Genomic DNA, 72,089 nt, shown 5'->3' on the forward strand with positions numbered 1-72,089 from the left:
CGGTTCTTTCTCCAAGAATATCCACAACTTTTGCCTTTTCTCAATTTCATCAAGAATTTGGCAGCTGGCACAACCTATGGAAGGTCTATTTTCCTTTGCGTTGTATAATATCGTCAGCTATAGCTCTAGGGATGTTACTTTTCTCCTGTTAAGTCAGTAAAGGCCATGTTTTATGCGCTTGTAATTCCATTTATTGCAAGCATCTCGCTAAAGTATATATCAATATGGTCGATTCTTTAACTTATGTCGATTTTAAAATCGTAATTTCAGTATATGAAATGTTTAACAATAAATTCATGATTTGTTAAAATTTATTCATCAATAACAAAAAGCACAAACGTTCAAAATCAACGAATATCAACGATGCTGTTCAACAAAGATTTAACAACCTGGAAACTTCTTATCGCAGTGACTTGGGACCAAATTCCTATTTCCGGTAACCGCCGTAGGACTGCGAAGTGTTGATGAAGTTCTCCTTATCCTGAACCATGTCGGTAATGAGTGCATCAATTGTGCCGTGATCGTCAGTAGATGTACAGACTGTCGGCATCATGGACCGGATCCTACAACGAAAACTAAACTTTAGTAGCTTACCGGTATTTAACCATATGTGAAGTTGTATCAGATTTTCAGGAATAGCTTCCAAACGGTTTTAGAAAAATATCGTTCGTTAACGGCAAACTCGGATTTACCAGAAACAAATGGTCATCCTTTGCATAAAAAGGCGTTTATCCACGCCGATATTTTTAGGACTTTTGGAAATGTATATTTAATTGAAATCGATGAAGCACTAAAAAATCATACTTTTTCAGTTTATCGACGTCGTTCTGAAGGTACCTCACGATTTCTTGCATGGTCATTCCTGGGCCTACGTAAAACAAAACAGGACCATTTGAAACTGAACCTAAGTAGGGCAAGAGGGCAAGAGGTACGTGGGTAGGGGTCGGGAGAGAAAGGGAGGGGAACACTCGACCATTTGAAACCGAACCTACCGAGGGTAAGAGGGTAGGTGGGGTGGAGAGGGGTGCGTAATCCAATTACCAATCCATTCAATATAAATTCACAATTTTCCCGATTTATGAAATCAATTTGCGATCGTGAAAACAAGGAGTAGAATATCGTGTCTGCTGTTTGTCTTTCGGGAAGCAGAAAATAAACATCTATCAAAATATCGCAAGTGTAAGTGTACGTACCAGGACCGGGGTTTCCCGTAGGAGGGACGGAGTTGCCAAACATTCTGTTGAATAGGAGCATGGTCATATTCCACTGTGGCCCAGCTGGAAAGAAACGGAACATTTATTTTGAAAAGTGCAATCTAGATTTCCGAAATGCAGATCACCTTATTCGCAAGGTTATCGTTGAGCGTCGATCTAATGTAAAGTTACTTACTCAGACTGTTTGCCATAAAAGTTGGCGGAGAAAGTGTGGCCGAGGCTAGGTAATCTTCATATCTAGCGAGTTCCGCCATTGTCCCATTGACGTAATCGAGGACAACATGCACCAGATTTTGTATAGCTTGGTCAACTGCGAAAGGGTCATTTGGTACAGATGCCGAGTATGAGAACATTTCCTGAAGGTGAGTAGTGAGAAAAGCAACTGCTAAACCGGACTTCCGGGCCTTCCAATAACTGCAAAGGAAATCGAAATTCTTTAGCTGTCCACACGAACGACAACATTGCTTAAAAATACATCGAGATGCAAAATCATAGTCTTTAATATAAGTAAAACACGATCTATTTATTGTACTTACTAAGAAGCCGATAAGTTGGCTGCTCGCTTGTGAACTTCGATAAATTCTTGGGGTGATGGACATCGGAATGCATCGGGATAGTAGGTAGTGTCAATGCTAAAGAATTCGTTTTTCATCTGAGAGATGACATCAGTAATGGCTGCAAATTCGCCTCTGTGGAATCGCTCAAGGAAAGATGTCGCTTTCCATTTGTAGTCACGCAAAAACCAATCTAGACCTGAAGTCAAAACATTCGGCATCATTAATGAGCCAATGTTTGATCACCATTAAATGATGGGGCAATGCCTGATGTGAACATTTAAAGTAGAGCTATGGAGATTATATATATCGTCTTAAAGACTAAAGGTTTCTGTACCAATATAGCCATTTTATTAAAACTGATGAATAGAAAACGTAAAAAGGTTTATGGCCTTACTTTCGAACTCCTCTTCCTGTAGGATTCCTATGAAAGTTTCGTGGACGACGTGATGAACTCCCCACACTAGTTCTGGCGCCATGTGGAGCATATTGGGGTTATCTGGGAAGGACTGGTTCAATACTTGTTCGATACGACTTTTCAGCGAGGTGTCGTGAGCAGCCATCATGGTGTCAAGGCGTCTCCTCATGTAATCTGAAATGTCCCGAATGTCACGATTTTTCGTATACAAGTCGCTTATATATATCTGTATGCGTTTTCTCATCTGTATAACTGGAATAAGCTGAAGCTTTTATCCTGTGAATATTGCGGAAAAGTTCCAAGTTTATAGCAACTGCAAATTCTTTAAAGTGAACGCTTTGCCGTTTTATGACGATTAAGGCTACAATCAAACGCTATCCTTATCGTAAAGGAATAGAGCCTTCAGTGTTGACCGAGTGGTTAAATTGCACAACTGAACACTGGAATTAACAGCTACAAATATGATTGAAGCAGCCTTAAAAACCATGAAGGTTTGAAGGTATGCCGCTTTTGTATTGGTTCTCACGTCAGACAGCGACATCAGGGCCCGTATTCATGAAACCGTTCTCATGCTCATGCATAAGATTATTGTACTCGGGATACTTTCATAATTTACCCAAATCATTCAATACAAATGTCAAATGTAAACATTGAATATAGATTTAAGCTCAAGTTCTTTCAAAAATGGTTTTCAAAACCGACAAAATCAGCCTTTATTCATTTAACTGAAACGGTATATAATTGAGCACAAAATTAATGCTCGAGCACGAGAACGGTTTCGTGAATAAGGTTCCTGGTATCTAAAGAAACTATACTTACAGACAAAGACCCTTTGGTACATGGTGGTTGTACAGTTGACACGTTTGTCCAGTACCAGTCTGGCCATGTCTTCGGTCATCTGGTCAATGGCTACACGTACGTTCTTAAGGTATTTGAACGTAGCCATCAACCTGGTCAGTACACGTTTGATCTCATCAGGTGAAATGACCATGGAATCTGTAAATAGTTGATCAATTCAGTGGACCATGTCTACACGTTTCAAACAAGGAGTAAACCAGACGTCATTATCGTAAAACTATTTCGAATATCGTGTACACCGAATGATCACGTGATCATTTTATTTTAGCCAGATTTTCAAGGTGATCACTTGATATGTCATCGTGTTAAATACACGGCGTCCAAGGATAGGATCGTGTAGATTATGGGCTTGGATACAAGTGATAAATTTGTGTCACGAACCTAGTGGGTTATTCGTGTGCAATATTGTGTAAAAGAATTTAAATGAATGACTGTATGCAATATCTAAAATTATGTATGCAGTATGGAAAGTTGTATCATATTTGTAATGTTTTTACAGATAAGTTGTGAAAACTTTGGTCGAAACTTCAAACTTTTAAGAGCATTAGGTGAATTAACTTCGTTGGATTGTACCCAATTATACCCCAGTTATGAGAACTGTTCTAACAGTTCTAATATGTATAGTGTACATGCCTTTTGGCATCCTGGTATTGGGAAATCCGGTGAAGTATTGTTCAAGTATGCTTTCCATGATGGGACAATCTAACCAGTGTTGCCAGAAGTCGATAGGGGCGTGGCCTGTTGGACCAGGTCCTCCTGGGCCGTCTGTTGGGGACCAGGTCGGTCCAGATGGGGACCAGGTCTGTCCAGATTGGGACCAGGTCGGGGATGGCGTGGTACTAGCTTGTTTCTTCTCCAGTCTTCTTCCTATCATCTTCGCAATCGCCGAGTACTCTTGACGTTCGAATGAAGAAATTCCTATAGAAAAAAAAAACGAACAATCAAAGGTAACGACTTTTAAGTACGATATAAATTAACTATTCGGGTATTTTACCTCGTGTTATTTAAATATTACCGTCCGGTTGTTATAGCAGATTTGTTCCAACAAGCATGACCATCTTAACATTCAATACGCTTCACTTTGTTGTTAAGTCTGATAACCATATAAAATTAAAATTCTGCACTTTGTGCTTGGTGCACCAATTGGACCGTGCTTATATTTGAAGAAATCGCAAAGGCCACAGCTCGAGAATCGCAAAACATCCAATGTTGGGAGGTTTTCACAGATGAAAATGATACAGACCGACAGTATCCAGTTACTTATCGTGCTGCAAAGGGGTAAATTATGGTAAACTTACAATGAATTGGTAAATGGTACGGTCACTTCGTAAAATATTGAACCGCTAAAATGACCAGACTAAAAAAAAAAGTTCTTTTGACGGAACGTTTCCATACACGTGTAGCTGCCGTATCGTATGTTAAGCTATCGAAAAGAGTGGGAAATTATTGAAATGGTAAGAAATTGTGCTTAATACGTGGATGTTATTTCGACAGGAATTTCGCCCTTTTATGGAAACTTGAATTGCTAGAATTACCATGTACTGAAAATAATAAAGGCAGTTCAATGAGACTATAGCCCGTGTAAAAGTATTGGACTCTGGAACAAATTCGCAGCATAGAAGACATTTAAAAGTAACATTATCAAGGATTTATCAAGGATTTCACATCCAGTCTTTTGGATGGCGCAGCAGAAACAACCTAGTTGCGGAGAATTAAAGTACCAAATTCTTGTAATATAAGGTTTAACAATCTTGGGACGGAGAGCTCAAATACAGTGGAGGGGACACAACTCCTACGATGAAGACGTGTACAAATAAATGTAATAGCATCAACACAAGGTAGCTACACACAGTAAGTTATTTTGAATTAATCTGTTTAACAGACTCCAGACACTACTGAAAATTGGTATTCTACGTAATTAACAAAGCATTTAATAAAAACATTTATCAAGAGATATAGAAAGGAACCGATAAAAAATGACAAATACTTGTGCGGAGATGTAACAAAATCACGCATTTTCCTTACAATAGATCACATGTATGGGTTCATAATATTCAAAATTTAACACAGATTTCAGTAAATTTATATACTGTAAAAAACTGAAAGCGAACCAGATGATAAGAAAGAGAAAAGGTCCACCTACCTTGAATCGTGCAGACACACGCCACGACAGCTAGCCATGTTGATACACCCATGTTTCTTCTGTACTTTTCTCCCCGTCACCAACAACTCACCTGTCTCGAACACAATCGACTGACGAAATCTGAACGTGAACTCGCTCCTAAATAGCCCACTGAGTCATGCTCATCGTCCTTCGGGGCGAGAAAGACGCAATGCACGTGCAGTTCGGGACATTTGCAGGTGCGTGTGGCGTTTGATAATGCTTAATCAGCATAACTTACAGTCAATTTGCAGAGTACGCGTGCATTTTACTTTCAAACTTTCAATTTTATTCGCATTATTCTTTTTACAAATGATGTACAGAGAAGACATATATACATCATCAAATAGATATACAATATATAAGGAGCACAAACTACCGGACGTTTTGAAATATAACGTTTATAAATTTGTACTGATTTGAGAAATATACATCCACTTGGACTGGATAAAGATACCTTTTATAAGAAAAAAATATGCACCACAAACTTTTCCATTTAGATAAATTTGTTACAACAAAACGTCTTATTTAGGGTGTCGCGCCGAGAACTGTGTGAGGTTTCAACACCGAATTTAATTTCTACGACAAATATAAAGAAATAGTGTGAGTTATATATTTTTTTATTTGTTTTTGTTTTGATTGAAATACTAATTTAGATACATACATCAAGCTATCAATAGTTCATGATCGATTATCAGATTTCACATAGACCAACTGAAGCATTTTAAACATTATTCACACTCGTGTTTAAAATCAACAATGAATGCTTAGACTAGGAAAACTTTACTTAATAAGTACAATAATGTTAAACATGTATAATAAGATATCAAATACATATTAATCGGCTACCAGGGACCAGTTTACAGCTACGTCTTTATAAACAATAGGCTTGGCGACATTCTGCTTCAAAAAATTAAAGTCCTCTGTTTCTTTAAAAAAAAAATATTAAATTTTCCCCCTTTAACCCTGTATGACTATATTTTGCGAATCAAAGATTTTTTTTCAACATCTGGGATATTTTTAAAACAATTGTAATTATTTCAACAAATAACATTATTTTAGCACAGGTAAAATTTTCTATCTCTAACGAATAAACGGTAAGACGTAGCTTCTAGGTCAGTCACAGATAAATTATTATCAATTGTTTAATAACAAAATTATCGCGGAATTTATTTAATAAATACACGTTAGTTATAACAACGATCTGAAAACTATAGTCGTAAAAGCTCAGTACCTAAACAAATGCCGGGTTAAACACTGAAGATTTACCTACAGACATTGATGGAACTGTACACACAAGCTATTAATTTGATACATAATATAGAATTTATTAAATCAACTATTTGTGTCAAACAAATAAAGCGTATGCATTTTAAACCATTGAATAATATTTAAATGTGTCTCCGAATTTCCACTTTCCTTCGATAGGTTTTACTCAGATTTCGACATAAGTGATACAGAGTAAATATACTGTCTCGGCTGTTCAGCAGAAATCGCCCTAGGGAAACGAATCAAGGGAAGTAACTCTAGTAGTACAGAATGTCATTCACAAGACTACAGACAAAAGTTTGGAGATATATTTACAATATCTAAGCACTGCAAGACACGTGCTAATCACTTTCGTAAAATAAAAAGATAAGAAGATTGAATAATTTCACTGACGGGCGTTAAGGTATACCATATATCTGTAGATTGTAATATACAAAAATTAATAGCTATTAAAAATGAAATAAGATAAAAATAATTATAATAAGAGGCAGCAGTAGGATTTTAAAATATTTAACCAATGTGACATTAAAAATAGGATCCAAATTCAAATTCTTTAGGCCTTTGGCCTTTCTGATAATCAGATTTTTTTACGACATAACCTATAGCCATCAATGATACAGTATTGTGGAGAGTGACGCAGCCTTATGTCTCTAGATAATAAGGTAAAATAGTCAAATAATATGACAACACTGACTCGTTACATAGATACAAACGTATACAAGTATATTGTAAGCAACAAGGATGGTGCCAAGAATGAACTTAGAAGTCATAGAAATAGAGAGTATAGAAAGTATAGTGTTGGTCATGTATTATCAGACTTTATATTAGCCAATCATTATCACCGACCAAATACCATAGCCATGAGAAGGACCTAAGGTCAGAGGTCAAGGTTGCAACTTGCTATATATTTACAATATGTAATGAATCCATATATACATTGTAGGTACATCAAAACCTGTCACAACGTATATATGTGACGTGTCGATGACTACACTGTCACATTCATCTGACCAATGACCAGTATGAAGCGCAATTTCTACGGGATACCATGGGTTACGTCCCCTTAGCTCTTATCGAGTCGTAGGCACGAGAACGCACAGGCAGAATAAGGCAAGTCATGGATTTTTATCACATCACTAATTAAATCAGGACTAAGTACGTAGGTACTGTTTTACTCGGAGATCCGTACAACCATGATTGTATAGGTATACTGTTGTAGTCTACATAGAAGGTACATATCTACATGTTCAATGATTAGAAGATTGTTACAATTCAGTTCAGCAATATCTATTGAATATGATGATGATGGTGATAATGTTTCAGTTTTCGTCTCTGTGACTCTGCCGTCGTCTGTTGAATAAAAACATATTTTTTTTTAAAAAATATGAGTGCATATGGTTAGTTCTTTCGAAGGCCGCGCCAGTAAACTGAGAACCGCTGTAGTTAACGGGGTATTTTCTGAGTTGTTTGCCTGGACAGGTGTGAACTGTAGCCATCTCTTTCATGGGCTAATTTCTCATCGTCTGCATGTAAGCATGTAATGTAATAATCCTAAGCTGTTGTCAGAACAAGCACCTTTAACAGAAATACAACCATAAAGAGATTTAACAATTAGAAAACATCATCATGGATTCCATTCTTCAAAAGTTTACTCCAAAGGTTCACTCTGTCGACGTCATCAAAAGTTTACTCCAAAGGTTCACTCTGTCGACGTCATCAAAAGTTTACTCCAAAGGTTCACTCTGTCGACGTCATCAAAAGTTTACTCCAAAGGTTCACTCTGTCGACGTCATCAAAAGTTTACTCCAAAGGTTCACTCTGTCGACGTCATCAAAAGTTTACTCCAAAGGTTCACTCTGTCGACGTCATCAAAAGTTTACTCCAAAGGTTCACTCTGTCGACGTCATCAAAAGTTTACTCCAAAGGTTCACTCTGTCGACGTCATCAAAAGGAAGTCAACAAAACAAAAGCACAACTTTTTCTTTGATGAATGGCTTTTAGTTATAGACGGAATCAGTATCAGCTGGTCAGAAACCACACTGCATCGCGCAAAACCACACTGCATCGCTCAAAATATCATTGATGTCACAAACTGTCAAGTAAATAATAATGAAATAACAAAACAGATTATTTGGGTCATAAATAGCATCTGATAATTTCCATGAAAACAAGTGTCTGACTTGCTGACAGCCATTGATCTGTGTGGTGCCTGTTGTTTCCATTGACAGATTTGTCTGGTATGTTGTCACGGAAGACTATTAGTTTTACTGAAAATCTGCCGACAGACTGATTTACAAAATGTTGGAATTATCTAGAAAAAATATAAATAAAACAAAAACAAGACACTTTAATGTTAGGTATTTTATTGAATTACATGTGGATAATAACCTCTAAACCAGTATACTATGTAGGTACAGTGTCAACAAATTCAAAGAGGATGGAAAATGGCATAAATACAAATCTCCTCCCAGAAAAAAACCAGGCATACTAGCAAAATTAAAGGAATACACGGCTTGAGAAAGCATTTCTGACATTTTAAGATTCTTTATAAGTAGGAATGTCTGTACCAGAACAATGTAAACTCCCTTGTAAGGGTAGGCCATATTAATAGGTTTTCATGTAAATGTCCAGTCCGTACTTACAGGTTTTCACTAAACAGTCCAGTCCTTACTTACAGGTTTTCACTAAACAGTCCAGTCGGTACTTACAGGTTTTCACTAAACAGTCCAGTCCGTACTTACAGGTTTTCACTAAACAGTCCAGTCCGTACTTACATGTTTTCACTAAACAGTCCAGTCCATACTGACATGTTTTCACTAAACAGTCCAGTCTGTACTGACAGGTTTTCACTAAACAGTCCAGTCCGTACTTACAGGTTTTCACTAAACAGTCCAGTCCGTACTTACAGGTTTTCACTAAACAGTCCAGTCCGTACTTACAGGTTTTCACTAAACAGTCCAGTCCCTATTTACAGGTTTTCACTAAACAGTCCAGTCCATACTTACAGGTTTTCACTAAACAGTCCAGTCCCTACATACAGGTTTTCACTTAACAGTCCAGTCCATACTTACAGGTTTTCACTAAACAGTCCAGTCTGTACTTACAGGTTTTCATTAAACAGTCCTGTCCATACTTACAGGTTTTCACTAAACAGTCCAGTCCATACTTACAGGTTTTCACTAAACAGTCCAGTCCATACTTACAGGTTTTCACTAAACAGTCCAGCCCTAATTAACAGACTTTTAATAAACAGCCCTTTTCCTACTTATGGGTATTATCTAAACAATCAAGCCCATACTTATAAGACTTTGGTAAAAATGAATGTGTTAAATCAAGAAGCGTCTATGAAATGTATTATCAGAAAACCAACTAATATTCCTTTTTAATTGTACATGGATGTACCGAGTATCACAATTAGTTGGTATCCATATCTGTATCAAACCAACATCAAAAATCTTTCAATAATAAACTAAAAAACACATTATCTTAAGTTTGTCCCATGTTCAAAAACTATCATATAATTTCACATATCAAAAGGACATTTTACCTGACATCAGAGAGAGTCATATATATCAACATAGACCTGAAGTGAACCTTTCTTAATAAGCGAAACTTTTCAAAATTCAATGGTATTTTTTAACTTTTTTTTATGACAATTATTTCTAAACAACATTATAACTGCAAATGTATGTATGAGTAAAGAAAATAGAAATTACTTCTGCTAACAAAAATTTGATCTACAAGAAATTATCTCTGGTGAATATTATAAACCTGTAATGAGCTGTAGAACTATTTAACAAAAGAAGACACAATTAGCATTGTGAGCTAACATGCAGCCATACATCAATATCATGTACTGTAAAAAAGCCTGACCTTAACTAAGTTTATGGGGAAAAATTACAACAAAAAACAAATACAGTAAAAATATGCCTGTGTCACCAGTGAATTCATGTATTTCTATTAAATCATGAAGGATATGAAAAAAAGTTTTTATTAATAAGACAATAGATAACTACTGTATATGGTATTCTAGATCAAAATGAGGAAGAAAGAAAAAAAAAAAAACTGACAATTACCCATGCTGGAACAATAAAACTTATCCAAAACCTTAAAACAAAGAAAAAAAAATCTTGTAAAATCACAGTAATAGCCTTCTTTGGTGAAAATTTATCTTTGTGAACATCAATCTTTTCCATCATACTCTTCTTAAGCAAAAGTGTTTTGTTTGCAGAAATCAATTATGTTGGTTCTGATGAGGACAAGCCGAAACATGTTAATAAAACCACAGATTCCTGATGTTGATGGTGTATCGGCTATGTCATTTATGTTTATATAAATTGTAGTAAACTGGGTTTATAATCAATGATATACAAAATTTATCAAAAAAAGAAAGTAGAAAAAACCCTGCAAGATATGATACAACTTTATCAGCTAGAACTTGATGTTGTACTGGTGGTGCTGATGGCTGGTATGTACATCTGTTAAGATGAACTGGATACCTTTTTACCGGTCAAGGTTCTTTGTACCTACAGTAATTGTCAACATGGATTTTTATACAAACATGTCAAATGGAAGTCAATTAATGCTAATGTATAATACAATCAATGGACAAATGTGTGAAGTCTACATTCTAATTATAAATATAGCAACCAATGGTAAATTGTAGATCTGTAATCTAAATATAGCAACCAATGGTAAATGGTGGCTGTATAATCTAGATATAGCAACCAGCCACAGATGGTGAAATATATCACCTAAATATAGTAACCAATGGTAAATGGTGGTTCTAGAGTCTAAATATAGCAACCAATGGTAAATGGTGGTTTTGTAATCTAAATATAGCAACCAGCCACAGATGGTGAGATATATCACCTAAATATAACAACTTATAGTAAACTGTAGATTCTATATTTTTAACATAAACATCAATGGTAAATTAAGGATTCTAAATCTAAATATAGCAACCAATTATCCACGTAAGTGTAATTTCTGTAATAAAACAACAATCGAGGAGAACAGGTAGCTTACCATACCATATATACACCACTGCAGTCAATAGCAATAGGAATGTTTAATTATATCCACATAAATAATCTTTACAATATCACAGATGCTTAGAATATTAATTCAAAATAAAATCTGAAATAAAACCATCCTGCAAAATGACGAACACAACAATACCTTTGGGTTATTCCAAGATAGATCATATAGAATGGGTGTGCAGGTTATGGTGTCTGACACATATAAAATAGAACTCATTAATATGGTACCAAGGGTAAGTTTGTGAGCAGTGCTAAATGATGTTCACCCCTCCAAAATGACAACTTTGACAACTGCAAATCACCAAATCCTACCTTATTTATTTGATTAAGTCAGATATACCTTGTAAAAGTTGAAATGTAATCATATATTGGAATCTTAACTCTACCACCTTGACATCTGTTACTCCTGCAAGTCATTTTTCAACATGTATGATGTTAACTGAAATTTATGTACCCCCGTATACATCTTTTTTTCGTCTCTTAAGGGAAAGCTAAAATATTTGAGATTGAAATTCTTCTTAAAAAATGTAATTACCACCACATAATTTGTAAAACTGAATAATTTGGAAAAGAGAATAATTCCTACCAAATGTGTTTTACTGACACTCAGAACTCTACACAATAGTATCACAGACTCATTAACAAACAAACATACCTTTAGCAATGAATAACAATAACATATATAATATAAACATATTATCAAGGTCTAACAAACAAGAGGCCACATAGGCCTGTATTGGTAACATGGTCTGTCATATCTAGATTGACACAGAGAATACATACTATTATTCAATAGCAGTACAAATTTGACATCCAAAATAGTTTCTGAAATAATGTCAATATTATGGCCACTTAAAGAAAAGAAATAAGAAAAGTATCCATTTGACTTTTCAAATGTACATTTAGCATAACTATTCAATTTTTTTCAGAGATTCTTTCTGATATTTTGATAAATTAGAATTAATGGACATAGATTGCCCAATTCATCTTAAAATATAAAAAAGTAGATTGAAAAAAAAACCCAGCTAGATGCTGGACATTGATATGAAATATTCACTTTACCCGTAGGGTCAGGTTAAAAATAGAATGTGTGTACATTACTAACTATCAGTCATCCTACTTTAAATAAACATGTTATTAAACACATATAGACTATCAATACACATAGACCATCAGTCCAATACCATAGCATTTAACAGGTATTTATATAAACATAAAACATTGTTAAACAAGTACACATACTTTATAACCATACAGATGGAAACAAAAAAAAATATATCTCCCTATTCACTGTCAATGAAAGGTGCATCATTCTATGGACGGAAACAAGTAAATGTGGTTTTATAAAAATGTTGATGGACAAACGTTTGCAGCTGATCAAAGTTTACAAAATGACTACTGGACTTGTATTACAAGTACTACTGAAGAACTCCCAACAACAATAGTCAAGAGATTTTATCACAGACTCATAGTTAAAGCTTCAATGGCATACACAAATCTGAATTCATGGTCAGATAACTTTCCACTTACAATTTTCCAATCTTCAATACTACCAATAAATTTCATCTTGTACTAATGTAACAGAATACATGTATTTCACTTGTTTTTTATGACCTGATATATTGTCTTCTCCAACACAAAACACAACAACAAAAAACACCTGCAATAACGGACCAGTATATTTCAACATCCTGTCTGATGTGAATGATTTTTCACGCTCCACTGGGTGTTAAATAAGTTCTTCTTAAGTCAGACAGTTTGCTGCTAATCATGATTTTCAATCAGATATTATTGCTATTAAATGAATTGGTTTATGATCAGCTGTTTATAACGTAAATATGTAATATATCTATTATTTTGATATAAATAGAACAATAATTAAATAAATATAGATTTTGTTAATTCTATTGTTTTCTTTTCTATTCTACAATGAATTAATTCCTCAGTGATCTAAAAATAGTTTTGTGTTGCAGGTAGAAGCGTGGATGTCAATTCTATGTAAGATTTACAATTCATGCTTTAGACCAGATCTCCTTGCTGTCTGCAATATCAACAGATATAATATTTCTTATGGCGTCAAATCATATAAACCACCGATTCTTTACTTGACAAGCTACATTATAGTTTCAGATTCTGAAATTTAAATATTTATTTTCACATTTGGCACAAGTGAGAAAAAAAAACATTAATCCATAGTACAAACAGTACAGTATATGCACAGTGCAGTTTATATAGACCATCTTCTGGTGTGTATTTACAAGTGCATATCTTACCTTGAGGTACGGTATGTTCAAAACACAAAAGTCAACTGTGCCAAATACCCCAATATCAACTAAAACATGTATTCAATAGAAGCACTGTTGTCTCCTTACAGATATTGTCATTATCTACACAATTATCTCCCTTGTGTCCCTAACATTGTATATTATTTAGTAAGTGTGTGGGCTGGATTGGGACAGTAGACCTTACTGGTCCCTGAATCTGACACTGCCTGTTGGAGTTTGTCACTGACAATCTGTCGCTTTAGCACCTTTAAGACATACCTACCAACTGAATACAAATTCCTATTTTGGTATTTAAGTTTCTGTACTAGATAATCCGACTTTTTATCACTGATACCAATTCTTGTTTCTCAATTGATGAAATTCTGACATATCCTTATAAGTTTGAGAATAGAAGCACTAACAACAAATTTTCCCACATTACCTGAAATATTTGGCTATGTTCTATTTATACAGGTAAGTTTATAATTCTGTAATAAATTATTTAAATGTTACCCTGGTACAGGTGGTAATTTGATCTTGTTTTCACCTCAACAATAATGTTAATTAAAGAATATATTTTGAGGATGTGGTTTCCTGGGATATGTTTTACAAACATATGATAAAAACCCAGGATTCCTTTACAAAGCTATTATGACTGATGTATAATGATGGAGGGGAGATAATTTCGTCAGAAATGTCAATGTGCATTTTGTTCTCAATAATTTATACTCATTTTAAATAGGAATGTTTTACACATTAGATAACATAAATAAAGATAGTAATTTGAAATATTTAAACTGGAATATTTTACACTCAAGGGAATGTCACATATTTCAATGAGAGTTCAGACTATGTTTCCCATTCAGTGAACAAAATTCTGTTGAAAACTAACGTCAATTTTACAGATTAACGTACGAGTCTTTCATGTATAATACTTACCCATATGTAATTTAAAAGGATGATTATTGTTGTCTAAATATACAACTAACATAAAAAATAATCACAAAAATAAACAAAATATGTATATGATAATTAATAGGTGTGGTTATCACAAGTACACCTGTAACAGTTAACATTGGTTCTGTATCTAGTCAAACCACATCAACTCTGTTCATCTTCTGCAGCATTTAAACCCGCTTCTCCTTCACCTTCATATAAGAATCATAACTTGTCTTTGCCAAAGCCTCAAGTTCAGTTCTTGTTTTTGTCTTCAGTTTTTCAAGCTCTGCGTTGTCAGTGATTTTGCCCATGTCCCCACTGTACATGATCCATGGGTGAGACAGTGTATCGATTGCAGTGTAGCGTTTCTTCTTGTCTACAACCAGCAGGTGTTCGATCAGGTCCTTGGCACCTTAAAACCATAACATAACATGTTTGTACTGCTTATTATAAAAAACATAAAAAAGATTATGTAAAATTTACAAATTCTATGTTACAATCTGTTTTAAATGTCGTGTATACCAATGGAGTGATATACCTGTTTAACTCAATCTCCACTTTTACTTATGACTTCCCTTCTATGTCCGACTTTAACAGTTTTTTTGTAAATCTTCATGCCAACATTTTTAATGAACAGCAATCCCATGATGAGTCTAGGAAAATGTCACTAGTAGTTACCACATAGCTCCTACAATAAGCTTACTCCAAGTGACACCTACCTTTAGTTATCTGGTCCCAGTAGGGACTAAGGAACTTAGGAGTGACACATACCTTTAGATATCAGGTCCCTGTAGGGACTAAGGAACTTTGGAGTGACACCTACCTTTAGATATGGGGTCCCAGTAGGGACTAAGGAACTTAGGTGTAACATCTACCTTTAGATATCAGGTCCCTGTTGGGACTAAGGAACTTAGGAGTGACACCTACCTTTAGATATCGGGTCCCAGTAGGGACTAAGGAACTTAGGAGTAACACCTAACTTTAGATATCGGTCCCAGTAGGGACTAAGGAACTTAGGAGTAACACCTACCTTTAGATATCGGGTCCCAGTAGGGACTAAGGAACTTAGGAGTGACACCTACCTTTAGATATCGGGTCCATGTAGGGACTAAGGAACTTAGGTGTAACATCTACCTTTAGATATCGGGTCCCAGTAGGGACTTAGGAACTTAGGTGTGACACCTACCTTTAGATATCTGTCCCAGTAGGGACTAAGGAACGTAGGTGTGATACCTACCTTTAGATATCTGGTCCCAGTAGGGACTAAGAAATTCATATTCTCCTCCTTTGATGAACTCAAACAATTCTGTCTGATTTCGGTCTGCGCTTCTAAAGGGAGGGAATCCACATAACAGAATGTAACAGATGACACCCACTGCCCACATATCTACCTCCAGGCCGTAACCTAGCAACAAAAAATTAGAGAATGTAACATTATTTCAAGAGAACACATGAATATAAAAAAGAAACACAGATACAGGGATAAATCTTTACTGACATTCTGATGTCAAACTCAACGATAAATGGTACAAATATGTCATTATGTTTAAACAGGTATGTTGAACGTTATAATCCTCAATCTAAATATTTACATCTGCTCACCACTGTCCTGAGACATCAGTACTAAACCACCATTAACATTATAACACTATAGATACAATTAGTTCTATTGCAGTATCAGATTCTACATTCCATAAACTTAATTCTTAATAAGTCAGAGTACCACACACAATATAATAATAAGTTCAGATGTTACTTAAGAATATAGATTGTACCTATTTCTGAGAGTATTTCTGGCGCTACATAAGTCTGAGTGCCACACACAGTATATATTAAAATGTTACTTAAGAATATAGATTGTACCTATTTCTGAGAGTATTTCTGGCGCTACATAAGTCGGAGTGCCACACACAGTATATATTGGGTCCTTCACATCCATGGCCAAACCAAAGTCAGCCAACTTCAGTGTAATTGTATTGTCTTTATTTCGATGCACCTGATACAAAAAAAAAACATCAAATAATCAATAGATTAAAATAAGTAAAACTTTTGATGAAATATTTCTCACATGATAAAGATGGCAGGTTATTGTAATATATAGTTGTATCAATGATATTTCCCAATTGTGGGTTCTATCCTTCCATAAAGGGAGACAACTCACTCCCAAGGATGATATCAACAATAACAAATTAGGTTATGCAAGGTTGATCTATGTAAGTTCCTCTGTATCAGTATACTGTAAACGACATTGATCATATTATATATAATGAAGAATTATTTTCATAAGGATTCATTTTCATTGATGTCTTCAGTACTCTACAACCTACAAGAAATTTTATTTTTTGTCATAAAAAAATAAAACAGGTAACATTAGCTCAGAAGAGTTATTATTATGACAAACATATAAAAATATAACACAGAGAACAATATCACAGAAGGAGTATTGAAATAAACTTCAACAGCTTCATGAAATTACAAAATTAAATCGTAATCACAGAAAAAATTCATTTAAAAATTGACTTTTGGTAAAAATCAAGAAATAATCAAGAGCTTATTTTAGTAGTAAATTAATTAAAATCTGTACTTTCATATGAAAAGATAAATATTCAAGATATATATGGTATCTCAAGAATGGTTATTAAGATGTACTATAATTCATAATGTAATATTTAACAGAACAGGTGAATAATCTACACAGGTACAGGTACTATATCTCAACAATACAGGTAGGTAACCCACCTGTACATTGTATTTAGGTATAATGTCACCTTTATTGTTTTTCAGTGTTTATACAGCTCCTTTGTTCTTAAACAAGTAGTAGAAAGGAGAACGTACCTATTTACTAGATTTCTATAAACAAGCAGAAAGAAATTTAAAAAACGTTTTGTTGTTTGAAAAATAGTAGTCACACAAAACAAATGTATTATTTAACACTTACTCTACATCCTTCTGGTTAGAACAAATTGTTTTAGATAAACAAAAGCACTATAGACTGTACTTACCAAAAGGTTCTCGGGTTTGAGATCTCTATGTACAATTGACCGTGAGTGGAGATAAAATAGGGCATTACACAGATCCTTGACCATGTGTGCTGAGTCTACTTCACCAAACTTGACACTCTGGGTGATAGCGTCAAACAAGTCTCCACCCTGGAAAAAATACAATATAGCAATACAGCATTCAAATCATACTGGTGGTGGTGGTTATAGGAACTGAGCTGGCCCATCAGGTTTTTTAAAACCAGTCCCTAAGGAGGTTGAATGGGTGGGGTGGGGGTTGGGGTTGGGGGGAGTGGTTGGTATAGATACAACTTACCACCAAAAACTTGATGATGTTTTGAGGTGGACACAGACCACTTTGCTAGAACAGCCATGTCTTAGGCTGTTTACTTACAACAGATGCAGGGTAATGATGCTCCTTTACTTTAAATAGATGGGAAAGATACATTCTGAAAATAATATTCATTTCCATGATAATTCATTGTAGTGTTGGGGTTATGACTTTTATCACCATAGATGTCCTCCATCACATCTAGTATATAGATGTATGAAGCAGTCTGTTTGTACCCTCTAAGCCACATGGTTGTCAAGACTTATTGATATTAACACATGGTCATTAAATCAGTACATCCCACTGATCAAAACTTAAATATTTTATCTCAATACATCCATTTTAAGAATAGTTTTATTGTCTCCTTGCCAGAAAAAGATTGGAATCACATGATTTGTTTTAGAAGATTTTTGAAATTCAAGCCAATTTAACCTTTTTGGCTCAATGTATGTGCAGACCATCAAACTACCATCCTACAAGGTCTGGGTGTTTCTATTATTTCCATGCAATGACAATTAAACAAAGCATGCTCCAAAGCGTGGTTCCCTCTACATGTACACTATTTCATTCTAGCATTTTTTGATAACGAAAAAAAGATTTTTGAAATTTTAGCCAATTTGACCTATTTTGGCCCCATCCATTAACTGGGTCAGTCAGGCTAAACAGGTCAATACCAGCAAACTGGCATCCTATGATTTAAATTGAAAACAACGACAAATTCATGTATCAGCTATAATGAAACAATCTTAGTGGGTGACATTCATCCAGAATGAACATCACAAATTTTGTGGGTTCAATGAGAGCTAACAACTTAATCAGAGACACCACTGGCATATTAAGACACAACATGACAAAGGAATGGATGAGCAAAAGGGTGTGTCTTATAACATCATTAAATTGTAGTATAACTGATTATAACATTAACTGTAGTATAACTGATTATAACATTAACTGTAGTATAACTGATTATAACATTAACTGTAGTATAACTGATTATAACATTAACTGTAGTATAACTGATTATATCATTAACTGTAGTATAACTGATTATAACATTAAATGTAATATAACTGATTATAACATTAACCATATTATAACTGATTATAACATTAACTATAGTATAAATGATGATAACATTAACTGTAGTATAACTGATTATAACATTAACTGTAGTATAACTGATTTTAACATTAACTGTAGTAGAACTGATTATAACATTAACTATAGTATAACTGATTGTGACATTAACTGTAGTATAACTGATTATAACATTAACCATAGTATAACTGATTATAACATTAACTGTAGTATAACTGATTATAACATTAACTGTTGTGTAACTGATTATAACATTAACTGTAGTATAACTTTAACATAACTGATTTGATGTTTCAACTGATGATTTAACTTGTGAAATGCATGGATTATAGTTATACTGATATGAACATCTCAATACAATAAACAATGGTTGTTTTGATTTGTTAGGAAGATAGATAATTAAGAAACATCACATACCTTTACAAGTTCCATGACGAGGTAGATTTTGTCAACAGTTTCATATTCTTCATAAAGTTTGACAATATTCGGATGGTGACAGTCTTTCATGATCTCTATTTCATTTTCCACCATATGTTCCTTACCCTTCAACTTCGCTTTGTCAATTATTTTCATAGCAAATTCATTTTTAGTGTTTTTAAGAGTTGCTTGCTTCACCACAGCAAAGTTGCCATCACCAAGAGTTTTACCTAAATCATATTTACTTAGTATATGGCTGTCACCACTAACCTGACGCTCAAATTTAGTTTTGCGTACAATCTTAGATTTCGATTTTTTCTTTTTCTGCACTTCTTTATCACCTCCTTCTTTATCCTCCTTTTCACTTTTTCCATCTTTTTCCCTATTTTTCTCTTTTTCCTTTTCAGCCTTTTCTTTTTCTGCTTTGTCTTTTTCTGCCTTTTCTCTTTCAGCCTTTTCTGCTGCAGCTCGTCTTTCTCTGGCTGCTTCTAATGCCTTTTCTCTTTCCTGCTCATGTTTCTGTCTTTCTTTTTCTTCCTCTTCTAATCTCCTTTGTCTCTCTTCTTCTTTTTTCCTTCTTAGTTCTTCTTTCTCACGATCTCTCTGTTCCTTTGAACGTTTGAACTGTTCATCTGTTCCTTTGGGGACTAGGCCCCTTTTTCGACGTTCATCATCCAACGCTCGACGTTCAGCTTCCATTCGGTGTTGTTGCCGTCGCTTAGCACGATCACGTTCCTCGTATGCTGCCTTGTCTTTGTCTTTTTCTAACCGGTTGGCTAACGCGTCACTTTTGGGATACTCGTGCCTGCGCCGACCTTTCTCAAGTGGGCGACCTTTATATATGATGTGGTCATTGGTATCGAGATCCCTGTTACTGCCATCACTTCCTTCACCAAAACCACTGTCACGCTTGTCACTCTCTGGCTCCTTGAGATGATGCGCCTGACGTTTCCGCTTCTGTTTTTCCAAATCTTTTAGAATCATTTTTGCAGTGTGTGAGTCAGGAGGATAGATCTCCTCTACAATATCAATGAGATCCCCCTCTGATAACCTCTCATTGCCCACAGCCACAAACACATCATCATCACGGAAAAAGTCAGAAATTCCTTGAACCTCTCTACCCCGAATAGTAAATAGTTTTTCCAATTTGTTATTCCTATATTTAGGACCAAACGCTTCAGAAACATCAGACATGAGCTGCTCAAATGACTGTACACTACGGCGATTCAGTAGAATCTTGATATTATTTCTTGGTCGGGCACCATTCCGCACAATCGTAACAACTTTGGGTTTGATCTGTCCCACATCGGAATTAGGAAGGTAAGAACCCTTATTGGCCATGCCAAATGTTCCAGGGTATCTACGGTGCCCTGTGCTCTTTTGGAGATAGGGCCCAGGCTGAAATGCCCCATAGGCTCTGCCCCCACGATAGCTTCCATACATGCCATCGCCTTCCAGGTCATGGTTGTGTGGTCGTGCTGTAAACAACAAATAATAATGCATTATCAGAAATATTTTTAAATGATATGTATTTTATTTACTTAAATACTACCTTTCGTGGGAGTATAATTGACAGTTACAGACACAGTGCATCATTATTCTCTTAAATTAGCTTCAACACCACAGAACTGATCGCAATCATTTATCTTGTTGTCAGTTAATAGACTGGAAATGACAAAAGAGTAACTTATTCCTCAAATCAGGTAAGGTACAAAAATATTAACAAGAAATATATATCATTGTCATCACCCTGCTATAGATCAGGTCATTTGTTGGCCTCATTGCAGGATGGTGTGTAACTTAACTAATTAGTAAGTAATTTTTCAGGATTTGTTATCTGAAGAAAAAAGTGCTTTATGTATTAAACATGACCTTGTTCAACCAACAGAATGAAACAATAATTCTCTACAAGAAGACAAATAATTTTTTTCAAATTCAGCTTTTACAGTGCATAATAATTATATGTTGTGAACAAGAATACTGTACTCTTTCACCTGTCAACACCAAAGTTCCTATACAATTAACAAACTATTGACACACAAAGAAACTGTCATTATACCAGTGTGCTTAAAATGTGTACTGATCTCTACAAAGAAATCAAATATAGGACAAGAACACTGTTGAGTTGATTAGTGACCTCTTTAAGATTCCTGCAGAATATTTCTGAAAATATCTATATATAAGTCAACATAGTTCTAGATCCATTCTCATCATGTACATAATTGTTAGAGTTAACAGGATAATTATCCTCTAAATGTCTGTGTATATAAGTCAGAGTCAACCTGGGATCAGGTGATCACTCCGAGAACGAAATAATTGAAAAGTACAATATACCTACTGTATTATAAAAATACATCTTAGTAGAATGAAAAAACATCCTACACCAATTGTTAGTACAGAAATCTACCCTTAGTCTGTTTTTCTTTGTTACTTTCTCCCCAAACCGAAAGCTAGATAAAATTAGGTTAATTTAGAATCACAAAACAGAAAAAAATTTTACTATCAAAAAAGAATGTGTCAGAGTGTTAAATTCTTTACATCTCACAAATTATTGATATCAAGTAAATTATCAGAAATATCATCACCATGATTTTAATTTTACATCAAAGAATGTTTGACAAAAGTTTCTTTTCCTTGTTTATCAGAAATGTTCAACAAAAAGTTGTTAAAATCACTTTTCAATCTTTCTTGTTTGGCCACTATAACAAATAAATGGCAGTTCCATTGTTACATCACTGAACTAAATGTGTTTATAATTCATCCACTCAAGCATGACTTTATGAAAAGCTTTTCACACCAAATTAATATTTTGATACGACCATTGTACAACTGTTAATATCACACTATTAATAGTTTGTATATTTCTTTCCAATACCTGTAGTTACAGAATGTATTTGGAAATAAGCTCTCTTCTACATATCTTAGTTCTGAGTACCAGAACACTGAACATACTTGTGAGAAGTTCTTTCTCTTTGAAGAATAGAACTATTCTTAATTGCCAAAAACACATACTTAGGAAATAAAAAGCGAAAAATCATATTTCAGGCATTCATAATATCCATGAAAAATACATAATTTTCCCTTCAAGGTTTACGTAAAGTTATATTTGGACATCAAATCAATATTTACAGAATACTGTATGACCAAGAATTCCTGCCATTAACATGGCTGCTGTCATCTACACATTGTAGAATAACTATTGTCGGGATTGACCAAACCAAGACTACAAAAATGTCCATGTAAGAACTTCTCCATGTGATTATCTCCTACACTGTATGATCATTTTTGCGACTGATCAATACTTTTTTTATCTACAAAGATGCCAAAAGTATGTTGCATAATATCATGATTATTATGTTTCTTCAAATTTCTATACATTTTTTCATAAAATGTGAATTGCCAGGTAGACCAGAATACATTGAATTCAGGCCATTAACTCCCTACAGGTGAATCAATATATCTAACTTAGGCAGGTTTAATATACAATGTATACTTCGTGCCTTTGACTAATAATCCTAGAACCAATGTATGTTTTATACATTTGCCAGTTTTATATAAATTACCTCGTAGTTTCACCCTGAGACCAAGTAAAGGTAAGCCCGAAACATCCACCATGCTGGTTTCTAGAATGTCATTGGATCCCTACTTCGGATAAAACATACATGAAGATGTTTGTGACTGTTATATGTGTGATCCATAATAACACTTCAGAAGGAATTTCCCATGTAACTATTCCAGGTAAAGACCTGTCATAGACTCATTGACAGGAACTTAACACCATCATCAAATATCTGGCAGGCTGCACACATGATATGACTACTGTAAACATGATATCCCTGTATTAAACAGAGACAAATCCACAGCAAAGAATTCACACGTAATCCTACATGAAATAAACACAATACAGAAAACTAATTTAAAGTTGAAAATCTTCGCCACAAGAGTGAAAACTTTATCCTGGTGACTGCCTACTGGAAATCTATATGAACTAACTCCATCCAGAGGGTGTAAACAGATTCCTAAGCCCTGAACAGATCCCAGACAACGTCTCCACAATGTCTTCAATAGATTGTGTGCGCACTGCCTATCCCCAACACCGTTATATTTGGTATAATTCTTGTCAATAACTATATAGACCTATGTATTTTTTGAGTACAGCATGCTTGAACATAAAACCATTTTCTGAAAAGTACCATTTTTATTGCTACCTCATGCTAACTATTTATCTATTTTCCCTGTTGAACGTGTTAATGAAGTATTTGTGACATATTCTATGTTAACAATGTTTTGTGTTGCCAACATCGGGTAGGTTTATTACAGGTAAGTAAAAAGTAAGCTGACCATGACTGAACAACCGTGCCTGATAGGGATCTCATCCAACAATATTATTATTACAGTTGGTTTAACAGAAGGTGCCACCTTTCAAACAGAGCTCGGTGACGTCTATCTATATATTTCAGTGGAAATATTGCGGCAGTAAGTCATTAGAATTATGTACGGACTGACAAGCAACTATTACCAAGTTTTTTTTATAAAGGAGTAGTGGTGAATGTCATCCATCATATTTCCTTCCTGGACTTGTCAGCTTTAGAACAATGTTATTGTCAAAAATGACCAATCCAGGGTTACTTTTACCTCATTCTTGGAATAAAAATGCTTTAGAATTCCAAAAGGCATCATGAACTCCCATTTCTGTGATCATGAATATTTTTTTCATCAAATGCTTCTTTTGGAACTATAACAAGCTAACAAGCCTACAACAACACAGAGACTTGGCTTTCAACTTTTAACAATCCAAGCTTTTGTTGGGGACAAATGAACCAATCAATTGTCTTACCTGATACTGTCTCCTAACAAAATCAACATGTTTACCTGTGTTGATATTACCCTTTGCTCTAATACCTGCTTATGACCTGTTAATTACAACATATACGTATCTGATCAATGGTATTTGTACAGGAAATGCAATCCTGACTCTCCAAGTCTTCTAAACATGAAATGGGCCCTAGTCCTTAATTGAAGCTAGTTGAATAAGATTTCAATTACCTGGTGTTTATTTACATAATGATTGGCACAACATTATATCAAAGTAGAGCTAGTGCTAATAAAGCTTGTTTCTGTGATTCTTTGTTCTGTTTATTCATTACAATGATAAATCAAAAAAAAAAAAAATAAAGAAACATTTTTCAAAGGAATGTGCCCTGTAAAGAATAAAATCTAAATACATTCTAGGCCTCTGACTGTAACTACAAGATCATGCATGGCACCAAAACAGAGGAAAGTGACCTCAGTAGTCAGGTGGGCTCTATATACAGGTTCAATTACTATGAACTATGTTATATTGGGACCCCTAACTATTGGCCTTCATAGAAACATATATGTTTTGTATACAAGTGGGCTTTATGTACAGGTTCAATTAATATGAACTATGTTATATTGGGACCCCTAACTATTTGCCTTAATAGAAACATATATTTTTTAAATACAGGTGGCCTTCATATAGAGGTTTAATTACTTTTTAAGTAAAGACATGATTATTATAATATGACAGAAAACAAGCTTTTTAAGATTTCTTTTCTATATATACGGAACAAACCTGAGTACTGTCTGGGACAAAGAAGAGTACTGTCTGGGACAAAAATGAGTATTGTCTGGGACAAACATGAGTTCTGTCTGGGACAAACATGAGTACTGTCTGGGACAAACCTGAGTTCTGTCTGGGACAAACATGAGTTCTGTCTGGGACAAACCTGAGTTCTGTCTGGGACAAAGATGAGTACTGTCCGGGACAAACATGAGTTCTGTCTGGGACAAACATGAGTATTGTCTGGGACAAACCTGAGTACTGTCCGGGACAAACATGAGTTCTGTCTGGGACAAACATGAGTGCTGTCTGGGACAAACATGAGTTATGTCTGGGACAAACATGAGTACTGTCTGGGACAAACATGAGTATTGTCTGGGACAAACATGAGTTCTGTCTGGGACAAACATGAGTATTGTCTGGGACAAACTGAGTACTGTCCAGGACAAACATGAGTACTGTCTGGGACAAAAATGAGTATTGTCTGGGACAAACATGAGTTCTGTCTGGGACAAACATGAGTACTGTCTGGGACAAACATGAGTTCTGTCTGGGACAAACATGAGTTATGTCTGGGACAAAGATGAGTACTGTCTGGGACAAAGATGAGTTCTGTCTGGGACAAACATGAGTATTGTCTGGGACAAACATGAGTACTGTCTGGGACAAACATGAGTTCTGTCTGGGACAAACATGAGTGCTGTCTGGGACAAACATGAGTTATGTCTGGGACAAACATGAGTACTGTCTGGGACAAACATGAGTATTGTCTCGGACAAACATGAGTACTGTCCGCGACAAACATGAGTTCTGTCTGGGACAAACATGAGTTCTGTCTGGGACAAACATGAGTGCTGTCTGGGACAAACATGAGTTCTGTCTGGGACAAACATGAGTTCTGTCTGGGAGTGAGTACTGTCTGGGACAAAGATGAGTTCTGTCTGGGACAAAGATGAGTTCTGTCTGGGACAAAGATGAGTTCTGTCTGGGACAAACATGAGTTCTGTCTGGGACAACATGAGTACGGTCTGGGACAAACATGAGTCTGGGACAAACATATTGTCTGGGACAAACATGAGTACTGTCTGGGACAAACATGAGTTCTGTCTGGGACAAACATGAGTGCTGTCTGGGACAAACATGAGTTATGTCTGGGACAAAGATGAGTACTGTCTGGGACAAAGATGAGTTCTGTCTGGGACAAAGATGAGTTCTGTCTGGGACAAAGATGAGTTCTGTCTGGGACAAACATGAGTTCTGTCTGGGACAACATGAGTTCTGTCTGGGACAAACATGAGTATTGTCTGGGACAAACATGAGTACTGTCTGGGACAAACATGAGTTCTGTCTGGGACAAACATGAGTGCTGTCTGGGACAAACATGAGTTCTGTCTGGGACAAACATGAGTTCTGTCTGGGACAACATGAGTACGGTCTGGGACAAACATGAGTATTGTCTGGGACAAACATGAGTACTGTCTGGGACAAACATGAATTCTGTCTGGGACAAACATGAGTGCTGTCTGGGACAAACATGAGTTCTGTCTGGGACAAACATGAGTTCTGTCTGGGACAAACATGAGTATTGTCTGGGACAATCATAAGTACTGTCTGGGACAAAGATGAGTTCTGTCTGGGACAAAGATGAGTTCTGTCTGGGACAAACATGAGTTCTGTCTGGGACAACATGAGTACGGTCTGGGACAAACATGAGTATTGTCTGGGACAAAGATGAGTACTGTCTGGGACAAACATGAATTCTGTCTGGGACAAACACGAGTGCTGTCTGGGACAAAGATGAGTTATGTCTGGGACAAAGATGAGTACTGTCTGGGACAAAGATGAGTTCTGTCTGGGACAAGCATGACACGTTATTAAACCAAAAGTTTGATACATGTTTCATCAATATTTCCCTTGACAAAAATTGCACTTTGTAATAAAAATTTTGAAAAATGAAATATTTTTGCCAAGTGTATAGTTAATTTCTATTGAATATTTCAGATTCAGAATGAATATAAGTGATATTAAATGGTGGCAATGCATGATACACCTGGTATACATCTAAAGTGAAATCATCGATTTTTGTAGGGCGACTTATTTCTATTTCATGTTTATTCTTAATCCACGAATTCATATGTCCATTAACAGGTGTAATAAGTTCAGTATTAAGTGCACTGCCCCCACTAGTAACAATCATCAACAGATCTACTTCAGAATTAAAATTATAAAACAAATTACGTTTTTGTTGTTCTCGGTAGAACACCCGTGCTGCCGTTCTCCCGCTCATCAGCATGCCTCTGTACAATGGACTAGGTTGTCACACGTATTATCCAGCACAGCGTGTGGCACGTCCACATCTAATATAATAGATTCTTTATAGATCATCCGGTGTCACAGTTATTAATCCTGTATTAACGTCATCATGGTATCCGGTATCATGCTAAAACCTTACTGATTCTCTACAGGAAAGTGTCCGGTATCATGCTAAAACCTTACTGATTCTCTACAGAAAAGTGTCCGGTATCATGCTAAAACCTTACTGATTCTCTACAGACAGAAAAGTGTCCGGTATCATGCTAAAACCTTACTGATTCTCTACAGAAAAGTGTCCGGTATCATGCTAAAACCTTACTGATTCTCTACAGAAAAGTGTCCGGTATCATGCTAAAACCTTGCTGATTCTCTACAGAAAAGTGTCCGGTATCATGCTAAAACCTTGCTGATTCTTCACATAATAGGTATTTGGAGTCACCCTTAAGAATCCTTCTGATTACTCATTAACGTCCAATGTTGTTTAAAACCCTTTAGCTGACTTCTGACTGAACATGTGTTACTTATGAACTGACATATGGTGTCATTTGTAGATGAAGCACAGCTGCTAAATGTCTATTGTTAAACTACATACAGCTAAAACTCAACTGACTCCTTAAAGAATGCTTCACTGAACCATATAAACTGTCTGACAACATTAAACCTCAGTGTCATGATAAAAAACAAGTTATAATCACAGCTGATGTTGAGGTAAACTTCGACAGACTGAACAAACAAGATCTCATCTTACATAATGACTAGAATTAGACATACAACTACAATGTCTATAAGTGTAATGGAGCTTAAAGAGACACTATCATTGTACATCCAAACTCAATGTCGAAGACTTCCTAATAAAACCAAAAACTATGTCAATGGATTCACACTCCAAAATATCCACAGGAGAGTCGGAATGCCCCATCGGTGGGCCATATGTTCCACAAATTAATTAAAGGACTGTCACAAGCTGTGGACAGATCCTACCTGTAATATTGGACAGTTGTGTCTTCAATGTAAATCAATAGAATTCCAAAGCAGGTGTGATGTTACTAGACATACTTAAGCCATGGCCAAGTCTTAATGATACAAACTGATGGACTACAATGATTCAAGATAGAGTTTCAATGTCGAGACAATCACATTTACACATTGGTACCTGGGGCCTCATAAGGGGGCTTTGTAAACAAAGGCACGTGGATCTACCTCTTAACAAACTCGTTCTTTCAGAAAGATTGCAAACTAAGATGGCCGGAGCTATAAACTTGTCATCGCCCCTTCCCCCTTCCATATCACCCCCACCAACCCTACCAAATGTTACCCAAGTGTTGCCAACACAGTGTACTACAACATGGCTAAGCCTCATCATAATGAAGTCTATAGAGCTACCCTACTCTTATCTGATAACACTTTTATCAAACCACAACACAAACTGATCAGTTAAAATGGCTGTTGAAAGAATTGACAAGAGATCACCATTAAGTGCCTGTATAATTTGACAATTCCTTATCGCTGGTTTGTCTTAACCATTCATTATTATATAAATATTGAATAACAAACCAGACTTAATTGTCACTGGCCACCCCAGCAGTGTTAGGGGAAACTATTCAGGGAAACTGTACATACTACACAGGACAATATTTCTATTACAGGATATATAATGTTGTTGTCATAACCTCTAACAAGTCTACAGTTGTTCTGCTGGACTGGTTTCTAACTTCATTCTAATCATCAGGTCCACATTTCAACCTTCCCTTCCCCATCCCAAGGCTAATAAAGGAGTAAACATCAATGTCCTGAATGAAGTGGCTTTCTGTAAATTAAAATTACATGAATCTTTTGGATAATTTGATGGGATATTCTAACATACTGACATGTGACCTATATATTAAAACAACAGAGAGAAATTTATGAAGATTTTAACTATGATCAACTATTTCTAACTTCTAGCTGGTCATACGCCCAGGAATGAAAGGGTGTTCTGAATCATCAAGAAGAATGACCGCTATCAGGTCTGTTGTTAGATGACACGTTCCATCTTACATTTGAACATTAATTTTATTAAATAAGATTAAATAGATGACTTTGAAATTAATAAAAGTAAAAAAAATTAAGGTGATTCTAACTTTTTTCACGATTCATTAGCAGGTCATATACGGTAAGGCTAAAATCAGGCTGACCTGACGTTAATGATGTGAGTTGGCAATGTCAGTTGAATATCTTAGTTGAGCAGCCATTATGGACCATTTTAACACATTTGTCCACAGTGATCTGAAAGTGGGTTTCATGCATAAATTTCAGCAAAACTGATTCAAACTCTAGTTTCAATAGAAAGCTTTCTTGTTATTCAGTGAATATTGTAAGAGTCTGCCACTTTCTTCTATCTGACCTCTATGACTTTGAATGACCTTTCTGTAGCTTGGCCTTTTACATTTTTACAAAAAAGTTTGATTTTGAGGCTTTCAAATATTTTTTTTCTGATTGACCTTGAGATTCAGCAAAGGTCATTAAAGTTATTGTGCTCAATGTTCTTTTTTCTTTGCTTAACTAAATTTGATAGATAGACCTTTTCATACTGATGGCAAAATTTTCCTTAAAAGTCATTTAATTATGTAATAAAGATTCACAGTAATGTTCTTGAGAGAATTGAATTTCAGGCAGAAAAAACAATTAATATTGTTGTTTATTATCATACCATACTAAACGTGTGAAAGAATACTACCTGTGATATTAAATGACCCTGTATTATTTTTGACAAATTAAAATTAAATTTGACCTTTCATGAATATCTAAACAAGAGATCACGGGAAGATCTTGTTTAACCACTATTGAATTAATAAAGACTGTTTCCTCTATTTTTCCCTTAAGTCCTTTTTTCTGAAATATATACAAGATCTAACCAGAAATTTTGGAGAAACAGTGATAACAAACTTCAACTTTCAAAATTGAAAAATGGCCTCTGGCCAACTACTTTGAATGGGAACAACTTGGGACCAGGAGCAACTTCACATCAAGTTTAAGGAACATCCTTCCAGCACTTTTCAAGAAAATCTGGGATGACAAACTTCAACTATCAAAATCAAAGATGGCTTCCTGTCTCCCATTTTCTTTCACTGATGTGACTTTAATGTCAAAAGACTGGGAACCTACATAATGAGTTTAGAATGTATTCCCCTTGCACTTCTCAAGAATTAGCAATAACAAACTTCAACATTCAAAATCCAAGACACACAGCCACTTTGTTTCTCTCATCAGTCTCAAAATTAGATGAGCACAATATTTAAGGGACCATGTGCAAAATAGACATAAAGTTTGAGATGTATCCTTCTTCTCACAGGGAGATCCTTTAGTTGTTGGGGGTGTGGTAAAACAAATGTTAGGGAAACACTGTGAGTGACACACCTCCAATAAACAGGGAGGAGTTTTCGTTTTATGTAGTGTTGCCATTTTCAAATCAATAATGTCCTCATTTTTAACATACATTTCATCGGACATATGACGATTGCGAGATGAACAGGTTTCACAACAACTTACAACTTGTTACCGTGTTTTAAGTATGTGAGAGAAATAATCAATCCTCTCACAAAAGTTTGGATGGTCAGTAATTGGCAAGACTGACCAGCCAATCTCTTGATATAATCCTATCTATAGAACAATACGATTCTATCACTCCAGTACTTCTAAGAAATAGTGATAACATTAACTTCAACTGTCAAAATCTATGATGAACCATCGCCTGTTGTACATTTAATCCTAAAATTGAAAGGGAACCTACATATACAGATGAGGGTGATTTGAACAGCCCACCATCTGATGATCTGGGCTAACGATGGGGCGATACAGAGGTAGATATACTATGTGTATCCTTCTCTCAGTATAATTCACTGATCAAACACGTAGGATGGACTAAACACTGCATCATCGGAATGTTTGACATGGATCCTGCTGTGGCACTCACAGGTAACTTGAATTTGTCAAGAGTTATTTCCCTTTAATTCCAAATGCAAATACAATATCATTGACAGTGATAGGAATGTGGCAGTCTTATAGGTAAATTTAAATGAAAACTTCTGTTATAGAGACATAATTCAATAACAGTTGAGATAAACAAATGTACTTAATCTTTCGTGACAATCATCAGCTGAAGCGTTTAAATGTAGTACTTTCCTTGTCCCTGGAAAATGGGTTCATTGATCAAATAAATGCCCTGAAATAATAATTATTAAAGGTGAAAATCTACATCCTGGATAACCTCAAATCAACACAAACTTTGTGTATAAAATTTTAATTTAGCCACCCCTATTCATCACTCTAAGATAAGAATCATTATCATTAAAAAAAAAAAACACAATGAAATAAATGTTGTTACAATAATGGTAACACTTACTTTTCCTGCCCCAAATGTATTTTTTGTACAAATAGGGCGGATCAGGACCAATATCAATGGTTTCTTTGTAGGTATCCCTCCAGGTGCCACACCTACTTTTTTCCTGTTCTATAACACTGACCCGAGCTGATGGGTGGCGCTCGTAGCAGCTTCTGTACCGCTCATCCCAGTCAATGGGAGTGGGTGTTGCCACCGGAGCAAACATTATATCCTCACAATCCTTTTTTATCTTTTTATCAAATATTGAATCAAAACTTTAATATCCTTTAAAACTTGTTTTCACTGCTGATACTTTCAACAAATATTTTCTCTAGAATAATGTCCAAGTTAAAAAAACAGCCTCCTGAAACAGTTTCTACAAATTACAATCCATCTTTAGTCAGTGTCTTTATCACAGTTTTTAGGATCACACAACTGAATCAATTTTACAGTTTCAAACTTCAACTGGATATGTCTGCCTTTTTTAACAAAACTTCAAAAGAATGGAGTTGTGTTCTCGTGAAATATATAATTTTTTCCACATCACAAACATCATTTAACGAAGCACAAAATAACTTGTTTCTAAACAATGGAAACAAGATATCAAAATCCTCCATTGAGTTATACACAAACTTCAAAAGTAAAACAATTGGCTAAAAACCAGACTGGACAAGTTTGTAGAACTCACTATATTCCCCGGTCGACCTGATACCTAAGCTGTGGGAGAGCTGTTAGGATTCACTCATAAAATCCCACCACACAAGGGAGCAGTCATCATCTACACAAGTAACTAAGGGAGAAGTCATTACCCCTGGTCGTAACTAACAGACAAGCATGATGTTAAGAAAGAATAATGTGGTTTTATTATCTAGCAGTGTTTCCTTTTTTGGCTCTGTAAAACTTTATGACAGAGGATTATACAAATGGACACTTTAAATATAAGAGCCAAGGCGGTCTAAATTGAGAAGAGGTGGACACATATTTCCACTCAGCTACAGGGTTTATAATTTAATGAAAAAAAAAAAAAAAAAAAGGAAAAAGAAAGCTGATAATTCGTGATGTACAATCTTAAACAACTACCTGGTACCTTCAGTTTGTCAGAATAAGTTATTACAATAAAATCTAAATATTTCAAGATTTTCTATCTTTAATTTTTTCAATGCAGATGAAGTATGAGCATATTGGTAGAATATTTTGACCATCACTATTAATATTTTTTTGAACTCTGATGGTTTGTTATCAATAAAATCACCTGATTTTCATTTCCTAATCCCTGTAACATCCAAGGAAAGGACTAAGAGTGCCTTTTATCCAACTGATGTTAGAAAAAAAAATCTAATATCTATGGATTTCAAAAAAAAAAAAAATTCTTATGACAGAAAAATTCCCTTAATAGATTTCGGCCAGCTCCAGAAACACATTTCGGTAAAAGTTTACAGAGGTCTGGTCATCAGTGATCAGACAGAAAAAATCTCAAGTAGTCAGTGAACTTTCCTGACAATTACTGGACAGGCAGAGTTTTGAAACATTCCAGTTAAGTCCTAAGACAATTACTGGACAGGCAGAGTTTTGAAACATTCCAGTTAAGTCCTATCTATGACAATTACTGGACAGGCAGAGTTTTGAAACATTCCAGTTAAGTCCTATCTATGACAATTACTGGACAGGCAGAGTTTTGAAACATTCCAGTTAAGTCCTATCTATGACAATTACTGGACAGGCAGAGTTTTGAAACATTCCAGTTAAGTCCTATCTAAGACAATTACTGGACGGGTAGAGTTTTGAAACATTCCAGTTAAGTCCAGTTAAGTCCTGACAATTACTGGACAGGCAGAGACAATTACTGGACAGGCAGAGTTTTGAAACATTCCAGTTAAGTCCTATCTATGACAATTACTGGACAGGCAGAGTTTTGAAACATTCCAGTTAAGTCCTATCTATGACAATTACTGGACAGGCAGAGTTTTGAAACATTCCAGTTAAGTCCTATCTAAGACAATTACTGGACGGGTAGAGTTTTGAAACATTCCAGTTAAGTCCTATCTATGACAATTACTGGACAGGCAGAGTTTTGAGACATTCCAGTTAAGTCCTAAGACAATTACTGGACAGGCAGAGTTTTGAAACATTCCAGTTAAGTCCTATCTAAGACAATTACTGGACAGGCAGAGTTTTGAAACATTCCAGTTAAGTCCTATCTATGACAATTACTGGACAGGCAGAGTTTTGAAACATTCCAGTTAAGTCCTATCTATGACAATTACTGGACAATTGAAACATTCCTAAGTCCTATCTATGACAATTACTGGACAGGCAGAGTTTTGAAACATTCCAGTTAAGTCCTATCTATGACAATTACTGGACAGGCAGAGAGTTTTGAAACATTCCAGTTAAGTCCTATCTATGACAATTACTGGACAGGCAGAGTTTTGAAACATTCCAGTTAAGTCCTATCTATGACAATTACTGGACAGGCAGAGTTTTGAAACATTCCAGTTAAGTCCTAAGACAATTACTGGACAGGCAGAGTTTTGAAACATTCCAGTTAAGTCCTATCTATGACAATTACTGGACAGGCAGAGTTTTGAAACATTCCAGTTAAGTCCTATCTATGACAATTACTGGACAGGCAGAGTTTTGAAACATTCCAGTTAAGTCCTATCTAAGACAATTACTGGACTGGCAGAGTTTTGAAACATTCCAGTTAAGTCATATCTATGACAATTACTGGACAGGCAGAGTTTTGAAACATTCCAGTTAAGTCCTATCTATGACAATTACTGGACAGGCAGAGTTTTGAAACATTCCAGTTAAGTCCTATCTATGACAATTACTGGACGGGCAGAGTTTTGAGACATTCCAGTTAAGTCCTATCTATGACAATTACTGGAAATTACTGGACAGGCAGAGTTTTGAAACATTCCAGTTAAGTCCAGACAATTACTGGACAGGCAGAGTTTTGAAACATTCCAGTTAAGTCCTATCTATGACAATTACTGGACAGGCAGAGTTTTGAAACATTCCAGTTAAGTCCTATCTATGACAATTACTGGACAGGCAGAGTTTTGAAACATTCCAGTTAAGTCCTATCTATGACAATTACTGGACAGGCAGAGTTTTGAAACATTCCAGTTAAGTCCTATCTATGACAATTACTGGACAGGCAGAGTTTTGAAACATTCCAGTTAAGTCCTATCTATGACAATTACTGGACAGGCAGAGTTTTGAAACATTCCAGTTAAGTCCTATCTATGACAATTACTGGACAGGCAGAGTTTTGAAACATTCCAGTTAAGTCCTATCTATGACAATTACTGGACAGGCAGAGTTTTGAAACATTCCAGACAATTTGGACAGGCAAGTCCTATCTATGACAATTACTGGACAGGCAGAGTTTTGAAACATTCCAGTTAAGTCCTATCTATGACAATTACTGGACAGGCAGAGTTTTGAAACATTCCAGTTAAGTCCTATCTATGACAATTACTGGACAGGCAGAGTTTTGAAACATTCCAGTTAAGTCCTATCTATGACAATTACTGGACAGGCAGAGTTTTGAAACATTCCAGTTAAGTCCTATCTATGACAATTACTGGACAGGCAGAGTTTTGAAACATTCCAGTTAAGTCCTATCTAAGACAATTACTGGACAGGCAGAGTTTTGAAACATTCCAGTTAAGTCCTATCTATGACAATTACTGGACAGGCAGAGTTTTGAAACATTCCAGTTAAGTCCTATCTATGACAATTACTGGACAGGCAGAGTTTTGAGACATTCCCTAAGACAATTACTGGACAGGCAGAGTTTTGAAACATTCCAGTTATCTATGACAATTACTGGACAGGCAGAGTTTTGAGACATTCCAGTTAAGTCCTATCTATGACAATTACTGGACAGGCAGAGTTTTGAAACATTCCAGTTAAGTCCTAAGACAATTACTGGACAGGCAGAGTTTTGAAACATTCCAGTTAAGTCCTAAGACAATTACTGGACAGGCAGAGTTTTGAAACATTCCAGTTAAATGACAATTACTGGACTGGCAGAGTTTTGAAACATTCCAGTTAAGTCCTATCTATGACAATTACTGGACAGGCAGAGTTTTGAAACATTCCAGTTAAGTCCTATCTAAGACAATTACTGGACAGGCAGAGTTTTGAAACATTCCAGTTAAGTCCTATCTATGACAATTACTGGACAGGCAGAGTTTTGAAACATTCCAGTTAAGTCCTATCTATGACAATTACTGGACAGGCAGAGTTTTGAAACATTCCAGTTAAGTCCTATCTATGACAATTACTGGACAGGTTTTTGAAACATTCCAGTTAAGTCCTATGACAATTACTGGACAGGCAGAGTTTTGAAACATTCCAGTTAAGTCCTATCTATGACAATTACTGGACGGGCAGAGTTTTGAGACATTCCAGTTAAGTCCTATCTAAGACAATTACTGGACGGGCAGAGTTTTGAGACATTCCAGTTAAGTCCTATCTAAGACAATTACTGGACAGGCAGAGTTTTGAAACATTCCAGTTAAGTCCTAAGACAATTACTGGACAGGCAGAGTTTTGAAACATTCCAGTTAAGTCCTATCTATGACAATTACTGGACAGGCAGAGTTTTGAAACATTCCATGACAATTACTGGACATTCCAGTTAAGTCCTATCTATGACAATTACTGGACAGGCAGAGTTTTGAAACATTCCAGTTAAGTCTATCTATGACAACTGGACAGGCAGAGTTTTGAAACATTCCAGTTAAGACAGGACAGAGTTTTGAAACATTCCAGTTAAGTCCTATCTATGACAATTACTGGACAGGCAGAAAACATTCCAGTTAAGTCCTATCTATGACAATTACTGGACAGGCAGAGTTTTGAAACATTCCAGTTAAGTCCTATCTAGACAATTACTGGACACAGCTTGAAACATTCCAGTTAAGAGACATTACTGGACAGGCAGAGTTTTGAAACATTCCAGTTAAGTTCTGACAGGCAGAGTTTTGAAACATCTAAGACAATTACTGAGAGTTTTGAAACATTCCAGTTAAGTCCTATCTATGACAATTATGGACAGAAACATTCTATACTGACAATTACTCTACTGTGATAGTTCTAAAAAATTTTATCTGTGATGGACACATCTGTGAATAATTATGGACAGTTCTAAAAAATATCTCCTGTTCAAACAAGCAGTAAAACACTGTGACCATACAATAAATACTTTGTTTAAAAGTATGTTTAAATGAAATAAAAAAAATTACTCTCCTATAAACAGCTCTGTAAACAGATGTTCTGGAACATATCACATGTGTTTTGAACAGCATGTTAATATGACAATATTCTAAGCTATAAATAAACAATTAATTCCAACTATTAAGAGAAGTATGACAAATACAGTATGTTATGGTTTGGGGTCAATATCTTTTTTATCACAAGGTCCAACATTTAGATTAAATGTCACCTCTCCATTCACCATATGTTCTACTGTGATAAACACATTCTACTGTACTCCAGTTCTACACTGAATATTATATACATGTTTATTTACCTTGTGATGGACAAAATAATCTGTAATCATGATCATTGTAGGTCATGCAGGTGGTGTTAACACACATTATTTATACTGTGATGGACAGTTCAATACTGTACACTGATCTACTGTGATGGACAAACTGAGTATTTTCTACTGTGATGGACAGTTCTATACTGAATATTTTATACTGTGATGGACAGTTCTATACTGAATTCTACTGTGATGGACAGTTCTACACTGAATATTTTCTACTGTGATGGACAGTTCTACACTGAATTCTACTGTGATGGACAGTTCTATACTGAATTCTACTGTGATGGACAGTTCTACACTGAATATTTTCTACTGTGATGGACAGTTCTATACTGAATATTTTCTACTGTGATGGACAGTTCTACACTGAATTCTACTGTGATGGACAGTTCTACACTGAATATTTTCTACTGTGATGGACAGTTCTACACTGAATATTTTCTACTGTGATGGACAGTTCTACACTGAATTCTACTGTGATGGACAGTTCTACACTGAATTCTACTGTGATGGACAGTTCTACACTGAATATTTTCTACTGTGATGGACAGTTCTGTACTGAATATTTTCTACTGTGATGGATAGTTCTAAACTGAATATTTTCTACTGTGATGGACAGTTCTACACTGAATATTTTCTACTGTGATGGACAGTTCTGTACTGAATATTTTCTACTGTGATGGATAGTTCTGTACTGAATATTTTCTACTGTGATGGACAGTTCTACACTGAATATTTTCTACTGTGATGGACAGTTCTACACTGAATATTTTCTACTGTGATGGACAGTTCTACACTGAATTCTACTGTGATGGACAGTTCTACACTGTATTCTACTGTGATGGATAGTTCTACACTGAATTCTACTGTGATGGACATTTCTACACTGAATTCTACTGTGACGGACAGTTCTACACTGAATTCTACTGTGATGGACAGTTCTACACTGAATATTTTCTACTGTGACGGACAGTTCTATACTGAATTCTACTGTGATGGACAGTTCCATACTGAATATTTTCTACTGTGACGGACAGTTCTACACTGAATATTTTCTACTGTGATGGACAGTTCCATACTGAATATTTTCTACTGTGACGGACAGTTCCATACTGAATATTTTCTACTGTGATGGACAGTTCTACACTGAATTCTACTGTGATGGACAGTTCTACACTGAATTCTACTGTGATGGACAGTTCTATACTAAATATTTTCTACTGTGATGGACAGTTCCATACTGAATATTTTCTACTGTGATGGACAGTTCTACACTGAATATTTTATACTGTGATGGACAGTTCTACACTGAATTCTACTGTGATGGACAGTTCTACACTGAATTCTACTGTGATGGACAGTTCTACACTGAATTCTACTGTGATGGACAGTTCTACACTGAATTCTACTGTGATGGACAGTTCTACACTGAATATTTTCTACTGTGATGGACAGTTCTGTACTGAATATTTTCTACTGTGATGGACAGTTCTACACTGAATTCTACTGTGATGGACAGTTCTACACTGAATTCTACTGTGATGGACAGTTCTACACTGAATATTTTCTACTGTGATGGACAGTTCTGTACTGAATATTTTCTACTGTGATGGACAGTTCTACACTGAATTCTACTGTGATGGACAGTTCTACACTGAATTCTACTGTGATGGACAGTTCTACACTGAATTCTACTGTGATGGACAGTTCTACACTGAATATTTTCTACTGTGATGGACAGTTCTGTACTGAATATTTTCTACTGTGATGGACAGTTCTACACTGAATTCTACTGTGATGGACAGTTCTACACTGAATTCTACTGTGATGGACAGTTCTACACTGAATATTTTCTTTTTTGATTAAAATATGGTCAGATGTTATTTTACATAGACTAAAAGTATTCAACAAAAAATGTTTGACTGCAGAGTGACTTTGAGTTTACTGTGTTTTACAATGAATAAACTCTACTTTATTTCTACAATGAAATAGTTCTACTGTATTATGAACACTTTTGCACGAACTGTTTTGGTAATGTCTCTGACATTTAACAGCTATAGAACTGTACTAAATGTATTTTGAAAGGAATAATTCATAGTTAATTTATAAGCCACACGTTTCCAAGCTTATTGTTTCAGCCATACAACAACGGTATCCACTGATTAAACACTTCTTGTTCTTCAGCAGCTTTGATATTACACACATCTTATCTTCACCTTTCCATCAACAGTCATTGAAAATCCCAGGATTCAAATGTGTACTCAAAACTGAAAAATGACATTTTAATTTCCCCCCAGAAATTAACTTAAAGAAGAATTTTTAATGGAAAGGGAAAGATTACAGGTGTTTCTTCAGGGGAGCACAGGTAGAGCATTTCAATATTAGGGGCAGAGTGTAAAATATCAGGATGTTATGATACTGGTATATGTGTATATTAACAAAAGAATTCATAAACAGAACAATCAATAAAATTTTCTTTTTGAAAGTTAACAAAATCAATAAGTTGATAATATTTGTAACCATTAGAAACAAAAAGGCTTTGTTGAAAAAAATAGGAAATTTTTGTATTTTGTTTTTGTATATATATATATATATTTTCTGTCACCAGATAAAAGCTTCCATTTTGAAACACATCTTTTATGACTGGTGTTTACAGAACATTTCAATCACCTGAACTGTTGGTTACAAATATTTAACAGAACACATCAAAATGTAACAAAGTTACAGCACACATTGCGAAATGTGCTCCTCCAATGCTGGCAAATCTACCGAGTCTATTAAATCACACACTGAGATTTCAAGGCAAGTCTACTTAGTCTAAGTCACACACAGTGTATATGTACTTACATCTCTTTCCTACAACATAAAACATAAAATATCACATATAAACACTGTATACAAAACAACACTTTTCACATGAAATGCTTTCACTTCAAAATTTGAATTCTGAAACTCAGAATATTGCCCCCTGAAGCTAATATCTTGATAATTACAAACAGTATTTATTTTTTCCTGTTGAAGTTTATTTTGAAACTTTACCTGCAATTGAAATTCTACATATGATAAATGATGGTATTTTAATTGGCTACAATTATTTATAGTCCTACAAGTATGTTGTACAAGTAACAAAGACTCTCTATTACCAGGGGGTAAGTCCTCAAAACAGGCATTCCAGTATCAGTACTATTACAGTTAACATCAACCCAAACCATCAATTTTTATTTATTTCTCTGGTTTTGTATCTGTTATGCCTTTTGGTTTTTTGACGGAGAAATAAGAATAGTTTACATGGCGTTAGCTGGTTATCATGTGATCATGTTATATGTAGAACCTTATAGACAGAAAACACCCCCAGTGGACCTCGATCTGCATGTACAAATTTGGAAAGTAAAGAACCATAGAACTCCTTAGAGTACCTTTAGAAATCATGAAAAGATTATGTTGATTATCATATGGAGAGATCTTCTTCAAACTTCTGTATGTATATAGATAATCTGGAAATGGTTTAGGATTTCAGGGACATATAATTGTACAGAGTAAATGGATTTCTATATATAGTAAAGATTCTGTCTCACCTAAGAATTACATTGTTATGCTATAAATTGATTGTGTCCTTCAAAACAATCAAAATAATCAGGACGTTTCTTATTTTGTATTTTGTTTGAACTGATCTTCACTGTTGCAATGGAGAAGCTGGATACACAACTAGAGGTAGGATTGAAAATCAACTTTTCCATGTTTTAGAAGGGAAACTTCATTGTGTATGATGTAATACAATTGAGAGCTTAATATGTTAGAAATAACACATTCATCTAAAGTCAATAGATATGCACCTTTTCTGTACAAGCTGAGGCTGATAAAAGTGTTAACTCAATATTTAAAGCTTTCATCCGTTTTTATCACGATTAAACTGTGTGTTAAGAAATGATAGGGCCTGCAGCAGCTCTATAATCAAAATGAACAAGCACCTTTGTGAGTCAGAGCAATTTCATATGAATTCAAGCATTCATGTGAGTTGGAAAAATGTGATCACATGTATGTTTGTGAGTCTGATTATACAATGTATTATCAAGCATCTGTGTCATTTTGCACAATAATGACACGAGTGTATAATGTATTAGTTAAATTAATTAGCATTCCTTATCTAGTTACGGTTAGTGTCTGTAAGTCAACATTAACACAAATAATTACCATTCATGTTGCGTCTTCCCACTTCTGTAAAAGAATGTTTTTTAATGAAATTAAAATTGATGTCCTGTATTTAAATAAGGCTATGATTTTCTAATATTGTTATAAAGATGCTTTGCCATCTGGACATCGACATCATTAAACAACAAGAGGCCTGTAGGCCTTTACAATCATCAGAGTTAATTTTTTGTTTTCAATATATGACAATCACAAACTTAACAAAAACTGCCTTGTCCTATATCTAGTATACATATTAAAGCCTGAAAAGTATTTTTTGTAGCAAGTATTGATTTAAAGGACATTTCAAAATCTGAATAAAACACTGTAGTTTTCAAAACACTGAACCTGCTTGGCAACAAAATTCCAACCTTTTTTGTAATTCCAACTGAAAATGAATACAAATACTTAAATATTTGACCCCTGTGACCGTGAAAAATAGTCAAGGTCATTCACTTAAACAAACCTGATAGCCCTTCATCCCCGTATGCTACAGTCCCAATACAGACCTCTGGGTTTACGGTTATTGAGAAGAAGTTGTTAACACATTTGATCCCTATGACCTTTAAAGTTAGTCAAGGTCAATTTGAACACACTTCGTAGCACTTCATCCCAGCATGCTACAGGCCCAACATAAGAAATCTGGGTCTTTCGGTTTTTGAGAAGAAGTAAAAAATGTAATTTGTTTACAGTGCATGATGACGGACAAAAAGTGATTGCAATGGGTCACTTCAGACTTTGTCTCAAATGACCTAAAAACTGTATTTAAGCTGTCTTTTAATTCAATATTACCAGCTGTAATACCTGACATAATCTTTCTACTAGACATGCAGTACATTTAACATCATGATATATACCTGTATGTACAGAAATAAATACTATATTTAGTATCACTGTATTAAGCCATACACTGGATTCATTATTGTGAGTAAATCCAATGACGTGGGTATTTGTGGTTCATTATAACCCCTTAATTATCCTTGACAGAGATGACAGTGTCATCCATTAATTGGTGTACCAATTCAGTCTATAATGATACACACAATAACATGTCAGGAGATAAAGTTGTAATTCTCGGTAAAAACTATGGTAGACTAGAATATTAAACCTTTGACAGCTTGTCATCACAATCTCTAACTTTCTTTTATATTCTAAAGAATTCAGAAGTTCTGACCTGTTTAATTTAGCAATTTCTTGTCAAGACGTTAATGTTTAATAGACAAATTTGAAAAAGGTTCAGCTACCTATACATAAAATTTCACAAATATTGTCCATACACTGTTTTGTTACTATATAAATTGTAAGTAAATAGTTTTGTTACTATTTAAATTGTCAGTTAATTGATCTGTTACTTAAAAACATTCAGTACACAGATATGTGACTATATAAATTGTCAGTACACAGATATGTGACTATATATACATTGTCACTACACAGATATGTGACTATATAAATTGTCAGTACACAGATATGTGTCTATATATAAATTGTCAGTACACCGATATGTGACTATATATAAATTGTCACTACACAGATATGTGACTATATAAATTGTCAGTACAGATATGTGGCTATATATGAATTGTCACTACACAGATATGTGACGATATATAAATTGTCAGGTCACAGATATGTGACTATATATAAATTGTCAGTACACAGATATGTGACGATATATAAATTGTCAGTACAGATATGTGACTATATATAAATTGTCAGTACACAGATATGTGGCTATATATAAATTGTCAGTACACAGATATGTGACTATATATAAATTGTCAGGACACAGATATGTGTGACCATATAAATTGTCAGTACACAGATATGTGACTATATAAATTGTCACTACACAGATATGTGACTATATAAATTGTCAGTACAGATATGTGGCTATATATGAATTGTCACTACACAGATATGTGACGATATATAAATTGTCAGTACACAGATATGGGACTATATATAAATTGTCAGTACACAGATATGTGACTCTATAAATTGTCAGTACAGATATGTGGCTATATATAAATTGTCACTACACAGATATGTGACAATATATAAATTGTCACTACACAGATATGTGGCTATATATAAATTGTCAGTACACAGATATGTTACTATATATAAATTGTCAGTACACAGATAAGTGACTATATATTAATTGTCAGTACACAGATATGTGACTATATAGAAATTGTCAGTACACAGATAAGTGACTATATATTAATTGTCAGTACACAGATATGTGACTATATATAAATTGTCACTACACAGATATGTGACTATATATGAATTGTCACTACACAGATATGTGACTATATATAAATTGTCAGGTCACAGATATGTGACAATATATAAATTGTCACTACACAGATATGTGGCTATATATAAATTGTCAGGACACAGATATGTGACTATATATAAATTGTCACTACACAGATATGTGGCTATATATAAATTGTCAGGACACAGATATGTGACTCTATAAATTGTCAGTACAGATATGTGACTATATATAACTTGTCACTACACAGATATGTGACTATATATTAATTGTCACTACACAGATATGTGAATATATATAAATTGTCAGGTCACAGATATGTGACTATATATAAATTGTCAGGTCACAGATATGTGACTATATATAAATTGTCACTACACAGATATGTGGCTATATATAAATTTTCAGTACACAGATATGTGACTATATAAATTGCCAGGGCACAGATATGTGACTATATATAAATTGTCACTACACAGATATGTGGCTATATATAAATTGTCAGGTCACAGATATGTGACTATATATAAATTGTCAGGTCACAGATATGTGACTATATATAAATTGTCAGTACACAGATATGTGTGACCATATAAATTGTCAGTACACAGATATGTGACTATATAAATTGTCAGTACAGATATGTGACTATAAATAAATTGTCAGGGCACAGATATGTGACTATATATAAATTGTCTCTACACAGATATGTGGCTATATATAAATTGTCAGGACACAGATATGTGACAATATATAAATTGTCAGGACACAAATATGTGACGATATATAAATTGTCAGGACACAGATATGTGGCTCTTTGAGCCAGGTAAGGTAATAATAGGAAGGACCGATGTCTGATTATCAGTTTTCTGGACTGGGTTCTTAAGTTTGGCTATCAACATTACAGTTAGAATTTGAGTGAGGCTATATATCAAATATAGTACAATCTACATATTTTGCACTAAGTTACTGGTATATGCCAAAAACTATTGTTATAGTAGATTGTAGGTTGAAGACAATTTTTTTATTCTTCAGTTTGTTCCATAAGAACCAGTAGAGTTGTAAGAGGAAGTAAATGTGTGACACAGTTGTTAATAATCACAAACAGAAAGCAAGACGGCTGGTAAGACTGGTGGTCATTAAGACAGATGGTTAGTAAGATAGATGGTAAGGCAGGTATTATTAAGACAGGTAGTTAGTAACTAGTAAGAAAGCTGAAAAGACAGGTAATTATTAAGACAGTTAGTTAGTAACTAGTAAGAAAGCTGATAAGACAGGTAATCATTAAGACAGGTAGTTAGTAACTAGTAAGACAGCTGATAAGACAGGTAATTATTAAGACAGGTAGTTAGTAACTAGTAAGACAGCTGATAAGACAGGTAATTATTAAGACAGGTAGTTAGTAACTAGTAAGATAGCTGATAAGACAGGTAATTATTAAGACATGTAGTTAGTAACTAGTAAGATAGCTGATAAGACAGGTAATTATTAAGACAGGTAGTTAGTAACTAGTAAGACAGCTGATAAGACAGGTAATTATTAAGACAGGTAGTTAGTAACTAGTAAGACAGCTGATAAGACTGATAGTTATTAAGACAGGTAGTTAGTAACTAGTAAGATAGCTGATAAGACAGGTAATTATTAAGACAGGTAGTTAGTAACTAGTAAGATAGCTGATAAGACAGGTAATTATTAAGACAGGTAGTTAGTAACTAGTAAGATAGCTGATAAGACAGATAATTATTGAGACAGGTAGTTAGTAACTAGTAAGACAGCTGATAAGACTGGTAGTTATTAAGACAGGTAGTTAGTAAAGTGGCCTATGGCCATTGAATCATTAAGACATTGCTAGTGAGGTAGCTGGTAAGATAGGTGGTAGGTGAGTTGTATGATCAGTGACACAAATGTACATGTCAGTTCTGTTATTACTTACCCATTGACCATGGCTCCATGTTCTGTTGGCCATAGTTCACTTGTGCCTTGAATCCTTCAAACCCAGCACAAACATAAGTCTGACCATCCACAAGGTCCTCCAGGTCCTTGACACGTCGGCCACCAGAAGGGGTAAAGATCTGACGCACGCCATATGGTAAACCAACAGAGGAAGGTAATTTTCCAGTGAGGTCATTTAAAAGGTCACTGAAGTTAAAGTAACGATGAGGCGTAATGTACATCTTCTTTCCCTTGAAGAAACGGTCCCCGTTGACATAGAAACGTACCTTACGTGCCCGACGAAGTTCTCTCATCTTATCATCTGTGATATCCTTGTGGGTCTGCGAAATGGCAGGTTGGGCCACGTTAAAGTTATAAACACGTCTTGACATACTAGTGGTCATTTGTACAGAGTAGATGGAGCCAAATTCTGAGAAATTGTTATAACACAGCAGCAGTTGTCAATAGTTCCTTGGAGTAGAGATCTTGATTAATCTCTACATGGCCCCTGTACAAGGTGATTTCCTGGTAAAAGAAACAATAATTTATCTTAAACTTCTGAATACATTTGTAAACATTGCTCACATAATTGTATACATGCTTAATCTGCAATAGCAATAATACATTGTAATACACCCATACTAGAGGGGGTGGGGTGGGGTGTTGGGGTGTTGTATATCTGAGGGAGAGGAGGTGGGTGGGGGGTAGGGTGGGGGGTGGAGTGTTGTATATCTGAGGGGGGGGGGTTGTATATCTTATATCCTGCTTTTAGTTCACACTTATTTGTATTTTCACTAAAATGGGCAAAAAAATATACTTTTTTTTTATTACAAAGGAAGCCATAGTGATTAGTACCAGGTATACATTTTTGTGTACTTTTTTCTTACTTTCTGGACTTTTCAGAGCATTCCTCATAACTGAAGTAGTACTTTGAACTTTTCAACTGTACTTTTTTTGTACTAAGTTCTGACTTAGGACATTTTGACAAATAGTGTGAAACATAGTGTACTTTCCCCTATCCCCCCCCCTCCCAATATATCTCATTTGGACTACTTTTATCTTTCCCACAAAGTATCAGAGAAATAAATGTTTCAATCTCTGGATGTACTGATGTGCAGTTTCCTACACATTGTCTAGCAATATAAGAATAGCTGTAAATCAGGTGTTAAAGACAATGTATTGCCATGTTATGATGTAGAGACGGAGAAAAAACTTGTTTGAATTGGTATCTCATACGTAAAGGCACTTGACAGACTGTGCAAAGATGTTCAGTTCACAGGCATTACAGTAAAGGATCAATAAGTCAGAACAGACTACCTGCCCATATCAATTAATTAATGACATAGAATTAAGTGATTCCACACTTTAGTGTGATCTTTGGCACAGAAATCTCGAGAAACATGACTATACCTAACTGCTGACTTGAGCAAGTCTTCATTGTTTACATGTTTTTCTCAGCTATCATGACACATCTTGAATCAAAGCCATTTACAGTGTTTTGAGAACATGTTTCATTTAGCAAAATGGGTTTGTTAAATTGACCAAAATATATTAGCTTGCAAATTTCTAGCTACATGAGCATGTGAAACACATTGTAACCTAACTGAAGGTGTATGTGTAAAACACCATTGATTCCATAACATCACAATGCACTCTTGGAAATATTGATTTTATCGACCAATGAAATTTATTGTGCATTTTGAATTAAGATTGATCACTGAAACAAAGAAATCAGACTATAAAACAAAGCATACAGCATAATGTCTCTTTTATAATTATATTTGTGAATATCAAGCAAATAAAAAGAGGGATTACATTATGTTGTATACTGTTGCAGTTCCATTATAAAGTTACTGTATACAAAGACTGAAGGGATTACATTATGTTGTATACTGTTGCAGTTCCATTATAAAGTTACTGTATACAAAGACTGAAGGGATTACATTATGTTGTATACTGTTGCAGTTCCATTATAAAGTTACTGTATACAAAGGTATATGCATAGTCACAACAATCAATTTCAAATTAACATAATTCTGCAAGTTATACTTCTTTAAATGCATGGAAACAATGGGGGTTGTAACTCACCAAAAGCAATGGATACAGCTGGGACCTCAGCAATAAGTATGGAAACTTTCAGGTAAGGGACTTAAACATGTTCATGCAAGGGAGGTAACTCTTATCTCATTCCCTCAGCCATTTGATTTCAATAAAAATTTCAAGAGGTGATTAACTAATTTTCCCTTAATGTACTGGATCTGGTTTTCAAACTGTACAAAGATAAAGGCAACTCATATAGAAAGGGAGGTAACTTTAAACATTCAGTTCAGTCACAGATTTTATTCCAAAACAATAGTTTTTGAAGAGCTCTGCTGTCACGCCTGCGACATCTGAAAGCTACTCTATTATTTGATTCTAAAAGCAGTACCTACAGTTAAAATTCAGAGTGACATACAGAATACTGAATGCAGATTTCTTATATGCTATTAACGGATCAATTACACTCACACATTCGATCCAGTCACGTACAGATGTAAAGTTCAAGACGTCTAACATTAAAAGTGTACTCCAGTGCAACGAATGTCTGGGGTGTTTGTTAAAGTGTCTGTGTTGTAAAATGTCAAATAAGAGGCTACATAATGCATTATAAGTAGAGTATCACTTAACAAACAACCTAATACATGTCATACACACCTCATGGTTATGTCCCATGTGCCAGCATTTTTAGCCCATGTTTATTGAGTAACTTTATTATTCTGGTGTAAAATGTAGGTCATTATAGGACACACACAAGACTATATAACATTTATCATACATAATTAAGTCACCAGTATTTTTGGTAACAATCCTTAAATCCATCGATGTCTGAAACTTGAGCAATCTTAATTCATTCCCCAATATAATCAATAGCTCTCCAGTAATGATTCAATATGTCAGGGTAGCCCCCTGGTCATATTGCAGAAGTTAGAAAATATAAAAAGAATTTTGCGGAGGTAAAACTTCTATATAGTAATTCTACCTACATTGTAAAAAACATTACAGAAACTTGATATAGAATACTAATTAAGTTTTAATATGTGTACTAGAGAACACTGTGAGAGTGTGATGAAGGCTAGTCTATAGACTGTATATGTGTACTAGAGAACATTGTGAGAGTGTGATGCAGGCTATTCTATAGACTGTATATGTGTACTAGAGAACATTGTGAGAGTGTGATGAAGGCTAGTCTATAGACTGTATATGTGTGATGTACTGTATAGAGAACATTGTGAGAGTGTGATGAAGGCTTCTATAGAACTGTATATGTGTACTAGAGAACATTGTGAGAGTGTGATGAAGGCTGTATATGTGTTAGAGAACTATAGACTGTATATGTGTACTAGAGAACATTGTGAGAGTGTGATGAAGGCTTCTATAGACTGTATATGTGTACTAGAGAACATTGTGAGAGTGTGATGAAGGCTATTCTATAGTGTATATGTGTACTAGAGAACACAGTGTGTGAGGCTATTCTATAGTGTGTGTACTAGAGAACATTGTGAGAGTGTGATGAAGGCTATTCTATAGACTGTATATGTGTACTAGAGAACATTGTGAGAGTGTGATGAAGGCTTCTATAGACTGTATATGTGTACTAGAGAACATTGTGATAGTGTGTGTACTAGAGAACATTGTGATAGTGTGTGTACTAGAGAACATTGTGAGAGTGTGATGAAGGCTTCTATAGACTGTATATATGTACTAGAGAACATTGTGAGAGTGTGATGAAGGCTATTCTATAGACTGTATATGTGTACTAGAGAACATTGTGAGAGTGTGATGAAGGCTATTCTATAGACTGTATATGTGTACTAGAGAACATTGTGAGAGTGTGATGCAGGCTATTCTATAGACTGTATATATGTACTAGAGAACATTGTGTCTATAGACTGTATATGTGTACTAGAGAACATTGTGAGAGCGTGATGCAGGCTTCTATAGACTGTATATGTGTACTAGAGAACATTGTGAGAGTGTGATGAAGGCTATTCTATAGACTGTATATGTGTACTAGAGAACATTGTGAGAGTGTGATGAAGGCTATTCTATAGACTGTATATGTGTACTAGAGAACATTGTGAGAGTGTGATGAAGGCTTCTATAGACTGTATATGTGTACTAGAGAACATTGTGAGAGTGTGATGAAGGCTTCTATAGACTGTATATGTGTACTAGAGAACATTGTGAGAGTGTGATGAAGGCTATTCTATAGACTGTATATGTGTACTAGAGAACATTGTGAGAGTGTGATGAAGGCTATTCTATAGACTGTATATGTGTACTAGAGAACATTGTGATAGTGTGTGTACTAGAGAACATTGTGAGAGTGTGTGTACTAGAGAACATTGTGATAGTGTGTGTACTAGAGAACATTGTGATAGTGTGTGTACTAGAGAACATTGTGAGAGTGTGATGAAGGCTATTCTATAGACTGTATATGTGTACTAGAGAACATTGTGATAGTGTGATGAAGGCTTCTATAGACTGTATATGTGTACTAGAGAACATTGTGATAGTGTGTGTACTAGAGAACATTGTGAGAGTGTGATGAAGGCTATTCTATAGACTGTATATGTGTACTAGAGAACATTGTGAGAGTGTGATGAAGGCTATTCTATAGACTGTATATGTGTACTAGAGAACATTGTGATAGTGTGTGTACTAGAGAACATTGTGAGAGTGTGATGAAGGCTATTCTATAGACTGTATATATGTACTAGAGAACATTGTGATAGTGTGTGTACTAGAGAACATTGTGAGAGTGTGATGCAGGCTATTCTATAGACTGTATATGTGTACTAGAGAACATTGTGAGAGTGTGATGAAGGCTATTCTATAGACTGTATATGTGTACTAGAGAACACTGTGAGAGTGTGATGAAGGCTATTCTATAGACTGTATATGTGTACTAGAGAACATTGTGAGAGTGTGATGAAGGCTATTCTATAGACTGTATATGTGTACTAGAGAACATTGTGAGAGTGTGATGAAGGCTATTCTATAGACTGTATATGTGTACTAGAGAACATTGTGCTATTCTATAGTGTATATGTGTACTAGAGAACATTGTGAGAGTGTGATGAAGGCTATTCTATAGACTGTATATGTGTACTGAGAGTGTGAGAACATTGTGAGAACAGGCTGTCTATAGACTGTATATGTGTACTAGAGAACATTGTGATGATGTGATGAAGGCTATTCTATAGACTGTATATGTGTACTAGAGAACATTGTGAGAGTGTGATGAAGGCTATTCTATAGACTGTATATATGTACTAGAGAACATTGTGATAGTGTGTGTACTAGAGAACATTGTGAGAGTGTGATGAAGGCTATTCTATAGACTGTATATGTGTACTAGAGAACATTGTGAGAGTGTGATGAAGGCTATTCTATAGACTGTATATGTGTACTAGAGAACATTGTGAGAGTGTGATGAAGGCTATTCTATAGACTGTATATGTGTACTAGAGAACATTGTGAGAGTGTGTGTACTAGAGAACATTGTGAGAGTGTGATGAAGGCTAGTCTATAGACTGTATATGTGTACTAGAGAACATTGTGAGAGCGTGATGCAGGCTATTCTATAGACTGTATATGTGTATTGTGAGAGTGTAGAGAACATTGTGAGAGTGTGTGTGTGATGAAGGCTATTCTATAGACTGTATATGTGTACTAGAGAACATTGTGAGAGTGTGATGAAGGCTTCTATAGACTGTATATGTGTACTAGAGAACATTGTGAGAGTGTGATGAAGGCTATTCTATAGACTGTATATATGTACTAGAGAACACTGTGAGAGTGTGATGAAGGCTTCTATAGACTGTATATGTGTACTAGAGAACATTGTGATGATGTGATGAAGGCTATTCTATAGACTGTATATGTGTACTAGAGAACATTGTGAGAGTGTGATGAAGGCTATTCTATAGACTGTATATGTGTACTAGAGAACATTGTGCTTCTATAGACTGTATATGTGTACTAGAGAACATTGTGATAGTGTGTGTACTAGAGAACATTGTGAGAGTGTGATGAAGGCTATTCTATAGACTGTATATGTGTACTAGAGAACACTGTGAGAGTGTGATGAAGGCTTCTATAGACTGTATATATGTACTAGAGAACATTGTGAGAGTGTGATGAAGGCTATTCTATAGACTGTATATATGTACTAGAGAACATTGTGAGAGTGTGATGAAGGCTATTCTATAGACTGTATATATGTACTAGAGAACATTGTGATAGTGTGTGTACTAGAGAACATTGTGAGAGTGTGATGAAGGCTATTCTATAGACTGTATATATGTACTAGAGAACATTGTGATAGTGTGATGAAGGCTTCTATAGACTGTATATATGTAGAGAACACTGTAGAGAACATTGTGAGAGAACATTGTGATGTGTATATGTGTACTAGAGAACATTGTGAGAGTGTGATGAAGGCTTCTATAGACTGTATATATGTACTAGAGAACATTGTGAGAGTGTGATGAAGGCTTCTATAGACTGTATATGTGTACTAGAGAACATTGTGAGAGTGTGATGAAGGCTTCTATAGACTGTATATGTGTACTAGAGAACATTGTGATGATGTGATGAAGGCTTCTATAGACTGTATATGTGTACTAGAGAACATTGTGATGATGTGATGAAGGCTTCTATAGACTGTATATGTGTACTAGAGAACATTGTGAGAGTGTGTGTACTTTTTAAGTTTGTGAGAGTGTGATGAAGGCTATTCTATAGACTGTATATGTGTACTAGAGAACATTGTGAGAGTGTGATGAAGGCTTCTATAGACTGTATATATGTACTAGAGAACATTGTGATAGGCTATTCTATAGACTGTATATATGTACTAGAGAACACTGTGAGATGTAGAAGGAGACTGTATATATGTACTAGAGAACATTGTGAGATGTGATGAAGGCTTCTATAGACTGTATATATGTAGAGAACATTGTGAGATGTGATGAACTATAGACTGTATATATGTAGAGAACACTGTGAGAATGTGATGAAGGCTTCTATAGACTGTATATATGTACTAGAGAACACTGTGAGAATGTGATGAAGGCTTCTATAGACTGTATATATGTACTAGAGAACACTGTGAGAATGTGATGAAGGCTTCTATAGACTGTATATATGTACTAGAGAACATTGTGATGATGTGATGAAGGCTTCTATAGACTGTATATATGTACTAGAGAACACTGTGAGAATGTGATGAAGGCTTCTATAGACTGTATATATGTACTAGAGAACACTGTGAGAATGTGATGAAGGCTTCTATAGACTGTATATATGTACTAGAGAACACTGTGAGAATGTGATGAAGGCTTCTATAGACTGTATATATGTACTAGAGAACATTGTGATGATGTGATGAAGGCTTCTATAGACTGTATATGTGTACTAGAGAACACTGTGAGAGTGTGATGAAGGCTTCTATAGACTGTATATATGTACTAGAGAACATTGTGATGAATGTGATGAAGGCTTCATTAGACTGTATATATGTACTAGAGAACATTGTGATGATGTGATGAAGGCTTCTATAGACTGTATATGTGTACTAGAGAACACTGTGAGAATGTGATGAAGGCTTCTATAGACTGTATATATGTACTAGAGAACACTGTGAGAGTGTGATGAAGGCTTCTATAGACTGTATATGTGTACCAGAGAACACTGTGAGAGTGTGATGAAGGCTATTCTATAGACTGTATACGACGTGAGTTAATATATCAAGCCACACAGCTCTGTATTGATGCACCTCGACGACTGTATTATTTTGTATTTAAAAGTCACATCAATCCATACATATATTCTTTCAAGGAGTCTAGCATTTATCAACCCTTACACGGATTATTTAAAATGACCTTTCATTATTCCTCAAACCTGTTGTACCTTTAATGTATTTCGTGAGAAAAATAAATCCAAATTTAGACTTACCAGGTATTGAATTAAACCTAAATAAATCCACAATCTTTCAATTTGTTTGGTTAATCGTAAACCAATCTGCGAGTAATCACACTTTTCTTCTGTACCCACACTCACAAAAGGATCGTATAATAAGTCCTAATATTACCCACGATCTCGCCATATTTCATGGAGATTGCTGTTGTTGTATATTTAACCGGTATTATTCGGATAATATTCCTGACACAGTGTATCACCAACACTTGTACATGGTTTTAAAATCCACACATGAAATTGACTTAAGTCTTAGTCCGCTATGTTCCAATTTTGTGTATAATACCTGCACATTTAGATCTAACAAATACCCCTTCAACATACATTGTTAGCTTTGAATAAAAACATCAACTCATTTCTTTTCTTTGAATGTTTACATCTTTGATAAATTTCAATTAAACATTTTGGAATTCTAAAGTAATGTACAATTTTCTAACCAAAATTTATCCAGGTGAATATTCAGTCTGGAATAAGAGTAAAACGTTGAGAACATTGTAAAGTTAAGCTGTAGGGTCGGCACCTACATTGTCAAGGTATTAAATATATAAACTGCTTTCTTACTCTGGTACTGGGTCGTATAGAAAGGTGTACACCAGGGTATGTATACATTATACATGTAGCTAGTCCCCTTTAAAATATGTCTTGTTGAAGAACAAACAAATATACTGGGATAATTCATCCAACACTGACAGAAGGTATTTAAGAGTCACATGAACCAACAGTTTTATAAACAAATATATTACCTAGAGATTGAAGATAATATTCAAAGTTATTCATCTCAACCTATATCTTTGTAAACAAGCCAATGTGCTGCAATTGGTAGATATACCCCACTCCAGGACAAACCTTGGTATGGAAAATGAACAAGGGGCCATAACTCTGTTTATACTAGGGATAGAGAATTAAAAGAGTATACAATTTCAGGTACTCTAACAAAAGTTATATATAGTTGGCAGACTTCCTGGTACACATGATACAATCTTAAGGGAGAAAGTTTTAGAGGTATTAATCTTTAGGAAAATGACCAAAACATATATATCAATCAATGTTTACTGATGGAAATTCACCAGTGAAATGTTAAGTCTGGGTCTTAAAGACATCTGCTATGGTAAGATCTGAGCTAGAGCAGCTACATTTGACCTTCTTTTTCAGATATATTTTATTACAAGCCTTTAAAATGAACAACAAAGAATGCCATGTGATGGACAATTTGTTTCCCTTCTCTAATTGCAGTTATCATGATACTGAAGTTATTTTCCTACTGAATTTTTTGTGTCGCAGCTACCAAAAAAAATGGATTCCAAACTGAACAAAACATTTGTTGTCTTCTTCATAGAGGAGGGAAAATTGGCTGAATCAACACTCAAATCAACCAATTGGACAAACAGGAAAAGTGGAACTGACTTATTAGAAAAAATAATTTGGAACAGATCCCTCCACATTCTTCAAATGTAACAACATTACTTTAAAATCAAAAGACTGCTAGTGATTAGCAGTGGTCTTGCCTTGTTCCTTCAATCTTATTCAACTTGCACAACAAACAACTCACAGATAATGTGTGGACTGTTCTTGTTCCCCTTGTGGTTTTTAGAAAGCATGCCAAGAACCAAAGAACAGATAGGAATGTTAAGACATAAAACCAGAGAACTTTTTAAGAAACAAAGATGTATGTGCATCTTGCTTTGAAATCTAGAATCACAAGCACTCCTTACTGCTATTTTTCTATCAGCATCAATATTTGACCTGTTACCAAGATCAAAGTGAACCAAGCTTCAATATTCCAAAAAGACATCCCTTTCAGTAGAGTAACATACATTTAACAAACTCTAAACTGTCACAAGATGACTACTAGGTCTCAGCCATTCATATTTACAAGTCTAATGTGCAATTGTTGTGGTGTGTTGATAATGAAATTTTGTTTTGTATTTTCCAGTTTTTAAAATACAGGAATAAAAAAAAAATCAGTTTTCAAATGTTAAATCTTAAACCTTTTCCAAAATCTCAGCACATCACAAAATAACCCCATACACAGAATATATATGTACTGTATGAACAATGATTCATCTGCTTGGATGTGTATTTACTAGATAATATTTATTGGATTCTACCTATATTGAGAGCACCTGCCCCAGTAGGCACATCCCACCTATTTCTGGGAAAGCGGATTGTGCACTAATCACATGCTGAAACAAAATTCCTTGCGTGACTGCATGATCTGCCTATTCCATCTAAAGTCTTTTTACCAAAATTCCAGAGAAATAAAAAACAAAAGAAATTGATTCACAATTGTGAAACAATTTATATTCATACAGGAAAAATGATTGCTTCATCAATACACTTGTACAGAGGTTTCTACAACAGCAAAGTCTATTGGATTACAATGTCTCCTATACTGTTTTTGCTATATAAAGGTTACCCTACATGTTGGTGATTATTTGAAGTAAATACAACCTTGTCAAAGGGTACTTATACACAGTACAGCTGAACCCCTCTTTATACAACATTCAAAGTACTTATGATATGCCCAATAACCTTTCGTCACATGTTTAATAAACCTGATCAAGACAAGTGTTGAAACCATATTTATATATACCCACTATCACTAAATGGTTGGGCCATCTGTTACTGGCCTGGTCACCACATACAATCATTCTTATCTCTGTCTTTTTACTGCATGTAAAGTATATATCCAAGTTCTAGTCAGAGTAGCTTTAAATATTCAAACAATATTTTCAAATTTATGTCCTTAATTCTATTTAACAGCAGAATTAACCTGTTTTCCTGGTTCTGTACAGCAACAAATCTAAGTAGAAAGATATCATTTACGTTGTTGACATTTGATGAGTATTAAAATACCAGCAGTTTAAGTAAGACGATAGAATGTATAAAACATGACATCTATAGAGACATCAGTAATAGTGTTGTAATTACTAATTCTGTGTATCAGACAGCGGTAGTGTTAATCCTATGGAATGTTCCTAAGTTATGTCCCTTCAACAAGAATCCAGGTATGGCTTGATGCCAGTCAATATACATTTAAGCAGGGGCTTTGTGCGGGGAAACTCACACGCTAATTGCTTATAGGATATTTGTATAATGAATAAGATATCAGCTGTAATTTACTCTGTTTGTTTACAAAAATCAATCAAATCTGCATATATTGATAGAACATGTGTTTTATCGTCTCCAGCATTGATCTGTATTACTGACTGTGAGCTCAAAACGTAATAAACATACAACTATCAGCCTATATATATATATATATATATAAACTGTGTACATATACATGTGTAATGTTGGTAAGCATAATTTGACTGGACTGTACAATAATTACTTTGTGGATGAGACAGCCAAATTGGTCAATATATTTACCCTTAGAACTGATCATTTATTTGAAGTATTGCAACTTTTTGTCAATATTATGCTTCACCTATTTACAATCATTCCAGGCCTATTACCAATCACCTTACCTCTATTGACAACTATCACATGCCTATTTACAATAATCCTACACCTATTGACAATCTTCCTATACCTATTGAAAATCTTCCTACACATATTGACAATTCTCCTACACCTATTGACAATCTTTCTTCACCTATTGACAATCTTTCTTCACCTATTGACAAGTCTCCTACACCTATTGAAAATCTTCCTTCACCTATTCACAATCATCCTACACATATTGACAATCTTCCTACACCTATTGACAATCATCCTACACCTATTGACAATCTTCCTACACCTATTGACAATCATCCTACGCCTATTGACAATCTTCCTTCACTTATTGACAATCTTTCTATACCTATTGACAATCTTCCTTCACCTATTGACAATTCTCCTACACCTATTGACAATCTTCCTACACCTATTGACAATCATCCTACACCTACTGACAATTCTTCTACACCTATTGACAATTTCATGACTGCTTTACAATTGTTTATTTGATTCTTTATGATTTGTTAAAGCTGCATGAATATTTCATTGTTTTATCAATTATATAATTGACAATAACTTTATACACAAACAAAATCAAAACAAAATGAAAGGTAGTTTTTGTGATAATTATATGAAAAGAATATGCTATGTTAAAAACCAAAGAAATGCCAGCATTCAGCATTGTAGCACAATTACAGGTCACTATAAAGATATACTGCTGTATCACTACAGCTGTATCACTGTTACATGTCACAACAGCTGTATCACTGTTACATGTCACAACAGCTGTATCACTGTTACATGTCACTACAGCTGTATCATCGTTACTTGTCACTACAGCTGTATCACTGTTACATGTCACTACAGCTGTATCACTGTTACTTGTCACTACAGCTGTATCATCGTTACATGTCACTACAAAGATATACAGCTGTATCACTGCTACATGTCACTACATCTATATCACTGTTACATGTCACTACAGCTGTATCACTGTTACATGTCACTACAGCTGTATCACTGTTACATGTCACTACAGCTGTATCACTGCTACATGTCACTACAGCTGTATCACTGTTACATGTCACTACAGCTGTATCACTGTTACATGTCACTACATCTGTATCACTGTTACATGTCACTACAAAGATATACAGCTGTATCACTGTTACATGTCACTACATCTGTATCACTGTTACATGTCACTACATCTGTATCACTGTTACATGTCACTACATCTGTATCACTGCTACATGTCACTACAGCTGTATCACTGTTACATGTCACTACATCTGTATCACTGTTACATGTCACTACATCTGTATCACTGTTACATGTCACTACATCTGTATCACTGTTACATGTCACTACATCTGTATCACTGCTACATGTCACTACAGCTGTATCACTGTTACATGTCACTACATCTGTATCACTGTTACATGTCACTACATCTGTATCACTGTTACATGTCACTACAGCTGTATCACTGTTACATGTCACTACATCTGTATCACTGTTACATGTCACTACATCTGTATCACTGTTACATGTCACTACATCTGTATCACTGTTACATGTCACTACATCTGTATCACTGTTACATGTCACTACATCTGTATCACTGCTACATGTCACTACAAAGATATCCAGCTTATCTCAAATTATTCATAATATTGCTACCCCATCAAAATCACAAGATACAGACTTTGTCTTCATAAACTATATTTTCTTTAGAAACAGATTGACCGCAGTTAAAAGACTTCCATCAAAAGATCTAAGTTAATCATCTTTTTGTCTGGTCAAATATTTATTTCAATATCCTCCAATAAGCCCACCCCAGACTTTATATCACAACTTATATCAGAATGCTGGCAGGCTTCTAGGCTGATTCAGCAGGATGTGAATCAGGGCACAGAAGTTATTTGTAGTAGACTTTGAGTTTTAGAACTTCTTAAACTGACATCCATTTCATATGGGCAAAAGAACAGTCATAATGATTATACTTCATAAAGATCAGAGAACGCAGCTTCAAAATATTCTGTTTCATTCCTGGTAAAAACAAAAATCCGGATCTTGATTTGGTCCTATGAAAACCCTGAAACTGATTTGGCTTTTTATCTTGATAGATCACCCTAGTCACATTAAGAATTCCAAGTTTTAATGTCAAACTTTATCAGCATGCATGCAAACCTGCATATTTTCAACTTTTCAATTTGTTAAATAACCTAGCTTGTTCATTCCAACAGCAAATAAATATGAATGTCTTTATTTACATGACAATAATTCAGGACATATCTTCCCCAGTCTAATGATATTCTGATGTGATACGGAAATGCATTTATCTGGTTTCAATAGGAGAGAGTTTCACACCTGTCTCATTAACATAATATATCATGAATGTGACAGGAAATCATTCTATTCCATTTTCTAGATAACGATTTGTCAATAAGTCTAAAAAGTTTATTACATTTTGTTTATCATCCTCATATTTAACCTTACATTTCTGCAACAATTTTCAGAATATAAAGAAACTTCTAAAATTTTCACTTCATCCACTGTCAATTTTAAATGTCTCCTCAGGCTATTGAAGCATTTCCTTTTAAAGTTAGGTTACTGGTCTTTCTAAAGAGAAAATGACACTTTGGATTTATTATATGTTACAGCTGGCACAACAAACACCTTGATAACTGTTGAGTGTCCCTCTTGGAAAATGTCATTTTTTTAAATAAAAAAAATGATAAGATATTTATTTCCATTATGTGATAAACATGTATGGGCCTGTTATTTTTTTTTCATCTTACGCCTTATTTTCCAGTTCTGATTACATATTAAAATTCACAATAAACTGATACTAATGTTGAACCTTTTTTTTGTGATAAAAGTTATTTTTACCATTTATCTGTAAAAGGCCCATACCATTGCTTAGGTCAACAAACAGATTTCTGAGTAAAAGAGAAACATCAAACAGATTGGATCTCGTTTTCATTGGAAAACTAATTCATTCTCATTAGAATGAAGACTAAAAGCTAATTAACCAATATTATACAGGGTTTTCCATAAGAGCCGGTCGCCGGCCAATTTGACTGGCAACCTTGATCATTTGGCCGCCCACACCAATCCAGTTCCGTAATAATGTTCCGTACACGACTACACGTGCACAGCAGGCCAGCATCCTACTTTCACTACACAGCCTACTACTAACAAAATTATGGAAAACCCTGTTATAACATTATTAAACAATACAAGATTTTGGAAGATCCCTTAATAATTGTTACACAACATTTGATAAATCCTGATATATCATATAGCCAGTTACTGAAATCAAGAATATTAAATGATTCTGCCTTAAAAATAAGAAACAAAATCTATCAGTATTTTCTATAACATTAAAATTGCTTTTCAAAGTGATGTTTCTTTCTAAGGGAATCAACCTTTCATGAATACCTTAGCTTGAGTTATATAGAATATGAGAAATACTGTATACATAGTGAGTAGTTCATCACATTTTAAAACAAATCCACAATCCAAACTAATCATAAACCTACTATTTCTATGGAAACTTGTAAAAAAAAACTCACCAATCCACACGTGCTCTGAGATCTGATGGATAGAACACCACTTGATGACATTGTGTTGTCAATGACAACATGTTGCTACTACATCATCATACAAACCATGAGAAAATAAGGAGACTTGCGTAGGATTATGATCTTTATTTTATTGGAATGCTTCCTCCTAGGAGCTTCCTACTTAGGTTGTAAGTAAATTATGTGTAAAAGGACTACAGTGAGGATTTAAACACAGAAGTTAATGGCTGGTCATCACCATTTGTTGTCAGCTTCCATTCCTGTCCCAACAAATCTACAGTCTAGGTAACCTGAGCTATATACATATCAAAACCTACATGTACACTATTTGCAATAAGTGTGAGGTGCCTGCTATCCAAACTGGTAAAGATTGACCTGAGAACCAGTAGTATCATTAAAACCAAAATAAAATTAAACAAAATGACATCATTTCATATAAATCCTGTAGTTACACATTTACCTGTACACTAGTTACAGTGATATACACCCGCTGACCTGTAGTTACAGTGATATACACCCACTGACCTGTAGTTACAGTGATATACACCCACTGTTCTGTAGTTACAGTGATATACACCCACTGTTCTGTAGTTACAGTGATATACACCCACTGTTCTGTAGTTACAGTGATATACACCCACTGTTCTGTAGTTACAGTGATATACACCCACTGACCCGTAGTTACAGTGATATACACCCACTGTTCTGTAGTTACAGTGATATACACCCACTGACCTGTAGTTACAGTGATATACACCCACTGTTCTGTAGTTACAGTGATATACACCCACTGTTCTGTAGTTACAGTGATATACACCCACTGACCCGTAGTTGCAGTGATATACACCCACTGTTCTGTAGTTACAGTGATATACACCCACTGACCTGTAGTTACAGAGATATACACCCACTGACCTGTAGTTACAGTGATATACACCCACTGTTCTGTAGTTACAGTGATAAACACCCACTGACCTGTAGTTACAGTGATATACACCCACTGTTCTGAAGTTACAGAGATATACACCCACTGTTCTGTAGTTACAGTGATATACACCCACTGTTCTGTAGTTACAGTGATATACACCCACTGTTCTGGAGTTACAGTGATATACACCCACTAACCTGTAGTCAAAGTGATATACACCCACTGACCTGTATTTACATTGATATACACCCACTGTTCTGAAGTTACAGAGATATACACCCACTGACCTGTAGTAACTGTGATATACACCCACTGACCTGTAGTTACAGTGATATACACCCACTGACCTGTAGTTACAGTGATATACACCCACTGTCCTGTAGTTACAGTGATATACACCCACTGTTCTGTAGTTACAGTGATATACACCCACTGACCTGTAGTTACAGTGATATACACCCACTGTTCTGTAGTTACAGTGATATACACCCACTGTTCTGTAGTTACAGTGATATACACCCACTGACCTGTAGTTACAGTGATATACACCCACTGACCTGTAGTTACAGTGATATACACCCACTGTCCTGTAGTTACAGTGATATACACCCACTGTTCTGTAGTTACAGTGATATACACCCACTAACCTGTAGTCACAGTGATATACACCCACTGTTCTGTAGTTACAGAGATATACACCCACTGACCTGTAGTTACAGTGATATACACCCACTGTTCTGTAGTTACAGTGATATACACCCACTGACCTGTAGTCACAGTGATATACACCCACTGTTCTGTAGTTACAGTGATATACACCCACTGTTCTGTAGTTACAGAGATATACACCCACTGACCTGTAGTTACAGTGATATACACCCACTGTTCTGTAGTTACAGAGATATACACCCACTTTTCTGTAGTTACAGTGATATACACCCACTGACCTGTAGTTACAGTGATATACACCCACTGACCTGTAGTTACAGTGATATACACCCACTGACCTGTAGTTACAGTGATATACACCCACTGACCTGTAGTCACAGTGATATACACCCACTGTTTTGTAGTTACAGTGATATACACCCACTGACCTGTATTTTCAGTGTTATACACCCACTGACCTGTAGTTACAGTGATATACACATTTCAAGTGGAGTAGAGATTTGCTAAGATTTCAGAAACAAATCATCAGAAATTGTTAATGCTAAAAAACCCTGTTTACAAGATTAATATGGACACTGAGATAAGGAAGAGGCCATGATGGAATCAATATTACTGCTAATTTTTATATGGTGGGATTAATTAAGGATGGGTTCTACATAATTGGATCATTAACCAAAATTAACACCTGTAGACAGCGTGTGTATATGTATATCCAGGGAGGATGCCAACAGTATACCTTGAGGAGGTGTTCTCTTTCTGTTGGTGGAGAGTAATAGGGCTTCCACTTTTTCAAAATGTGTTTTAAGACCCCCATCCCCCTTTCCAAATCCTGAATACACCTAAAGGGACATACATTATCTTCAATGAAAATATCTGATATAAATATGTATATTTAACCGAAGACTACATCATTATTTAATGTTGATTTTATCATACTTAATATAACTAGATACTACATGTCTGTAGGATCCAACAATGTTATAGTGTCACAATTCATTTTCTATGTGTCGCTGAAGGTCAGAAGTCAATCTAGAACGTCTTCATGCTCTTAACCACAACAAATTGGTTAAACTTCTAACTGTGGTCAAACGCACAGAAACAAGCAGAAAAACAATCATTACAAACTTGTCCTACTTATTGGTTCCGGACCGTGTTTCTTTCTAAATTTATAATCTTTCTCGGCTGTTTCAACCATATCTTTTCAGATATCTAAACGCCCTTCTCGTGAAATGAAAATTGGATGATAGTGTATATTTAAATTGATTTTTTTATTTAAATATCTTTTGATGATACAAAATATAGAAAACTGTGGAAAAAGAGCTTTCAGTCAAATCGGCCTATCTGCCGTCTTCCGCCGTAACCAATGTAAATGATCGGGCACCTGCTCAAATTGTTTACGTTGCGTTACTCTCCCCCAGACTCGCGATACACTATGTACTTGCTTCATACGGTCACATTTTCTAAATAATATTGACGAAGATAACAGAAATGCACTCACCTCAACACCCATTTCCCCTCGTGGTTCGAAAATTGACATAAATATTCTTGTTACCAATCCACATCGCCATATTGGTTTTCTATTTGTCGGTTTAGGGGCCCCCAAAGGGAAATCAACCAAGCAAAAAATACGACACAGAAAATACACATACCTGTCATGGCGTTACATTGTATCAAAACTTTTTCTGTTTTGTATTTATTATTTTTTTCTGTAAAAATGTTAAGTTGAAAAATCACCTCATACATTGATGAAATGTTAAGTATTATTCTGCATAGATTAAATATAAGTAACAGATCGATAGACCCCTTCTCTGCAGGATATATATATATATATACACTTGCTATACTACTAACTCTATTTTATCCATAAAGTGAGTCCTATTATAAAGTCACCATGTAGACAGTTGATATAACTACCCGATAGTAATATGAAACAAATTGATGACTAGTAGAAGTAAAGGTGATTGATTGATTGATTGATTGATTGATTGATTGAAAGTATAACTGAAAGGATACAGAATTTGAGAAGCTGCCGTGATAACTTCTAAACAAGGATACGAGCATTGTACGGACTTGTGAATAAACAATCATACCAAGAGACTGACAGCTTTAATATCCATCGATCTATACATTTCTAAACAATTAAGAACAAAACTATAGTTTTACAATACTAGTACAATGAATTGGACCAAATACATAAAACGTACTAACCCTTTAACACTTCGTTAATTGCTTGGTGTACGGACATAAAAAGGGATATGTATGGAATTTGAAATAGCAATAATGATCTGAAAAAATAGCAATTCAAGATGAGTGCTGTCAGTATTCTTATTCTCCGAATCAGCCTGAGACCAAACATTCCTGTCTCTAAAATGATATTTTAATGTCTATATTCACATTTATTATGATATGCTATTGTTCCTGGTCTAAACTTTAGTATTAAGAATACGGTGACATCTTATACAATGTCGATCATAATTACTGATGGCTGGGCAGACAACAGTCAATTGGAATAGCAGAATTTGTGAAATACCATAATTCTTCCTCATACAAAACAGTTAAATCAAGATACAATTTAAGAAAAGCTCTATATTTTAACAAGATCAATTAACAATTCTAACAGACCTTATTTCGAGAGGCGTTAATCATGTTTTGGCAAATTCGCCAACAAGTTCTAAAACTGTAGAGTAATACTTTATACAAGTCAAGGATAGAACGAAAACTGAAGATCTAGACCGTACAAATAAAAGTACAATGTCAATGATTTAAATTTATTTATTTAAGTTTCTTTTCTTTTTTTCTCTCCCATTTTTGCCAAAGCTAATGAATAAGTCGTCGATTTCGTTATGCCAATGAAATTTAAAGTGCGGGGTTCAATCGGATTTCAGTTCATTATTCTTGCAAACAATGGTCACTAGGCAAATTTTGGATGCAGCGCGGGCCGGGTGCGCCCCCTCTGGAGGAGCCTAATAAGATAGATTTACACGAGATGGGAATTAATTATCTACTTTGGTTTGTCGTACCAATTAGAGAGTTTTAACTTACGAGTTTCTAGCATTACCAATTCAAGACGGATAAGATGTTATGCACCACACTGAGGAAAAAATAAGACAAAGTATAGTGTTTGTATGGGGTTTTACGTTCTCGCTACGCCCGAGTCTGATAATGAGGTCATTGATGGAAGATAGTGTTATCACACTGAATTATCCTGACCAGAACACAGTAAGACATCCCTGTTATACCCGCTCACATACTAATAAAGGACTATCGGATTACGTCACGGCACGTTTGCACATGTGCAATACACTACAAACGTGTGGTTACTAGACCCCTACATTGTTATTGGTATACGAGGGCCATGCAATACATTATGGCCCTACACAGGCCCTGTATAAACAAGCAATTAAACACCGCAGCGCCCTGGCTTGCCGAAAAGGCATTTACAGAAGGAATACAAGGGTGTAACATTAAACAGAGAATTCGATAAAATACGTTGTAATACATGGCTAGTTAAATTTAATAAAAAAAACCCCTGATGCACTGTTTATTTGAATATATGGATGAAGATCTAGAGTTAGAATTTAACGAAAAATATTCGAAATTTTACTTATCTCCATAAACATTTAGAGGTAATCTTAATTCTCGTGTTAGACGGGAGTCCATATTTATGTAATACTTCCGTAATGACAACTATAAATTCTTTACGTAAAAAGAAATACTGACATTCATTTGACCAGTAGCAGAATATACTTCTGAATTTTGGGATGGTTGTACCGAATTTGAATTCCGAAAAGCCAGAAAAGATCCAGAGATAGTCCGCCCGAATAATAACAAGACTTCCCTCATAGTCTGTAATTAAGCTTTGTATTATGAGTCTGACTTGGAAACTCCGACCGATGGAGGAAAAAAACAACTTTTTTCAGAAGATGCAAAACAAACAAAATCCTGATGTCTATAACCGATATATTTACCACCTATTGCTGGTGAAAGTTATCGTTATGCTCTACAAAACAACAATAATACAGAATTCCCCAACTTGGACCCACTCTTACAAAACCTCTTTCATACCATTCACTTTTAACCGTTTGAAACATTAGATAATTCATTGAAATCACTACCGTCTCAAAATACTTTTTAAAAATCCTTATAATCTGACATGCATATATAATTACCTCTCCAGTGTATCACGAACTGGGAGAATGAAATTAAGATATTCAGTATATAAAACTTCAGTGTAGTTCTCTTAATTACGATCTCTTTAGATCTAATCTTGCCAATACTGCAGCATGTAATTGTGGTTATCCAGATAAAAATGTCTTTCCTTATTTTTTTAGAAAGTCTGCATTTAAGATATGAGACACGCATTCTAATACAACATTTTCAGCTGTGAAAACTCTTTAGAAAATCCACACTTAATATAGAGACCTTCAGTCACGTGCATACCTTCATAAAGTACAGCTAAAGGTTGTGATCCAGTTTACAATTAGTGATGGCAAATACAAAAGCAATGCCGAGGGTTATCGAAAATCAGTCAAAGTCAGTGATTGCTAAACGCAAATTCACAAAGAGAGCGCGAAGACAATTTAATACGCATTGTTTTGTTCTACTGAGCCAGTAGTTCAGGTACCATGTTTGACAGGGAAATGATCCAAGTGTAATTTATAGACAAAATGCTTGAAATGTAAAAAGAAATCGATTAACTGCGATTATCGACAATGCTTTACTCCACAAAAGTAATATTGTACAAACATTTATCGACAATGCTTTACTCCACAAAAGTAATATTGTACAGACATTTATCGACAATGCTTTACTCCACAAAAGTAATATTGTACAGATATATCGACAATGCTTTACTCCACTAAAGTAATATTGTACAGACATTTATCGACAATGCTTTACTCCACAAAAGTAATATTGTACAGATATATCGACAATGCTTTACTCCACAAAAGTAATATTGTACAGACATTTATCGACAATGCTTTACTCCACTAAAGTGATATTGTACAGACATTATCGACAATGCTTTACTCCACAAAAGTAATATTGTACAGATATTTATCGACTTTACTCCACAAAAGTAAAATGCTTTACTCCACAAAAGTAATATTGTACAGACATTTATCGACAATGCTTTACTCCACAAAAGTAATATTGTACAGACATTTATCGACAATGCTTTACTCCACAAAAGTAATATTGTACAAACATTTTCGACAATGCTTTACTCCACAAAAGTGATATTGTACATTTATCGACAATGCTTTACTCCACAAAAGTAATATTGTACAGACATTTATCGACAATGCTTTACTCCACAAAAGTAATATTGTACAGACATTTATCGACAATGCTTTACTCCACAAAAGTAATATTGTACAGACATTTATCGACAATGCTTTACTCCACAAAAGTAATATTGTACAGACATTTATCGACAATGCTTTACTCCACAAAAGTAATATTGTACAGACATTTATCGACAATGCTTTACTCCACAAAAGTAATATTGTACAATGCTTTACTCCACAAAAGTAATATCGACAATGCTTTACTCCACAAAAGTAATATTGTACAAACATTTTCGACAATGCTTTACTCCACAAAAGTAATATTGTACAGACATTTATCGACAATGCTTTACACATTTATCGACAAGCTTTACACAAAAGTAATATTGTACGACATTTATCGACAATGCTTTACTCCACAAAAGTAATATTGTTGACAATGCTTTACTCCACAAAAGTAATATCGACAATGCTTTACTCCACAAAAGTAATATTGTACAGACATTTATCGACAATGCTTTACTCTACAAAAGTAATATTGTACAGACATTTATCGACAATGCTTTACTCCACAAAAGTAATATTGTACAAACATTTTCGACAATGCTTTACTCCACAAAAGTAATATTGTACAGACCTTTATCGACCATGCTTTACTCCACAAAAGTAATATTGTACAGATATATCGACAATGCTTTACTCCACAAAAGTAATATTGTACAAACATTTTCGACAATGCTTTACTCCACAAAAGTAATATTGTACAGACATTTATCGACAATGCTTTACTCCACAAAAGTAATATTGTACAGACATTTTCGACAATGCTTTTCGACAATGCTTTACTCCACAAAAGTAATATTGTACAGATATATCGACAATGCTTTACTCCACTAAAGTAATATTGTACAAACATTTTCGAGAATGCTTTACTCCACAAAAGTAATATTGTACAGACATTTATCGACAATGCTTTACTCCACAAAAGTAATATTGTACAGACATTTATCGACAATGCTTTACTCCACTAAAGTAATATTGTACAGACATTTATCGACAATGCTTTACTCCACAAAAGTAATATTGTACAAACATTTTCGACAATGCTTTACTCCACAAAAGTAATATTGTACAGACATTTATCGACAATGCTTTACTCCACTAAAGTGATATTGTACAGACATTATCGACAATGCTTTACTCCACAAAAGTGATATTGTACATTTATCGACAATGCTTTACTCCACAAAAGTAATATTGTACAGACATTTATCGACAATGCTTTACTCCACAAAAGTAATATTGTACAAACATTTTCGACAATGCTTTACTCCACAAAAGTAATATTGTACAGACATTTATCGACAATGCTTTACTCCACAAAAGTAATATTGTACAGACATTTATCGACAATGCTTTACTCCACAAAAGTAATGCTTCGACAATGCTTTACTCCACAAAAGTAATATTGTACAGACATTTATCGACAATGCTTTACTCTACAAAAGTAATATTGTACAGACATTTATCGACAATGCTTTACTCTACAAAAGTAATATTGTACAGATATATCGACAATGCTTTACTCTACAAAAGTAATATTGTACAGACATTTTCGACAATGCTTTACTACACAAAAGTGATATTGTACATATTGTCGACAAAAGTAATATTGTACAGATATATCGACAATGCTTTACTCCACTAAAGTAATATTGTACAGACATTTATCGACAATGCTTTACTCCAAAAAGTAATATTGTACAGACATTTTCGACAATGCTTTACTACACAAAAGTGATATTGTACATTTATCGACAATGCTTTACTCCACAAAAGTAATATTGTACAGAAGTGTACGAGATCTACACGGTCATCTTCATCAGACAAGTGACCAGCGTGGAGCGTACTAACAATGATGTAAGTAGTGTACGAGATCTACACGGTCACATACATCAGACAAATGACCAGTGTGGAGCGTACTAGCACTAACGTACGTAGTGTGCGAGATCTACACGGTCACCTACATCAGACAAGTGACCAGTGTGGAGCGTACTAGCACAGACGTACGTAGTGTACGAGATCTACACGGTCACCTTCATCAGACAAATGACCAGTGTGGAGCGTACTAGCACTGACGTACGTAGTGTACGAGATCTACACGGTCACCTTCATCAGACAAGTGACCAGCGTGGAGCGTTGTAACGTGGGAGTAGCTGAGAAGTCTCTTACTGGGAACAGAAGACACAACGGCATTAAGTTCAACAAAGCTTACGTTTATATACACCAAAATTATGCAAAGACAAGATATATAATTAAAAAAAAAAAAAAAAAAAAACAGGAATACTACACACACACAGCTTTCACCCAACTTTCTCACTAGATAAAGTCTTTCTACACGGGCCCCATCCAACGTGCACCGGTCCAAGAGCGTCGACAACAATTGTCCGATGAAAATACGCAACAAAGTTCTTTACACAAAAGTTTGAGGACCTTTCCAAGTCTGTCTGCATAGTCAAAACCTCAGGCTCAAAGACCAAACTTGCGTGTTGCAAGTGAGTATCATACCACAATGTCAGTGGTCCATCAATGACATAGTGCATCCACTGGCACCGCAGCTGCCCTCTTGGTATGTCACATCTTCATAAGTTGTGCACGATAACTTGTCCAGTATAATGACTCAGTTCTGAGCTCTGCATCCTCAGGCCCGCAATAAGTGCTGTTGAAAACACAAACACGCTCAATAGATAGTCATCAACATTCACACAGAAGTATAGAACATAACCTAGAATTATGTAATTACCCTATCTCGAAGTAAACATTGTCAAAATATATGAAAACCAGTTTGTAATAACATAAATATGTTACTAGTAAATGAAGTCAAGTATATAAAGCTACAGTTCACAAGCTTGTAGCTCTGAAAAGTGCCGGTCCGCGCAATAGCTATATCTTACAAGTTGTAAATAATGCTCCCTATGGGCTTCCGCACAATAAATTTCCATTAGCACCAATATTATATAAAGTTAGTATAACACATAAAATAACCTAAATACCTTCCAAACACCTATTATAACCTTTGATGTATGTGTGTATTTGGAAATACGATTGAAGTAACTTATACAAAACTATTACAAACAAATACAAAATCATAAACACTATTCGATACGCATGATTGGACCGCACGATTGATAATGTTTGACTAACATTCCAAAGTAAAATAATAATCCAAATTAGAAAGAAAATAAGACAACAAGTACTATAAACCAACACTCACCACAGTCTATATTAAATCTGTGCCTGTATAATGCGCATCGCCATAAATTATTTACTCAGCGACACGGCCAGGTAGAGCACTGTCATGGCTCCTGCTCGTGCGTCCCCAGTGTTAACTCACCTGCCCTCGCTACGGAACTCCATACGCGTCAAAGTACGACACAAAACACGACACATAACAACATGAAATACGGAAATAATGTATAGGAATATACTCGATCGTGACAAGCGTACTAACAATGATGTAAGTAGTGTACGAGATCTACACGGTCACCTTCATCAGACAAGTGACCAGCGTGGAGCGTACTAACAATGCTGTACGTAGTGTACGAGATCTACACGGTCACCTTCATCAGACAGATGATCAGTGTGGAGCGTACTAACAATGATGTACGTTGTGTACGAGATGGTAAGGAATTGACCAATTTTTTCGGTTATACTACAATTCTATGTGTAGAAATAGTGTGGCAAGACAGCAAACACATACACAAGATGATAACAAAGTAAAATAGCCAATTTAACTAATACGCTTTGTTTAACACGTGATCTTGTATGTGCGAGAATGTGCCCCCTCGTCCCTGTTAAGTACTGACCGGCTGCGGCGTATCGTATCTAGGTGGCTTCCTTAACCAACCGCCTTGAAAGGTAGTTGTCCTTGTCGACTGTTTTGTAATTTTCCCAGTCAATGATATGATATTGCTGTGTGATATGATCTTACATTGTCATGATAATTTTCATGTTGCGATTGAAGAACAATTCTTTTACCGAGATGCAATGATTATTTAGCGAAAAAACCGAGACGTAAGTGGCGCTACCCTACCTGACCTACTTGTAGCCTGCTCAGACGACGTTAAATTCCTTATGCTTTATATATACATTGATATGTAGATAGGATACCTGCCATTTTCGTGGTATCAAAGCTAGATTTCACTTATAGAACGTCCGATTGATGTGGTTAACCTAATAAAGGCTCTTCAACCTTAGGTAGCGTGCTGTGTATTGCTATTAAGTCATTGTGACCTTCAACTTAGTGTCAAAGGTCACATGGAAATACAATACTAGATCTCCATCACGAAGTTTT

At 35.1% G+C, this 72,089-nt stretch overlaps 2 protein-coding genes across 2 annotated transcripts; both read right to left on the reverse strand.

Moving 5' to 3' along the window:
- Positions 1–293: 293 nt before the first annotated feature.
- LOC132543670 (uncharacterized) lies at positions 294–5,239 on the reverse strand. The gene is made up of 9 exons (XM_060207186.1): positions 5,188–5,239; positions 3,678–3,962; positions 3,006–3,182; positions 2,166–2,360; positions 1,751–1,967; positions 1,390–1,628; positions 1,194–1,277; positions 805–868; positions 294–563 (listed from the first exon to the last, which is right to left on the reverse strand). The coding sequence occupies exons 1-9, from the start codon at positions 5,237–5,239 to the stop codon at positions 428–430; spliced, it is 1,449 nt and encodes a 482-aa protein (XP_060063169.1). The 3' UTR covers positions 294–427.
- A 9,668-nt stretch (positions 5,240–14,907) lies between these two features.
- Positions 14,908–46,195, reverse strand: LOC132543702 (serine/threonine-protein kinase DCLK2-like). Its single transcript, XM_060207221.1, has 8 exons — positions 45,793–46,195; positions 41,579–41,602; positions 40,235–40,243; positions 19,565–21,042; positions 17,722–17,868; positions 16,583–16,715; positions 15,957–16,124; positions 14,908–15,131 (listed from the first exon to the last, which is right to left on the reverse strand). Exons 1-8 carry the CDS (start codon positions 46,193–46,195, stop codon positions 14,908–14,910), a joined length of 2,586 nt encoding a protein of 861 aa, XP_060063204.1.
- Between the last annotated feature and the right edge of the window lie 25,894 nt (positions 46,196–72,089).

The sequence above is a fragment of the Ylistrum balloti genome, unplaced genomic scaffold (assembly GCF_031769215.1).
Source record: "Ylistrum balloti isolate Yb309-2 unplaced genomic scaffold, AGI_CSIRO_Ybal_v1 Utg369762, whole genome shotgun sequence".
In the NCBI taxonomy this organism is placed as follows: domain Eukaryota; kingdom Metazoa; phylum Mollusca; class Bivalvia; order Pectinida; family Pectinidae; genus Ylistrum; species Ylistrum balloti.

Coding starts and splice junctions, on each gene's coding strand:
- LOC132543670 (XM_060207186.1), bottom strand. CDS start 5,239: ATGGGTGTATCAACATGGCTAGCTGTCGTGGCGTGTGTCTGCACGATT. Junction 1,968..2,165: donor ACAGGAAGAGGAGTTCGAAA/GTAAGGCCATAA, acceptor TTTTGACTTCAG/GTCTAGATTGGTTTTTGCGT. Junction 1,629..1,750: donor GCCAACTTATCGGCTTCTTA/GTAAGTACAATA, acceptor TTTCCTTTGCAG/TTATTGGAAGGCCCGGAAGT.
- LOC132543702 (XM_060207221.1), bottom strand. CDS start 46,195: ATGACCACTAGTATGTCAAGACGTGTTTATAACTTTAACGTGGCCCAA. Junction 17,869..19,564: donor TCGTCATGGAACTTGTAAAG/GTATGTGATGTT, acceptor TATTTTTTCCAG/GGTGGAGACTTGTTTGACGC. Junction 15,132..15,956: donor CTGGGACCAGATATCTAAAG/GTAGGTATCACA, acceptor TATGGTTTTAAG/GTGCCAAGGACCTGATCGAA.